The sequence below is a fragment of the Podarcis melisellensis genome, assembly GCF_964234715.1.
Source record: "Podarcis melisellensis genome assembly, chromosome: 15".
In the NCBI taxonomy this organism is placed as follows: Eukaryota; Metazoa; Chordata; class Lepidosauria; order Squamata; family Lacertidae; genus Podarcis; species Podarcis melisellensis.
The window spans coordinates 3,565,481-3,637,033 of NC_138532.1; the positions used below are offsets into that span (position 1 = coordinate 3,565,481).

Below are 71,553 nucleotides of genomic sequence, written 5' to 3' on the forward strand. Positions count from 1 at the left end.
ACAAGGATGTGAGATGCCGAAAACATGCCAACAAGGAGTTGTGTAAGCATCAGGAGTTGCCAGGCATCAGATGAACGAACAAGGTGTATAAATACCAAAGCCCTCCAGCCTCAGTTGTGTGCATTGACAACTGTCGTTTGCCACCCGTGACTCTTACTGGGTCTGATCAATCCAGTGTAGAGTGGTGAGTATGGATGTGTGTATGACTGAGTGCATGTTCCCTGTCTTGCCACGTTTGTTAATCAATAAAGCAGTGTTACAGAGAAAATCCAACATTGGTTGTCTGAGGTTTACTTGCACCTTCCCTGGAGTGTACTGGGTTTTATTTATGCTAAACACCTAAACAGACTAATAGGACCTATTTGGTCATAACAAAAGTGGTACCTGAAAGGGGGCAAGTGGGCTATTTAATATGCAACATGAACAAATCAAAACCTCATTTTTTGGCTACTGTGTATGATCCATACTGCTACTAGACATTTAATAAATATAAATTGCATATATTGTGCTTTAATAAATTAACAAATCTCTTAAAATGCATTCTGGAGTGATTGAGGTGGTGCACAAGTGCCAACGTATTCAGAGCAAACAGCAACATCTCTGCTTCCAAAGCCCTCCAACTTTCCTGCTTTGGTTCAACAGCTACTTCTACGCCTATGAAAGGGAAATTCCCACATATGTGTGATCTGAGGCAGTTCCTTAGCCAACCACAGAGAAACTCAAAGCCATGGAAGAATTGTTGCTCCTACGTTATTAAGGATAAAGCGTGGAACGAAGGTGATCTGCAGCAAGAAGCTCCCATTCTTCTGGACAGCCTATCTGACACTCTGAGACATGTGTAGTGGTGTCAGCATCTCTTCGAAGATGGCTCCTTTCACGTTTGACCCTCTCAGATTGGCTTCTTGCAGGTCACAGCCCGACAGGTCACAATTCTGAAATGGCAGAGACACGTTGGTAACTAAAGTCTCCTCTTTTTATATATTTAAAACACGCACACACAAAGCTAACAGCTTCCATCTTGTTAAGTTAGGTTGAATTTATTCACCTTAGTTGATTTGCAGCATTTTACTTCCTGATGCTCAGAGGATATTTTATACATTCGTTTACTATGCTTGTGAATATTCTTTGTGCTTTGTAGCTGCTTTTATGTGCAATGTTTATTTTGATATTAAAGAGGACGCTCCTTTTAGTTGTTAATTGTGTTTTTATACAATAATAATATTATTAATAATAATATTTGCACCCCACCTATCTGTGCCCCAGCCACTCTGGGTGGCTTCCAACATATATAAAAACATAATAAAAAATTAAACATTTAAAAACTTCCCTATACAGGGTTGCCTTCAGATGTGTTCTAAAAGACAGATAGTTGTTTATTTCCTTGACATCTGAAGGGAGAGCGTTCCACAGGGCGGGCGCCACTGCCAAGAAGGCCCTCTGCCTTCTTCTCACAGTGAAGGAACCACCAGAAGGCCCCCAGCGTTGGACCTCAGTGTCTGGGCTGGACAATTGGGGTGGAGATGCTCCTTCAGGCATGCAGGGCTGAGGCCATTTAAAGGCTTTTCAGGACCGGTGTTATATGGTCCCGTCGACCGTTCCCAGTCACCAGTCTAGCTGCCGCATTCTGGATTAGTTGTCGTTTCTGAGTCACCTTCATGGGCAAACACTTTTGATAATTTATTACAAATGCAGGGCAATACCTTACTGTTGGAGCCAAGAGTGAACCAAAAGGTAGCTAGCCATGGAAAGATACGAAAATGTATTCAGTAGCAATGAGAACCCTTTTTAAATGAAAAGCCACCTGAGATTTGTGAAAAGTGTTAACAGAAACCCTATAAAGGCTCAGCTGTTGATCAAAAGCTGAAAATGTAACTTACCTCCAAGTCAGTTCCTGCAAGAGTTGCTCCTCTCAGGTTGCAGTTCTTTAGCTTTGCATTTTTCAAAGTTGCAACTCTTAGATTTATTCCAGTCATCTGACTGCCTTCCATATCAACTCCTTTCAAGTTAGCACCTGAAGTAGGAAATAACATTTTAAGTCCAGTTTAAAAATGTGAACGAGTTCATTCTCATCGCCTGCTCTTGACCTTCTTATTGCAGCTTGATGCTCTGGTTTCTTAATGAAATGCAGTTAAAGGTCTCAGGCGAGCCTCTTTCCCATTGTCAGCTGCCTGATATGGAGGTGCCATCGTCTATGCCTCCCCACTCCAAACCAACACACTTATGAAGCAATCCATCATCTGAATTATCCAAGAGTAATATGGGGACTGTAAGTTCAGCAGATGAGCTCATTTTGGCTTTAGTACAGGTGTCCCATCCCCCCACACTTACACACGAATGACTTGTGTGTGACTGCTTATACTCATGGAGCTGGGAAATATTTAAATAATACAATTCGCTTGGACTACTGCAATGTGCTCTACGTGGGGCTACCTTTGAAGGTGACCCGGAAACTACAACTAATCCAGAATGCGGCAGCTAGACTGGTGACTGGGAGCGGCCGCCGAGACCATGTAACACCGGTCTTGAAAGACCTACATTGGCTCCCAGTACGTTTCCGAGCACAATTCAAAGTGTTGGTGCTGACCTTTAAAGCCCTAAACGGCCTCGGTCCAGTATATCTGAAGGAGCGTCTCCTCCCCCATCGTTCTGCCCGGACGCTGAGGTCCAGCTCCGAGGGCCTTCTGGCGGTTCCCTCACTGCAAGAGGCAAAGTTACAGGGAACCAGGCAGAGGGCCTTCTTGGTAGTGGCGCCCGCCCTGTGGAACGCCTTCCCATCAGATGTCAAAGCGATAAACATCTACCTGACATTCAGAAGACATCTGAAGGCAGCCCTGTTCAGGGAAGTTTTTAATATGTGACATTTTAGTGTATCTTTCATCTTTGTTGGAAGCCGCCCAGAGTGGCTGGGGAAACCCAGCCAGATGGGCGGGGTACAAATAATAAATTTATTATTATTATTATTATTATTATTATTATTATTATTGTTGTTGTTGTTGTTGTTGTTGTTGTTGTTGTTGTTGTTGTTGTTGTTATTATTATTATTATTATTATTATTATTATTATTATTATTTTCAACCTGGAAATAGCAGGAGAGCTGAGTCCTTGTGGCTCATGAGGAGACATTCCCTGGAGCCCAAAGAGGACGTCAGTCAGGGTGGAGGAAGCCCCAAAGAGCACAGAGGCACAGTGGTGATTTGTTTACACTGCTCAGCCTCCCCACCTAACAGCTGATTTGCAGGGTAGGGCAGCAGCAGCACAGCCACTTTCCCATGCGTCCTCCAGCCTCCTGCCGGCCCCAGAGCTTCAATTCTAGTTGTGGATACTCTTGGATACAGTATTTTTTGTATGAATTGAAGAGAGAGCATCAGAGAAGGCACTTAAAGAATGCTCCCCATATTATGCAATTTCACTTATGCATGCAGGGCATCTGAATGTAAGCCCCACATAAGTGGGGAGATGCCTGTAATCCTCCAAGATATTTCAGAATTTCCCCGTCACTACAGCAGGTGTCATATTAAAACGGAACGGCACCTAGTTTTTGTTTTTACCTTCTAGGTTAGCTTTAAGGCCAGAGGGGTCCTCAAAATTGCACCCCTTCAGGGATGCTCCTTCTGCGTTAGAACAAAGCATCTTTACTCCTTGGAGGTTGGCACACTGATAGAGAGAGAGAGAGGGAGAGCTAAAATGAATCAGAGTCAGAAGATGTGCAACATATTAACTGGTCCAGATGTGAATATTCTATGTTTGAGACATGCCTGACCAGCCTTTGCTTATGGAAATTCCACAGCCCCCATTGGTAGCCTATTTAATTGTCACAATGCTCTTATTTTCCGAAAGTCTTTCCTACATCTACACTCTAGTATTCCAAAAGCACTGGTTTTGGTCCTGTCCCAGTGGATGGGTAAAAATCCCTGCAATTCTCTTCAAGCAATGGTTCAAGGACACTTCTGTTGCAGCTCCGCTGCCTCTCATGTATTTTGTTGCAGGTGAATCCAGGTGGTGGAGGTATTGAAGAATGTATAGGCTGGGCATTCTAGGGAATTAGAAAGCTGCCCTTATATCAAGCCAGACCACCGGTTCATCTAGCTCATTATGGTCTATACTGACTGGCAACGGCTCTCCAGGGTTTCAGGAAAACTAATGCAGCTGTTATCCTTAGGCTAGTTTCTATACATACTCACACATCCTTCTCCATTCTCCAGGCAGGCAGGCAAGAGGCATTATCAGAGCTCAAGGACACATTCCTGCCATGCAAATAGGAGGAAGTACTGGGCAAGGGGTGTGGCTGGGAAGGGAGTGTGGCCTGCAGGAGTCCCAAGGGCTTGCTAGGAAGGACTGGAGGGCTGTATTTGGCCTCCAGGCCTGAGGTCTGCCACTCCTGGACTCAGGGCAAAGTTGTCATGCTATTAAAGAAACCTTATTCAATTAATCAAGCCAGCTGCATAAATGTACCCACTTTGTTCTAAAGACAAATGTATGCTGGTTTTTAGCCCCACTCCAAACAACACTCACATCTAGAACTGATCCAGAGAGATCTGCTCGTTCAAGGTTTGCACAGCACAGGTTGGCATGGGCCAGGTTGCATCGGCTCAAGTTGGCCATCTTGAAGTTGATATATCGGAGATCTAAACGAGAGAGATCTGCCCCGCTGAAATTTAAACCCTGAAAAATTGGGAGAAGGGAGGGGGGAAAGACTTGCTGCCTGTATAGCACTTCAGAGCACTCAACAAACTTTGCCTACATGATCTCAAGAATCCTTTACAACGAAGCCCATTGGGGAGGATGGTGGTACCCCCACACTGTAGATGCAGCACTGGCGCTAAGAAACATGTCTAGAGCCTTAAGCTACAGACTGTGTGGGGGGATGAGATGGGATTTAATTTTGGAACTACCCAGTTAACAATACTGGCTGTTGCATGGCCATGAACAAAAAAGAGCATCACTGAACATGAATTAATCAACTCTGTGTAATTGTTGACTGTATTGGCATTATACTGATCAAGAGAACAGACAAATTATCTGCTTTGTAGGAAGATGGGGGGTTTTCTATAGAGGGATTTTCATTGGTAAAAGATCAAATTATTCCAATTCATTGTGGGATATGGCTGGATCATGATTTATTTATTTTTGTTTCATTAAGTTACTGGAACAGTAGGTAGTAGTCACAGCCTTCATTTACACATTCAGTAGAATGTGGTTGGACAGTAGACCATACCACATTAAACTGTGGATGACGGAACACCATTTGTCATGCTCCCATGTAAAAATACAAAAGAATTCCTTCAATTAAAAAACTAGCATTTCTTACAGAGGGATTCTTGCACAGCCCACTCCTACCTGTGCCAGTCTTTCTACCGGTATGAAATGTCCAAAAGTGAAACGAAAGAATGTAAAATTCATGGAGGCCATCAACGGCTATTGCTCATGACGGCTTTCTTCTAGATCCACTGTCAAAAGCAATATGCCTCTACATGTCAGTTGCTGGGAATCCAAAGTGAGTGAGTGCTATTTCACTCAGGGCTTTCCAGAGCCATCTGGTTCTGCCAGAACAGGAGACAGGACTAGATGCACCGTCCAGCAGGCTCTTATACCATCTCAGATAGAAACATGGAGACACATTTTTAAATTCTGCTCCACATCAAAAGCTTCCTGCGCCACTAGCAGCTTGAAACTTGACCACTGGGTGGGCTCTGCCCATTGGCCTGAAATGTCCCACAAAAGATAGGCCAGTTTTGGCCCTGACCTTCAGGCTGAAACAGATCCCCCACTTTGCCTTAGGAGTTATATGATAACCTACAGAATAACCCTAACTAACAAAGAACAATCTTTGTTCTTGATACCTGACAGCGTAGCTCAGATTTGGTTGAAGTCGCAAGTAGGAACCTAACAAATTCCTTTCGGGAGATTGGCGAATGATCTTCAGCTGGTTGTGAGTTCTGTAGGGAAAGAAGAAGAGCAGCAAGAGATGACATTCAACTACTAGTTGAGTATTGGGATTTTGGAAAAATTCTGAACTGGGAGGAAATTTCTGATGCATATGGATTGTGATTTAGCACATTTATTTTACATCTGTTTTGTAATCCAAGAGCAAAAATAAAAAATAAAAAATGCCCATATTAATCTAACATACTACATAGTTATTTCAACATTGTCCTAATAAGCAAATTATCTGAGTGTAGAAGGGTAGAAACCCCCCTTACAGTGCAATCCTATGTGTCTACCCAGAATTTCTGTTGTTTTCAGTGAGATGTGCTCCAGTTAATTTCCAGCCTTAATAACGCTTGCTTCTGAGTAGACATGAATAGAAATTTCAACCCAATATCACTGACATTTTTATTGGGCAAGAAAACGAGGTGGTTGCAAAAACTGTAATTACCTTAATAGCTGCTTCTAGGTGTTCAATCAGTGAGTCAACCCCAAAAAACCTGGCTTCTTCTAAGACCCCTAGCACAAGAGAGAAGAACATGAATGTATCCTTGCTATAAATTACAATTATCATTATTCTTAATTAATTACCTTCCACATACAGTGGTACCTAAGGTTAATAACTTAATTCGTTCTGGAGGTCCGCTCTTAACCTGAAACTGTTCATAACCTGAAGCACCACTTTCGCTTTCTGTTCTCATCCTGAAGCCAATCGGAAGCTGCGAAAGGCTCGCTGGACATTCGGCTTCCAAAGAACGGTTGCAAACCAGAACACTCACTTCCAAGTTCATGCCGTTAGGGAGCCAAAACGTACAAGTACCAAGGCGTTCAACAACCAAGGTTGTATAATAAAAACACCTTTTAAAAAATGGTGAAAAGCTGCACAGAAATAACATACAGTGGTACATCAGGTTACATACGCTTCAGGTTACATTTGCTTCAGGTTGCAGACTCCGCTAACCCATAGTGTTTCAGGTTAAGAACTTTGCTTCAGGATGAGAACAGAAATCGTGCTCTGGCGGCGCAGCAGCAGCAGGAGGTCCCATTAGCTAAAGTGGTACTTCAAGTTAAGAACAGTTTCAGGTTAAGTACGGACCTCCGGGACAAATTAAGTACTTAACCCAAGGTACCACTGTACCATGTAGTTTCAGATATGCTCAGCATCCTGTTCCCTTAAACGGGGTTGCAGGAACCAGTCACAAGATTGTGCACAAATTCTTCTTCCCCAAAGTGAATGCTCTAACTAGCTTATGTCAGTACAAGCAACTCCCCACTTGATCAGCACATGGGCTTCCGCTAACATGCACGCTGCACAGCATCCAGTAACGGAACCCTCACACCAGTGGGAAGATGTTTCTACCCATTTTAATCATTATGAGCATTAACCATAGTTGCAGATAAGCAGGACTTGAAATATGGGTTTGAAGACAGTTTCAAAACTGGTCAACAACACACCATGGTTAGCGTTAACTTAAAAAACACCCATACCCACCACCATTGGTGTGGGGCAGGTGTTTTTAAATTGTTATTTTAACTATTACTCTTAAAAGAAGTGTCATAAGTAGTAAAATGTAAAGAAACAACCAAAATCCTACAGTATTTCTAATCAGTACTAACTGAAATTATAAGGGGGTTAAACCTGAGCAGCAGAGGGGTGTGAGTGAGTGAGAGACAGCGAGCACACAAAATCCTGCAAAGGTTCATTAACTGTGATTAGGTGAAATCCTGATTAGATCAACATTATTATTATTATTATTCACAATTCTATCCCCTTTCTTCTGTTGAGCTCATATTGGCAGAGAATAGCTTCATAGCTGGGTGAGGATTTGAACTCAGGTCTCTCTGCAACCAAAGCACTGGACTATTACATGTGCACAGGGCCCAGTCCAGTCCTGTAACTGCAGCAACTCAGACTGCGTGTTCCAGCTCCATACCCGTTGAGGTTACCTCTTCTCTTGGCAAGAGAATGAGGTTGCTTAAAAGTTTTAAACTCTCTCCTATGAGCAGCACACACCAATAAAACTGTCGGTCGTACACATCTTATATTGGATGTAATTGGGGACGGAGGAAAGGAGAATTAGATTTCCAGCCCAAAGGGCCCCATGGTTATCCAATTTCGGAAGCGTATGCTTCCAAAACAAGTACTGTTTTTTCCATGGGGGATGCAAAATTTAAGAGCACAGGATGCAATGTCCCCAAATTACGCTCACACACTTCTGATTAATAAAACGGCGATTATTCCAGCCTTTAATAAGCTGACAGCAACAAATATATTTAGGGTGAAGTATTTGTTCCACTTGAGCCAAGGGGAGTTTTGACATGCTATACTGAGAATGTATTCTGTGTTAGTTATAGTTTCTATAGTTCCAATCAATTAAGAGCTAGGATGTTTAGTGTGAGCTCTACGATAATATATTCTGACATGTTTCTTCTTTTTTAAAGCTAAGAATTAACCAAAGTGGCCCTGAATTAGGTCAGGGAAGAAGACTTGACCCCTTTTTTCTATCATTATTTTCCTTCAAAAAAGAAAGAAAGAAGATTGGCTTTCTTCCTTTTCTCCTCCAAAGCTGCCAGGAGACCACTGGGAAAGAGACCTCCACACTCCCACCCAAATGATTTAACAGCTTCAGGAGTGGCATTTGGAGTGTGAAAACAGTGTGAGGGGAAAAGAGGATAAGCAACCCTTCCCTCAGTGGCAGGATGTTTGCATTCTAATATGCTAGTCCTACACAGAGTAGACCCACTAACAATAGGTAGACACAGCTAACTTTGGTCTACTAATTTCAATGGATCTCCTGAGTAGATCTTAGCTGGATATGTCCCAAGCTAGAGTCCACCTCTCTCAGCTGCAATTTATTTTTGTTGCATTATGTTTTAATACTTCAATAATCAATCTTCTGAATCCCATATATGTTTGGCTCTTACGTCTGCAGGATGCACTCCTCCCCACCCCTGCTAAGGAGGTCAAAGGCCTGGAAACGATGCCTTATGAGGAACGGCTAAGGGAGCTAAGGGAGCTGGGCATGTTTAGCCTGGAGAAGAGGAGGTTAAGGGGTGATATATGATAGCCATGTTCAAATATATAAAAGGATGTCACATAGAGGAGGGAGAAAGGTTGTTTTCTGCTGCTCCAGAGAAGCGGACACGGAGCAATGGATCCAAACTACAAGAAAGAAGATTCCACCTAAACATTAGGAAGAACTTCCTGACAGTAAGAGCTGTTTGACAGTGGAATTTGCTGCCAAGGAGTGTGGTGGAGTCTCCTTCTTTGGAGGTCTTTAAGCAGAGGCTTGACAACCATATGTCAGGAGTGCTCTGATGGGGTTTCCTGCTTGGCAGGGGGTTGGACTCGATGGCCCTTGTGGTCTCTTCCAACTCTATGATTCTATGAAAACCAAACTAAGCAACAATTAGTTTTTTGACAGTACCATCCACTAGCCTCTTTAGGCTCATCTAAGAACAAGAGTTTGGCAGCAAGCAACAAAAAAATGATAACATGACTGGTACCCCAATAATACATACCTAACAAATTAATGCCTTCATTTACAATAAGCTGTCCATGACGCAAAAAGTTCAAAATTGGTTCAAAGTACTCAGGACTACGGTCGACTAGGAAGGCTCCTCGGTGATCTCGCTTATTCCCCCAGGCATCTGTTTCCAACAGGAAGTATCACACAAAAATTCAGTGCACAAAAAGAGAAAGCCTTCAAAAATCAGATTTATCATTGTAATAACCCAGTTGTACACTAGCTCAAGGAAGTTATTTAAAAACAGGCAGCTTGGGAGGGGGAGCAATTTTCAAAAGTCCTCTTAAGAGTTTCAACTCAAAATGTTACAAAGGAAAAAGCAAGCCAAAGACCAAATATAGGGGCTGTTCTAACAGTTCCATCCTACTTAAAAGAGAATTGGTGAGATACAGATTACAGTCATGGCCTTTCAGCTAGATCAGAGTTCAAATTCTGGACTAAGGGTTCCAGAGAAGTCTCTGACTATATAATCTAATTGGCAAACGGCACCTTAAACCTGGGCTATGGTTGCCACAATGGAATGTCTAGGTGCCATTCCCCCTTGCCCGGTGTGATATTATTATTATTAATTCAATTTTATACCACTTTATATTTTAAAGAAAAGATCACAACACGGTTTACAACACACTAAAACATCAAATAAAACAATCCAGAATAAAACTAATTCAAGCTTCAAGGAAAATATTTCAGACACTTTTCTAAGTGACATTCTGCTTTCCCCAGTTGCCAACCTGGCATCCAGAGCTCTCCACAGGGTCACAATGGGACCTGCACCAGTTGCTAAATAAATAAATAAATAAATAAATAAATAAATAAATAAATAAATAATACCCCGCCTATCTGGCTGGGTTTCCCCAGCCATTCTGGGTGGCTTACAACATATCTAGCAACATAGTAAAAACATCAGTCCTTAAAAACTTTCCTAAGACAAGACTGCCTTCAGATGTCTTCTAAGTCAGATAGTTGTTTATCTCCTTGACATCTGAAGGGAGGGTGTTCCACAGGGAGGGTGCCACTACCTAGAAGGCCCTCTACCTGGCGCCTGGGCTAACTTCAAATACTGCTCTGAGCTTTCCTATAGCACAGGGATGTGAAACAGAATCCACCTGGTGGGCCAGATCCTGAGCTCCCACAGCCCCTGTGGGCCATTTTTGAAGGGTGGGTGGGACTGCCCACTTGTCAATCAACTGATGTCACAATGACTGAAGGGGAGCAATTAACCTTTGTCTTGTCAACTTGAATTCAAGCCGGTGATTTAAAGCGTAATTAAGATTGTAATCCTGATTATTCCTTTCTATTGTAAGACAACCAACTTGTCATACAATGGGGCAGCTGCCAATGAAGCTATGCAATGCACCTTTCAATAAACTATTTGTCTGCTTTGAGAGAGGCTCCCATAACAAAGCGTAAAAAATGGGGGATTGACTTAGAATAATTTTAGTCCATACTGACCTTTATCTTTAAACATGCGAGCCAGCATGCTATCAGGTTCTTTACTAACTAATGTGGTCCTAGGGGAAAAAAGCAGAAGTATTAACAAATAAGTTCAAGGCTTTGATTTTTAGAATGGTGTTCAGGTTTTGCGTGGGTTTTTGTTTTGTTTTGCAGAGATATTTCCCTCTGTGTTTGGTGCTTTTAACTGTAAACCTTGTGGAAGAGGGCCAGAGCTCAGTGGATGAGCATCTACTTTGCATGTCATGTGCCCCAGATTCAATTCCTTGCATCCCCAGGGAGGGCTGAAGCCCTGGAGAGTCATTGCCAGTCTGCGCAGACAACCGTGAGGCAGATGGACCAATGGCCTTCCTATTTTTCCTATGCCGTTCCTTCCCTTTGCTCCAATAGCAAAATCATCATTTAGAAAACCAACAAGCACAATTTATTTACTTTGAAAGGGCATTTGACTGTAGAGGGTTGGAGCTGAGAAGTACTGCCTAGAATTTGGAGCCTGAGTTTTAGTGGGATGGAATAATTTTCTGCAATGTTGGTAATGATTTTGTCCGCTGACTCACTGAGTTCGTTGCAGCATTTTGCAAATATAAATAACCTTGTGGCAACAAAGTGACAGGCTCTTACCGGGTAGTTGTGAAGTACCGCCCTCCAACGTTGAGAGTTATCCAGTCTGAGTGAGAGCCTGTTAATGCTTCAGGAGGGTTTACATCATTCTGGGGATCTGTAAGCACGGAATGTACATGAACACTTTTAGTGCCGTCGTGAACGTGTCCATTTCACAAGACAAAAAGCAACATAGCAAAATAATCCTGGATTCTTACCAATGAACGGCTCCCCTTCACATACAAAGAGGACATCATCATCCCTGAAATGGGAAGAGAGAAAGAGAGTAAAATGTTTCCATGTGCAAGTAGATGGTATATAACTCGGTTTAGGGCAATAGTGACCAGAAGCATAACTTCAATCTCCAAGGTTTTAAATTTAAACTAAGGGGCATTAAAAGCTAAGGAACTGTTCCAGGATAATTGGCTGGGTGCCAGGGAGGCAGTAAATAATTGAGGGTGGAAAACAATCACCAGCATGTTTTAAATTATGCATGCTTTAAAGTATGGTTGTAAATATTTTAGAGATAATTTTATGTAATAATATTTTTGTAAACTGCTTTGAGGTTTTCTACAATCAAATGGTATATAAATTTTATGAAATAAAGGAATGAATGAATAATTTGGTTAAGCCCTTCTAAGACTGTGTTGCTACAGAATGCAGGCAGAGGACTGCATGTCTGAATGTGTTCCATCAAAAACTCACTGTGCACATGAGCTAACCTACCAGGGATGCAGGGGAGCATTTCGGCATGCTATTTCCTACCTGCATTTGGGCACTGTCCTAAGGGGGTTGCACCATGATGCTTTTCTGAATGTGTATATCCTCTTTAGAAACCTAGCATCCCCTTCTGATCCCACCCTCAAGTATGTTAAGCTCTTCCCTCTCCTTTGCATGTGTGTCTGAAGTAACTACTTCCCACAAACAAGGAAGGCTTTCTGGGCTCACAGGAAAAGTTATTTGGGCACACCCAGCCACGTCATACTCACTGGTGCAATACAAGCCACAATTACTCTATGAGCAGAGTAATATTTTGTTAATGCCAAATATGGAATAGTTGTTTCAATTGTCTTCAAAAACTGATAGCAGAATGTATTTTCTAAAAGTTGACTTTCAGTAAACAGTTAAATGTTCAATTTTGCAATCCAATACTTGTACAACTCATTTTGATCCAGTCACCCAAAAAATGCAACAACACTCACAATTGGGGGCACTGGAGAAAGTTCAAGTTAGATCCAGATTTTTGCAAGAAAATCTGAATGAGAATTTGTTTGAGGTCTATTTCCCAACAAATTAATTCCAGCCTCTGAAGGCATCAGACAAAACCGATATAGAACAACAACTATTTAAGGTAATAATTATATCAGAGCAGTGTTAGAAAGCAAGGAGCCATGTGGCTCCTGGGTTGTGGAAGCCCAAAAATGTCTGTGTGCCTTTTTTTTTTTTGCTGCCACACTACTCTGCAGACCAGGTGATTTGTCTGACAGTAAATATTAATGATTATATATAAAGAGACACAGTTTGCTGCTGGGTGAATCACCCGGTGTCTTTTGCTGCTGCAGTGCCTGGCAGACCAGCTGACAGCAGCCAGGCAAGTGGAGGTGCTAAGCGCCTGCACATCTCCATCCAGTTGCAAAATGCACTTAGTGCCTGGTAATTTCAAACGCTGAATCTCTGAATTATTGAAACACAATAATCTCTGAATCAGGCAAACTATGATTACTACAAACCCTGGCTCACCACCCTACTAGAACTGAAAACTCTTTCAAAATGGATGTTTATTTCTGGTATACAGGCAGATTGTGCTCTTTACGACAAACTCTGATTCCTCCAAACCAGGAAATGGAGGAGGGAAAAGGAGGGAGTCCACGTTTTGAACGGGTCCTCATGAGCAGCTACCCCACTTTTGGAAGGTCAGAAAGCAATGGCACATTCCAGTGCAATGAGGTCACTGTATCCTAACAGACAGTTGACAGTCACCCCCTTCCCTCCAAGCAGCTGTTGGTTCCTTTTAGTTTCTGCAAGAAAGTTCCAATCATGTGAACATCAAATCCACGCCCAACTTACCTTATCAAAGCAATGTCGTCAATGAGCCCACCTCTCCCATTGTACACGCTGGTTGCTTTTATTCCAAGCTTATTACTGGCTACAGACAGCAAATCAGACAGTGTCCCATAAACCGCCACAACCTATAAAAAGAGAAGGCGAGTATTTAGCCCAACAGTGCTTAATGTTTTAGGGCCCCCACTTTTGTTTTATGAACCTAAATTCCCTGTCCAACCTGAACAGCAGACATAGATGGGGAAATGCCAGAAACCTCACCACCATTTGAATTATGGCACATTCAAATGCAGCTGTCATGTGTTTTCATTCAGCTAAAGCACAGATTCATAACTCAAACAAGATCTTGAATAGTCAGCAGCTTCACAAAACACAAGCTACAGGTGCATGTGGTTCCAGTGAATGAAAAGGGGGGGAAGATGCTTTGCCCCAAACACACAGTTTGTTATTTATGGTTCCTGTACTTGTTCCTAATCAGAGCTCGGCTGCCTGTTGTTGATTATGAGCAGGAACAGCAACAGGAAGAGCACCTGCTAAATTTATGCTTAATGCTGCTATTTCTACTCTGTCCCTCTGTGGATGTATGACGGCCAGTACTGTAAATGAAAGCCAGCAAAGTGGCTTTTCTGGAAAATTTTCAATTAGAAAGCTTTTTAGACTTTCCCACCCAAAACCCTAAAATAGACCAGGTTTTCCATGGTTGTCTTCAGTGTAGTCAACAAAACAGTGTGTGCCATTGTAGGTTTTAACATGTCAAAAGTCACCTGAGCCTCTGCTCAATAGCCAAACTTTCTGCACTGCTTAAGACAAAACAACAAAAACAAAGTCCGCTTTGTATTATAGTACTGATATATTTCAAAAAGTAAAAGCCAGGAAACCCTGAGCTTTTTTTAGGAAGACGTTTGTAAATGTTTCCAGATACATTTCCATAGTGTACACTTCCTTATACAGTATTAAAAACATTAAACAAAAAGAATGAAGGCACTGCATACTAATTTTAGCTTACTAAGAGAGCAAGAGTTTTATGCATGTGATTTTCTTGGGTATAGTTGCCTGCAAAAAAAGTTACAAATTCAAAACTGACTGATCTGATTCACATGAGATGGTCAGTCGAACTATGCCTTTGCCAGACCATGCAAGCAGGTGGGCTCAGAGAAAAGCTCACAGCTGCTTTGCTCCCCCTGGTCCTTTCTCCTGCCAAGCCATGCTTAGCTAAGTCAAGGTTTGGCTGAACATGCCATCTTAACTGTGACTTGTGGTTTAGCTCTCCCCTTACAAACCATGAGACACAGTCAAGGTCCATTTTTACTGTATTTACTAGTTTCACAGACAACTACTTCAAATAACAATTTCTGCCCTGTATGACTCATCTGCTCCATCTCTAAACTTGTTCAGTATTTCCAAAGGCAATAAATAAAACCTTTTTTGGAATGCCATGTTTACCTATGTTTCACTAAATTCCAAAGCCACCTAGAGCTTTTAACGGATATGTCTACAGCTAATGGCTATGTCTTCAGAACCAATTTACATGTACAGTTATCAAGGATTATTTTAAAAGAACAGGTCTCAGAGACAAACAAACCTCTGAGTGAAATTTACAAACATGAAAAAGGAAAAATGGAAAATTCAGCTGTTTGCATAAATCCAGTTCAGAAAGGATGGCAGTAATTACTGGAAGGATGTCACGTTATTCGTGTTATTATTTTTAATTATGATGGGCAATAAGCTACTCAACCTTTTGTTTTGGACACAACTTGCAACCCATCACCATACTTGGGGGTAATGTAGAAATCCCTGCCCTCCACCCAGAATCACTACTGAAGGAAGCCCTGTTTGATGTTTTATCGTGTTTTTAATATTCTGTTGGGAGCCGCCCAGAGTGGCTGGGAAAACCCAGCCAGATGGGTGGGGTCTAAATAATAAATTATTATATATTAAGCTGTTGTTAATTTCTGACTCACTCTTAGGTACCAGGTGAAACCTTTTTGCTTTAGGGCAGAAGTTTTCAACCAACTAAGTTCTTTCTGTGGCACCCCTTGCCTGCAGAGCTGGCAGCCTCTCACCCATTTCTGAACACCCTCCTTTGTGGAGTGTTTCCTCAGCCTCCTCTCCTTGAGAGTCCTCGGGTCAGCTGCTGCTGCCATCCCTGGTCTCTGAGCTGCCCCCAAATGGAGATGCTTGTAGCCAGGGCTGCTGCAACAAACAGCTGTGCAAGCCTTTGGAGGCAGAGACATGAGAGGGTACACCTGGCAACATGGGAGGGGGGCTGCAGGCTATCTCCCAAAAGAAGCTCAGCAACTTTGGGTCATCTCTCCATTCCAGGTGCTGGTGGGGGTTGCTACGCATCTGTGTGGCCACTGTGCAAAACAGGATGCTGGACTAGACAGGCCTTTGGTCTGATCCAGCAGGGCTTTTATTAGTCGCAAATCCAACAGCTTCCCTAGGCACTTTCACCTGGTAACGTTATTGCTCTCTTTCCACAACCCAGCAAAATCTAATCCGTTCTGCCAGCTTGTTTTTTCCATAGTAATTATTATCTATTTCCTACCCACCCACTCACTCACTCTTTCCTTTGTCTCCCCCACATATATTTATTGCATATATTTATTTGGATATCCCTTAAATAATAAAATTCTCAAAACAATTTACATAAATTTGTGCATGTGTATATTATATATTTATGTGTATATTATCAATAAAATCAAATGTCAAGAACAAGTTAGCATAATTCTTTTCAAAATAAGGTTCAGAGTTTTAAAAATATACACTATAAAATAAATTACATTCTAATACACATGTGCCTTGCTTAAACGAATACTCATTTTAAATATTTGGGTCAAACAGAGTTGTTGCCAGTTTTCCAAGCTGATCAATCTTGGGTGATCGATTTCATTGAATATAATTACATGATTAATTTCATTTTAATCAGTAAATATATATGGTGAGCCTTCTCGCTTTAAGGCTTTTATAGTTAAATAGGCAGGGCATAAATTCCTTAACTTTTTTTATATAAAAAGGATTTACAGTACTTATTCTGACATTCTAAGAAAGAGGATCACCAAGATGTCTTCTCGGAAGTGCCACTCCACTGCTAGAATCTACCTGCTCAGTAACCTCTATTATTATTTTTTAATAAATAAATGCTACTGTTCAGTATAATTTTAATCTGTGTATATTATCTTGGGACAGGGCGGGGCGGGGGGTAAATTCATCCTAGAAACATTTCTAAAGGATGCCATATAAATCAGATGACTAAAATTGAAAGTCTACATAGAAGTGAGTCCCAATGGGGCTTACTCCCAGGTAAACTGGTATGGGACAGCAGGGAAAGGGGGAGGGGACCCCAAACCCGTAGACTTCTAATCAGACCTTGAGATCTAGCAACTTCACTGCCTGTTTTCGATTGTAAGCTGCTTGGGAGCAGAGACTTGGCTCTGTCGCTTTAGTGCCTCTTGCCCTGCTTTGTATCATGACTGGGGTGGTGGAAATTAAAGCCAATCTCCTCGTCATTCAAGCCCCTTCTCGCCAAAGCGCCCCTCACTCACCTTTCCATTCCTGGGGCTGCCATTGACAAAGAGGGTGACTCTCTTCATCGCCTCCCCCACCCCGCAGGGACTGAGGCGCCTGAAGCCGCGCCCGGGACTTCTTGCCAGCCGAGCGACAAACCCGGAAGCAGCACTTCTCCAACTGGCACGCCCACCCACCAATCCACGCCACTCATTCTGAATTTTCCCCCCGTCTTCCCCTTCTTTCACCCAATGGGAACCAAAGCCGACGCGATGGGCGGATCTTCTCGCCTGGGCAAAGGCAGCCGGCTGCTCTCCTCAGAACGAGCGGGGCGGAGTCTCGAGAAGGAACCTATCAAAGGCGGGAGAGGACGAGAGGGGCGGGGCACCACGCCCTGAGCAGGAGGCCTCAGGGTTTTTAGCTTTTCATATACAGGAGTTGCGAACGTGGCTCCCGATTGGCAAAGCTAGTACCACGTGGTGTGCAAACACGACCGTACCTACTTTTCCACCATTAACTTTACTAAGCGTTTAAAGCTTCCGCCGCGCGGCGGGAGGGGAGGGGGAAGAAAATAGTTCCCGAGATACGGACGGTTTCTGGCCTGCGGGGGCTGAGGAGACCCTCAGACAGCTCCTTACGTCCTCTCGCCTGAGGCTGGAGCGCGGCTGCAACCCGAGACGGGAGAGAAAAGGAGGCGGAGAGTGTGTGGTGACGGCGGAGGGATACGTGGTTCGCCCTGGTCGTCGGTTTGAATGGGGCGCGCGAGGCAAGAGCAGGTCGGTGGTTGGGGAGCCTCTGAGGCGCCGCTGAGGCCGCTCGGCCTGCCTCGAACTGGGCCGCAGTTGAGGGGAAGTGGAGGTAAAGGGACCGGGAAATGCAGGGGCCCCTTATTAGCTCTCCCAATTAATTAATCCGGAGTAAGGCGTCTCTGCTGTGCAAATGGAGCTCCTTGAGTAGTTTTGAATTTTGGCGGGGTGGGGAGCAAGATCGAGATCTACTGGGGTGATCGGGATCTACTGGGTGACTGCAGTCGATGCGTCATTCCCAAATTGTTTCAGTGGCAGCAGCAGCTAAATGATCCTCTCTACTCCCCACTTTCTTCCCCCTGTTATATAGCTCCAAGCAAAGGGGGGAACCAGGAGTTTATTTCTGTGCAGGAGAACTGTCAGACTCCCAACAAACAAAATTCCCTGGCTCCCGATTCGTTAATTCGAAGCTGTGGTTGGTGGATCTCTGGGATCTGGTCAGAAACAAAATAGTCCTGAAGTATTGCTTCTTGGCAGATACATGGTATGTATATGTATATATAGTTATAGTTTTGACAAGTTTTCCCTTTCTTTCTGGGGTACTCAGTGGTATGCAGTACCGGCGCCGTATTTTCTAGAAGAAAAGCACTGGTTATGTCCGAGTCCCCTTCTGATTCCTGGATCCAGGACGGATTCAATTCTAGTTTCCTGGGGAGGTAACGGCTCTCTCAAGTATGGTTTATTAAGGTAACCAAGGAAGTTTCTCTTTGCCAGAGAGCAAATGGGCAGGCCTCCCTACCTCAACTCGCTGGTGGCTAGAAAGAGTAAAGGCCAGAATTGAGGTGTGTGGGAGGTGGAAGCTAGAAGCAAGGCTTTGATCTGGGCAGCTGGGACACAACACCCTGCCTGATTTCTGCGGGAATCCAAGGCTGGGGCTATGAGAGAAGCAAGACCCTCTCAGGGTGTTAACGCTATCAGCCCCTCCATTGGAGGCTCAGGTTGTACAGGCATCAAACATTTTAGGCACATCCAACTGAGGCATGATTGCTGATGGGCGGGTCCATTTGGACCTAGAAGGCGGCAGAACAGGGCAGGGGACACTGTTCGGTGCTCCACTTATATGCACACTGTTGATGCACGTGGGTGCTAGGAACAGAACTCAAATGCAAAATTGTTGCCGCCTGTGTGCGTAAATAAACCATATATCCTAAAGACACCGCAGTCTTCGTTGTCCCTCTTTCTGAGGAAATCAAATCCTGGGTAAGCGCCTGGAATCTTGCACTACTTGGAGATTAGGGTGGCATTCAACAATATACTGTTACAAAAGTTAGGTGCCTCTGCCGCATGATGGCAAGAGCCCATGGGGTTCTAGGCATTCACCCAGAGTCTCTGGTCCTAGTTTGAGGCAGAGACTGTTGTAGCTTTAAGAAATATGGTCTATTCACCTATTTACATCTTTGATCTGCATGAAGGGACTCCATATCTTACAGCACAGTCATTTCAAGAGGGGCTGGTACCCCACAGCAGTGCAGCACCTCTGCAGCCAGCCTGCATAGATATGGATCCCAGACCTTCTTTCTCCTTTCCAGAACCCCTTGCTACCAAGCTCCCTTTTCCTGTCCCCTCTAAACACACAGTTACCCTGGCAACCTTCCGAATCCCTGTCTCTGTTCTTACTTTGGGGGGACGGGACAGTTCTCTTGCATTTTCAGTGGCCCTGTTTTGTTAATGGCCCTAGCTTGGCCAGGTTTTGTCTAGGCTAGCCCAGCAATTCCTCTTCAGTTTGCATTTCTCCCTTCACATCCCAAATCATCAAAATCCTACCATTTATTTCTAGGGTTTAGTGAGTGTCCCCCCCATCTATAACTATATTTTTCTGACTATATTTTTCCACTAGCTTAAGTAGAATTTACTGACAAAGAAACAAAATTCAAGGGTTGCAGTTATGTATTATAAGCCTTGCATAGGTTTATTATGAACTAAAGCATTCAGAAAACTCAGTGGGGCTTACTCCCAGGATTGCAGCTTTTAACAGATGCATTAGAAGCTGGTTTTCTTTCCACACTTCTTGGGGATGAAGGGTTAGAATGTAATTACTCTGAAGTAAGTACCACAGTATTCAAATGGGGTTTGCACCCGGAAAAGTAAGCCTGCAGGTTACATCCTCACTCTGAAGTAAACCTTATGGTTGTCAGTGGGATTTATTTCTGTGTAAGTAATATTCATGTGGAATTGTGATTGTGTGCTTTGAATGTGTGTTTTAGTTCTGAGCTCTATGCATTCAGTGGGGCTTACTCCCAGAGAAGTGTGCATATATTCACAGCTTTAATTTATAAAGGCCACTATTCTTTTCACATTTGGTTGGGGGGGGGAAGCCTTAAATTCTCGACTGACTTTTGAAGAGGCATGCATGTATCTGTATCCTGAACCCCTACCCACCAGACAAAGAACTCCAGTTCTTGTTCTACCAAAGTCTTTAATGCTCAGATCAGATTGCTACATAAGGCAAACTACATTAAAAGATTTAGCAGGTAAAATACTAGGTAAGATACATGGCTAAGCATCCAACACATGACACACTCACAGCTAGGCCTTCCTTTTGAAGAGTGGGGCAGGTGCTTGGCAAGCAGTTAAGAGTCCTGGGATTGGGCAAGCAAACAGGCACTTGTTTGACTGGGTTGGGGCACTGAATGAGGCTTTTCTGTTAGAGACATCTGTTGTTGTATCGGATTCCTCATTAAGGTGTGAATCTCATCCGCCACCCCAGTCTCTGAGCCCTCTCTCACATCAGACACTATTTTGAGTCCTCATTCCAGCATGGAATTGGCTAATATCTTGCTTTTGTCTCAAAAACAGGAGAGCTCCGGCTTTGCAATGGTATCTTGGTGCAGAAGTTGTGGTTTGGAGACAGAATCTGTGTTCCCAGCAAAGGAATGATTTGCATCACCTATAAATCAAAGGCCGTAAAGACTTTTCCAATGGAAACTCAGAGTAATCGGAAGGTGCTTTCTGAATGTTCTAATGTGCAAACCAACCTACATTTGGGGCTTGAAAACTGCATTGACAATACAAAGAAGGCAGACAGTTGTTCATCAGATGCTCTAACAGTAGACATGTCTACCATGTACAGCAATGCAGGAAGCCATCTGGTAGAGGATCACCCCACCACCTTGGGGGATACAGACTATTTGACACCAAACAAGAATGGTTTTGATTCAACTTATGGAATATCAAGCAGCTATGCTTCACCTCCTGTAGACTTTTCTGCTCTTACAGCAGCTGATTTTGGAATCACACCAAAGTCATTTACAAAACAAAATAAAGGTAAGGATTGAGGAGGTCAGAAATATTTTTATGCAATATTCCTTGTACATGTAGCATTCTGAGTCATTTACACTACAAGAAATATGTAAATGGTAGGCATGAATTGTTAGGACATTGGCCGTCTTCTGGTGGGTCAGGACCCAGTTTTTGCTATGGCCTGCTCTAAGGTTGGTTGCAACAGCAGCGCTGCTACCATTCAGTTATAAGGTAAGAACTTTAAAAAATTGATCCATAAATGCATGTCTAGGTTGAAGGATGGGTACTGGGTCTGAAAAGGTTCAGGTGACAGGCATTTGTCACAAAAATTCTTTGGAACTGTGCGTGTATGCATGCATGCACACACGTGCCAGGAGTCTATAAACAAACTTGTTATCTCATGGTGGGCGTCCTTCTCTGCCATGATGAGCATGATTTAGCTGGGTTCCTATGTTCTAACAAATAATTTGAGCCAATGTGCTCAAAGATTCTCTTGCTGCTCTTCCGCACTAAACCTTGGAGCAGGGTCAAGCCCCTTTCCCACTACCAGTTGCAGGTGATACCTACTCCTGTAATTGCACTGAAATTTTCTCCCACAACAGAGTTATGGAAGTACTCCAAACACAAGGTGATACCATAGGAAAGAGCCCTCCGCTTCAGAAAAAGAGCAGTATCCGTGATAATCACAGGGTAATCTGAAGAAGTGTTCATGCACATGAAAGCTTATACCTGAACAAACTTAGTTGGTCTATAAGGTGCTACTGGACAATTTTATTATTATTTATTTCAACAGCGTCAGACCAACATGGCTACCTACCTGAATCTAGAATGACAGGTTTTGTTATGGCTGCCAAGGCCAGTAAAAAAATTTTTCTTTCTGTAATGTGTTATTTTATCTACTGTTTTTTCGGTAGAGATATAAATAAAGAAAATTGGGGGTTTTTTGTTTTGTTTTTTGAAAGAGGATGTAAAGGAGTAAAATGTTTGCTTACTTGTAAAGAAGCGGCTCTGGAAATGAAGGTACAGTACACTGGCATTGTTGCTTGGAAAGACTTGGAGCAGAGGTTCCCAAAGCAGTGGTTTGTGAGCTTTATACTGGTGACCTGTCTTTGAAGAGACAGTGGCTGTGCTGCTCTATTGTTATCTAAGCCTGGGCTATGCACTATATGTTGTTTCTCTTTGATATAGCAAAGAAATCAGCATTTCTGTTGTCCTTCTCTGTATTTTACCCAGATACAGAAGGCAGGTAGCCAGTGTTCTTGTCAGGATTGATGTCAGTTCTGAGGGCCTTTCCTGTGCTTTCTCTGGCTGTTTGTGCATGCACGCCAAGGGTCTGTCCAGGTGTGGAGCCAGTCAGACAAGTGAGGGCTTGACAGACCTTCGTTTCTATCACAAGTGCTGTCATTCCCCTCTTAATACCCGTCACGCTTCCCTTCCTTTCCTTCCCTCCATCCTTAATGTCCCCCACCCTAGAAGTAGAAGCCTCCTTTCCTCCTCAACAGCCTGGAAATTCTCAATGTGAGTGGTCTTGTTGAGAGACACCAGGTAAGTAGGGATAAAACCAATAAAGTTTTCCAGGCTGTGAACCACAGTGCTTGCAAGTAAGTACCGTATAAAATACAGACTACCTTTTGATCTAAGGTGTGTGGGATCTAGCTTCTGAGACTGCAGCCCTATGCATGTCTACCACTGATTTTGGTGAGGCTTACCTCTCCATAGAATCAGGTGTATGGTGCTCCCTTGAATGACCACCCCTTGAAGCAATAGAAGCCATTCCTCTTCAAGAGCCCTGACATGATATTGTTGAGAGACACCAAATAAGATAGGGAATTAAAATTACTGCAACAGGCGGGGGGGGGGGCATGAATTTGTCTGCCAAGAAAGATGTGGGAACCACTGACTTGATACTTGAGCTTCCTTCCCTATTCATTGAATGTTCAATAATAGATTGCATTTTGTTTTAGGGGACTCAGAAAACCTGTTAAAAAAATTTAGACGGCGGTCTACGATTGGAGTGCGGGGTTCTCCAGAAAATAATTCTCTTATCCAATACATTGCTCACCAAAAGAGAACAAAGAAGCAAGATACTCTGGTAGGTGTGTTGTAATCTGTAATGTGGACATGGAAGCAGTTAATTGCAGGTGTTTGCAAAGAATGTACATCCATTTCTAAAGTCTGCTTTACAGCAGTGAAGTAGATGCTGCCTCTGGGACCAAACAAAGAGGGTGCTGGGTTCTATAGAGTTTTGATGGATGCCCATAGCAGGGGCCAAAAGCATAGCTTTGATAATCAGCTCAAACTTTTGCTCAGCACCCATCCTGCCTCTGCCTCAGGGGCTGAGTTTTGTCTGATGACAGATGGGAGTGCCTCCTTCCCAGGTCCAAGTTGAGCTTGGACTCCTCACTGTCACCTTGAGTCCTGGAGACACTAATGCATAGGGAGGGTCAGTGTTCCTGTACAGAAATCATGTTTATTATTTTTTAAGTATGATGATTTTATTTATTTATTTATTTATTTATTTATTTATATATATATATCCCGCCCTACCCAGCCAAAGCCGGGCTCAGGGCAGCTAACAATAATAAAACAGTACAACAGTACAACACAACACTCTAAAATCATTCATTATAAAATGATTCAAATCAAACCACTGGCAACCATTGGGCCAGAGCTCCGCGAAGATTGCCGAAGGAGGGAGTCAGGCTGTGCTCTGGCCAAAGGCCTGGTGGAACAGCTCTGTCTTGCAGGCCCTGCGGAAAGATGTCAAGTCTCGCAGGGCCCTGGTCTCTTGTGACAGAGTGTTCCACCAGATCGGAGGCACAGCCGAAAAAGCCCTGCCTCTAGTTGAGGCCAGCCTAACCTCTCTGTGGCCTGGGACCTTCAAGATGTTTTTATTTGAAGACCGTAAGTTTCTCTGTGGGACATACCAGGAGAATTACTGAATTACTGAATTCTTGTGGCGTATGGGTTTAAACAAAGAGATTTTAAAAATCTGAGAATAAAAAGTGACCATATCCAGGTCAGATATAATGAAGCACAACAAAATTAAATTATGATTTGCCATGCTAAATTAGTCTTTTTTTGTTGTTGATTTTTTATAATAATTTTTATTAAGGATTTTACATTACAAGAAATAAAAAAAACAGAAAAAAGAAAAAAAATCCAACAAAAATTGTTAAAAACAATCAATCTTTTCATTTCCTTATTTTTCATTTACTTGTTTCTCGGACCTCTTCGGACCTCCCTTTTTTGTATTCCAAATCAAATTATTAATTCAACAATTTCTTTCCCTCTTTTTGCTACCCAGATCTTATTCTTAAATTATTACAATCTTAGATTTTTACTTATATAAACCCATTTTTTCATATTCCTTTAACCCATCATAGCTAGAAACCACTTAGTTCCAATCCAACATTATTCTAAAATTCCTTAATTTTACAATATCTGTAAATAGTCTTTAAATTTCTTCCAATCTTCCTCCACTGACTCTTCTCCCTGGTCTCGAATCCTGCCGGTCATTTCCGCCAATTCCATATAGTCCATCACCTTCATCTGCCATTCTTCCAAAGTGGGTAGATCTTGTGTCTTCCTAAATTAGTCTTTTTTTGGAGGTGGGTGACAGAGGAAATTGGGTTAAATTGCATGGGTGGTTACAAATAAGACACACACACCCTTCAGGTGGAAGCCATAATCGAATAACCATTTCTTAAAATACTTACATTCACTTTAAAAATTATAAAACAAGTACAATGAAAACAATGTGCAAAGTACACTTCATGTGCAACATGATAAAAACCTTTGGATTGTCAGAACTGGTAATCAGTGTAGGAAATATAATTTAGGTGCAATTAAACTTGACATTTCCTTTATGATTGATATGGAAGAAAAGCAAGGCTGTTATGTGAGTCAGTCATTTGTTTCTATGGTGCATTTGTTTGGATTTTTTTTCTGGTATCTTTGAACAGGCTAGTCCTCTTCAATGTCGAAACACTTGGCTAAAGGACAAGATAGCTGCCTTCCAGTTTTCCTTTAAACCACTTGAGGAATCCAAGGAAAGTGCAATCCATATAACTGGCAGATGTAAGTAAGGAAAATCGAAGTTCAGCCTATATTATGTGTATTTGCTATTGAACGTAACAAACAAGTCCAAGAAAGCAATTTAAATTCCGTAATTCAAACCGAATACCATATTGGCCTGAATATAAGCCACACCTGCAAATAAGCCACACCTTAAAAATTAAAAGGGGAAAAAGAAAAAATGACAATACCTGAATATGAGCTGCTCCCTTAAAATTGGGTTACAGGCTGAAAATCACTGTGGTTGGTATACAGTGGTACCTCGGTTTATATACGCTTCAGGTTGCAGACTCCGTTAACCCAGAAATAGTGCTTCAGGTTAAGAATTTTGCTTCAGGGTGAGAACAGAAATCATGCTCTGGTGACGCTGCAGCAGCAGGAGGCACCATTAGCTAAAGTGGTGCTTCAGGTTAAGAACAGTTTCAGGTTAAGAACGGACCTCCGGAACGAATTAAGTACAGTGGTGCCTCGCAAGACGAAATTAATTCGTTCCGCAAGTCTCTTCGTCTTGCGAGTTTTTCGTCTTGCGATGCACGGTTTTCCATAGGAATGCATTGAAAATCAATGCGTTCCTATGGAAACCGCCTTCCCCTGACCTCTTCTGGCAGGCGGCATTTTAAAATCGCCCGGGACAGCGGAGGACTTCTCCGCTGTCCGGGGCGATTTAAAAGCCCCTGGGAAGGCAGGCAGGGGGGACAAAGACTTTTGCCCCCCGCCTACCCTTCAGAAGAGGTCCAGGACAGGCTTCGCGGACCTCTCCGCAAGCAGCGGGAGCGCTCCTTGCGGAGAGTTGCCAGCGCGCCCAGGCTTCGCGGCCCGCCGCCGGGCTTCGGGACATCGTTCCGATGCCGGGCGGCGGGGGGAGGCTTTCCCGCCCCGCCGCCGGGCTTCGGGACATCGTTCCGATGCCGGGCGGCGGGGGGAGGCGTTCCCGCCCCGATGCCGGGCGGCGGGGGGAGGCTTCAAAAGCCGTCCGGGGGCTTTTAAATCGCCCCGGACAGTCCCCGGTTAGGCAGGCACGGGGGGCAAAGACTTTTGCCCCCCGCCCGCCTTGGGAAGAGGTCTTGGACCTCTTCCGAAGGCGGGCGGGCCCCTGCCTGCCTTCAAAAGCCGTCCGGGATAGCGGGAAGCGCTTCCCTGCTATCCCGGACCGCTTTTAAAATGCTGGCGGTGGGGAGCAAAGCCTTTCGCCCCCGCCGGCCTTCCTGGACCTCTTCTGAAGTCCGGAGGGGGGAAAAAGGCTTTGCTCCCCACCGCCAGCATTTAAAAAAAGGTCCCCGAGATTTCCCTATGGGCTTTCGTCTTGCGATGCAAGCCCATAGGGAAAATCGTCTAGCGAAGCGTCGCAAAAACCGAAAAACCCTTTCGTCTTGCGGGTTTTTCGTCTTGCGAGGCATTCGTCTTGCGGGGCACCACTGTACTTAACCCGAGGTACCACTGTAATTGTAACTCCAAGCCAATTTAAGCCTTTGATCTTGCAAGCCTACAAAAGTTACTGTACAGTCACTAAAATCGCAAATTGCTCTTCAGTTGCTACAATTTCACAGGCGCTCACACCCGTAAATGGCAAATGAACAGTCTCAAGCTCACAAGTCGGCAATAAAACATTGCTTCCCCCTCCTTTTTTTTTTTTACCATATGTGTTTCAGCAGCAATATCATAAAAGCCAATTTTTGTAAGATCACAAATTTAAGTTGCACTTTAGCTTTTCATGGTTTGAATTGGGGGGCGGGGAATGAGGTTTGTATTCAGGCTAATATGGTACTTTTTAGATAGTTAGTTTTCAGTAGGATGTATCTAGTGTCTTCATCAATATTTTATCTCATCTGCTTGAAATAACTGCCAGAAATCTTGTAAACCACTTTGGGAGGTTACTGTACTTTTTCGTTTATAAGACTAGGTTTTTTTATGTTAATGTTTAAAAATTGGGGTCGCCTTATACACAGATAGTGCTGAGTGTATTTTCTTAATTTTGAGTCCCTAAGAATAGGGGGCATCTTATACATGGGAGCGTGTTATACACGGAAAAATATGGTATATACCTGGAAAACAGTATACAAATGCTTTTAAAGAAATAATATAAATGAATTAAATGCAGCTATGAAAACTGACACAAGTCTGCATGACCAATCTAAAGTTGGCCTATCAGAATGTAAGGATTTTGAGGAAAATCGACACTGGAAATCCGTCGGTAGAGGAAGAACCCCAGCTGATACTCAAGGCGACAGTACTGTACCTTCATTACAGAAACATCTCATCATCAGCACTACTGCTGTTTCTAAGGTATTCTTTCTCTTTCTCTCTCTGTTTGTGTGTGTGTTGAAACTGGTGACATTAAATTCCCTCTCTAGCTATGTCTCTCATTCAAAATAAATAAAATTGAAAGCACCATCAAGAGCCTCAGGCTATTCACAATATTTCCCATAAAATACTAGGAAATAAGTATTTTCTTTGAACTTCTACTGACAAGAGAAGAAAATATTATGGAGTAGTGTCCAGATGTTTTTAGAAACATTTCTCTCTGAAGAGTACATAGAAACATTTATCTCTGAAGTACTTTTTCAACTTGTATACTGATAGCTTCAATTCCAATAATCTGAACTTGGAATTTCTGGTGGGGTGAAAGCCACAATATAAACCAGCCAGAAAAAGATCTTGTTTTCTTCCAAACCATTCTATCACAATTTTTCTCAGAGCAGAGAAGATGATAGCTGCTTTGTAAAAATTGCATTGTCTCTTACCTTCTCAAAGCCAAAGAGTGTTTTCTTTGTTTGCTGTGAAGAAGCTTCTGAGACCCTGGATTTTGGGGAACCTTCTCTGTCTCATGGGTTTTGCCACTGTAGCAGCTGTAATCTGTTTCCCTCATGTGGAATTTTGCCAGAAAGGATGAAAATTCTGCATTTTTCCTTTTGTGGACTCCACAAAAGCAGCAAGATCTGACTCTTCTCCCCTACTGAAGCTAGATAAAAGGCGCATTATTCTTCACAGGAGTGGGGGTAATGATGCCTTCTCCATGACTCCTCTTCCAGCTTTTGATGTGTTTTGCTGAAAACTAGCTCATGCTTGGACAAAACCAGTGGTTTGGTTGATGCCTCAGCAGTCTCCATGGTCTGCGTACCACCTCCATTTCACCCCCATTTTTCTTTTAAGGCACTTTTTTGGTATGCTAGTAATAATAATAAATTATTATTATTATTATTATTATTATTATTATTATTATTATTTTATTTTATACCCCACCCATCTGGCTGAGTTTCCCCAGCCACTCTGGGTGGCTTGTATCCCAAGCTTTTAAATGTTGTAAGTATTTGGTCATCTACAGTGTTTCTCAACCTTTTTCCAACTGTGGCCCCTTTTTTCTTTCCTCTTGATACCCTTGAAGGGGGTCCAGAAAGCAATTCTGCCTCAGGTTACTCCCCAGAACCTCTTCCACAAGTGGGAGGGGCGTTGCCATTGCCACAGACCAGAACAGGAAGCCTGATTTTGGTTTCTTAGAATTCCTAAACAATGCCAAGTATGAGGCATGGTAAACCAAGTTTACACTATGAGGCTTGTGTAAACTAAGTGATGTGTCCTTTAAAAATTGACATTTCAAATATTCCCTGCTGTTCCTAGGTTATTCCAGTCTTGCAGGCAGATACTAGGGAATCTGGATGCATCCCTTTGGAAGCAACGCCAGATACATCAAAGGCTTTGTGTGGTGAGTACTAACATCCATGTTATTAAGGCTTTATTAAAACAAAAACGTGTAAGGGTTTTCTTTTTGAATGTGATGTTGTAAAATAGAACTAAAATTGTAACTTTGATATATATTGTACAAGACAATAGCAATAGTGCAGTGGAAGGTTTAATAGCTTTAAGCTGCCCTGATTAATAATCATAATCATAAAAAACAAAGGGTGGGATGTAATTCTTAAATTGTAATCTAAAACTGTTATTTCTGATCAAATATGCAAGTAAGTATATTAAGCGACGTTCTGAAAGATAGTAGCGTACCTTACCAGGAAATGATGCTTAACAACTATGCTTATCAAATAGATGGTTTTATAAAAATTTTGGGAAGTTCTTGAAATATGGAACAAAAAGCCACTGGAGGGGTGTCTTTACATATGATTCCCATCTGTTTTGTGATGGTTTGATACAGTGCTGGTAGTTGAAAACTAAAATTAAATCCAGCTAAAATCACAAGTCACTAAGTATTGTTTTCACATAAAAATAAATATATGATGGTTCTTGATAAAGTAAAAATCAGTTATCTTTCCTTGCTCCCTTGTGCATGGAAAAACGTCTCATTTAGTTCAGTGACACTTACATGTATAGAATTGCAGGCTTAATCCTTTTTAAAATAGGGAAGTACACAAAATTGTAGGCAATTTTAGCACATAACAAATGCTCACAATATTTTAGCAATACTGTACATAGTGCAGGAAGGTCTTGAAAAATCATTGGCTTAATGCTGCCACACACCCCTTGGAAAGTCTTTCTGGCAAGCATAGAATTGGATCTATATCGTCCCCCTGAACCAAAATCAAACTTGTCAATTTCACTGCTGTGAAGAAAGATCATTTGGTGTGGGTTGGGTAGCCTTTCATGAAAATACTGCTTCAGTGTTGCTGTTGACTCAGATGTGATATTACTAGATTTGTAAGAAACATGCTCTCTTTCCCCCCGCCCAATGTTCTACTAGTATATCCTAGAGAGAATTTTTCACATGGCCACATACACATGTACACAGTAGAATTATTGAATATATTTTAGCAATACAAATAGTTTATAGTTTACTCGTCTCCTCCCCACTTTTTTTTTAAACTGCAGAATTAAGCAGCAATGCTACATCTAATCAAAGCTGTAAGAAAGTTAGATTTGCAGAAAAACGGAGCTTGGAAATATTTGATGGAAACAAGCCACCCATTACCCCCATACGAAAAGAACACTTGCCTTCTAATTCTCTTCATTCTGCTTTGAAGAAAACGCCAGTAACTACATTCACAGAAGACATGAAGGTTGGTTATATGACCATCATTTCTGTAGTATAAGCTTTGTGTGTGTAGCAAAATCATTAAAATTGGGAAAACCTAAACATATTTGAAAGTCAACATTTGTTTAGATTTCATAAACAGAACAGACCACCTACGAAAATCCATTCAGCAGCTGAAGATTGATAACACTACTCTTTTATAGGGACATCTTGATAAAAGGACGGAGGAAGGAAGTGAAGTGCTCCCAGATTGCAAAAACTTTGAAACACTGCAAATAGGTTTGAAATGCTTTCTCTCTTCCGACCTCTCTACCATGAACTCAAACTTATTCCTAAGTCCTTAGACATGAATTGAACTTGGTTGCATGAAACTATTTAGGAACCTGTCAACACAGCTTGAACGTTCATCTTGTACAAGTAATATTACAGAAAGAAGTACCAGGCCTGTAGCTGAAATGAAGGTATGCAGCAATGATCTAGAATCTGATATATTTGACACCTTTCTGTAGATCGTCCGTTACGGAGACGAAGAGAAGCCATGTTCAGTGCATCAGGTTCAAGAGAAAAAAGTTCTGACAAAAGTTCAAGAGAAAAAAGTCCTGACAAGCAGCCCTCGTCCCAGCCAAACTTTGATTATGTTGATGTAAGTTGGCTTCACACTGTTATGAGTTCTTCAGTTTATGTGCTTGGATTTTCCCTAATCATAAATTTACTCAGTTAATGTTCACTGGAAATTCTTGTATCCTCTTTGAGCAGCTCCTGATTTCACATTGGGGTGATTGCAGAAGACAGGGCATTGGACAATATGTCAAGCCATGTTTTATGAAGGTTAACTATGTTTTGTATGATTGGCATATCGGAATCTGAAAGCATGTTTCATCTGTTGTCAGAATTGAGGAAAGAGCTACAGCAATTGCTGCACTTCAAAAGCCCTTGCATTTTAGAGCTGAGTAGACTTGGTTCAAAAGTGAACAAGCAACTCTAGACCATGACTTACCTGATCATTTGAATGCTCAAACCATAATTTGAATTCTACACTACCATTAGTGCAAGCCATCGTTTGACATGAAGTCTGAATGAGACTGTCTTAGAATTTTGTGTTGTGCCATTTTTATATACAGTGGTGCCCCGCAAGACGAATGCCTCGCAAGACGAAAGGGTTTTTTGGTTTTTGCGACGCTTTGCTAGACGATTTTCCCTATGGCTTGCATCGCAAGACGAAAGCCCATAGGGAAATCTCGGGGACCTTTTTTTAAATGCTGGCGGTGGGGAGCAAAGCCTTTTCCCCCCCTCCGGACTTCAGAAGAGGTCCAGGAAGGCCGGCGGGGCGAAAGGCTTTGCTCCCCACCGCCAGCATTTTAAAAGCGGTCCGGGATAGCAGGGAAGCGCTTCCCGCTATCCCGGACGGCTTTTGAAGGCAGGCAGGGGGGCAAAGACCTGGACCTCTTCCCAAGGCGGGCGGGGGGCAAAAGTCTTTGCTCCCCCCTGCCTGCCTAACCGGGGGCTTTTAAATCGCCCCGGGACTGTCCGGGGCGATTTAAAAGCCCCCGGACGGCTTTTGAAGCCTCCCCCCGCCGCCCGGCATCGGGGCAGGAACGCCTCCCCCCACCGCCCGGCTTCGGGGCATCGTCCCGATGCCGGGCGGCGGGGCGGGAAAGCCTCCCCCCGCCGCCCGGCATCGGAACGATGTCCCGAAGCTGGGCGGCGGGGCGGGAAAGCCTTCCCCCGCCGCCCGGCTTCGGGGCATCGTCCCGATGCCGGGCGGCGAGGCAGGGACACCTCCCGCCGCCGCCCGGCTTCGGGGCATCGTCCCAATGCCGGGCGGCGGGGCGGGAAAGCCTCCCCCCGCCGCCCGGCATCGGAACGATGTCCCGAAGCTGGGCGGCGGGGCGGGAAAGCCTTCCCCTGCCGCCCGGCTTCGGGGCATCGTCCCGAAGCTGGGTGGTGGGAAAGCCTCCCCCCGCCGCCCGGCTTCGGGGCATCGTCCCGATGCCGGGCGGCGGGGCGAGAAAGCCTCCCCCCGCCGCCCGGCATCGGAACGATGTCCCGAAGCTGGGCGGCGGGGCGGGAAAGCCTCCCCCCGCTGCCCGGCTTCGGGGCATCGTCCCAATGCTGGGCGGCGGGGCGGGAAAACCTCCCCCGCCGCCCGGCTTCGGGGCATCGTCCCGATGCCGGGCGGCGGGGCGAGAAAGCCTCCCCCCGCCGCCCGGCATCGGAACGATGTCCCAAAGCCCGGCGGCGGGCCGCGAAGCCTGGGCGCGCTGGCAACTCTCCGCAAGGAGCGCTCCCGCTGCTTGCGGAGAGGTCCGCGAAGCCTGTCCTGGACCTCTTCTGAAGGCAGACGGGGGGCAAAAGTCTTTGTCCCCCCTGCCTGCCTTCCCAGGGGCTTTTAAATCGCCCCGGACAGCGGAGAAGTCCTCCGCTGTCCCGGGCGATTTAAAAATGCCGCCCGCCAGAAGAGGTCGGGGGAAGGCGGTTTCCATAGGAACGCATTAATTGATTTTCAATGCATTCCTATGGAAAACCGTGCATCGCAAGACGAAAAACTCGCAAGACGAAGAGACTTGCGGAACGAATTAATTTCGTCTTGCGAGGCACCACTGTATATGAAGCAGGAATGTTCAGATATCTGTCTGGATTAACCCTTCTCTTGCCATATTTAGCACTGTATACATTTGCATTTTATTGTAAAGCATGTTTAAAATTTTACTTTTGTACGACAGGAGCTTCTTCAACAATCACCTGATGTATCCACTTCTGAATATGCTGTAAACTCTGATCTGGAAGGTGAAGTTCTGTTCCTGTATTCTTACAGTTGAATTATTCACCATCATGAGTTAATTCATGTATTACACATTACCACTGGAATTTAAGAGTTGCCACTCTGTGGTTTTGTGTTACAGCAGAATGTTAAATATGAACCTCATGCCATGTTGCTGGCTTGCGCAATACTGTTGCGTGAACAGTAGCAATACTGTTGTGTGAAGGAATTATATAATTTGATAGGTTTGTGAGGTTTCCATTTACAGATATTACTGATGTGGTGTGGGACACAACTAGGGTGAAGCATTTTCCACACCATGACAGTCTTGACAATAAATGGTAAACTAAAAAAACAATGTGAGGCTGCCAGATTATTGGGAATATCCAACTAAGTCATACTCAGAATGGATCCACTGAAATTAATTGATTTCATTTGATCTGCTCTTGAGTCTGATAAACACTGGAGATCACCAGTTAGTTCTGACCCACCAATATTAAATGCAACACTTCCTGAGTGTATATTACCGTGTTGATATAGACTTGGGATATTTTCAGTAGAAAATAAATGCCTAAGAACATATTCCTTGTGTATAATAAATCCATGTGCACTGGAAGGATTCTAACAGAAAAGGTTTGAATTACTTGTTAAAACTTTTTGAAGGAGCCCATTGCTGCATATGCAGCAAGCTATCAGTGTGGTCAAGCCTGCAGATGTAATTTGAATCTTTTTCTCATTTTTAGAAACAAAAAATAGTTCTCTGGCATTCCAGGCAACTTCCACTAGAACCACCAGGTCATCTGCTAAAAGGAAGGTGAGTTTATTCCTTTATCAAAACAGAGTTACTCTTTCTTAAGAACTAACATTGCTGTAAGTGAATATATTGCTTTTTTATTATGTGCTTGATAATTTCATAATTTGTTGTATATCATACATCACTCAGGTATATTTTAATGTTGAACAGTTTAGAAATATATACATAGAGAAATATGTGTAAAACACTTTGTTTAGATTTGATATACTCACACCTGTGAATTTACAGAGAAACGTTTTTCAGTCCTCCATCAGCTACTTTGTACATGCTAGTTACTTTTAGAATTTGTAATAAATTATTATCTCTTGCATAATTAAAAAAAACTGGCAGAGAAAATTATCAGTGAAATGAGAATTTTCTTTTAAGTTTTGTAGCTGCATAATACTACTTTGCATTTTTTTAAATACACATTGCCCTATGTAATTTTTGTAGTATAGCAGCCTCTTGACTTTTTAAAATTGGTGTTTCCTTCCAGTCTATCAACAAAGCAGAAGAAATGGCTTTTAACCCTACAAAAAAAACCCTCCCTAAATCCACCAAATACCAAAAGGCAGAAGCAGCAACGAAATCGGCTGAAAAGAGAACAGTAAGCTACACAGGTTTAAAACTAACCACTCCCATATGCTTTAAAAATAGGCTACAGATTGTTTGTTTTTAAAAGCAGACTTTTAAACCACTTACTGTAATTGTGTCCTATAAGCAGCATTCCTTGCATTGGTGGAATCCTAGCCCAGCTGTTGAAGGCGTGAAGTCAGTGTTTCTCAGTATTCTCCTACACACACAAAGAAAACAAGAAAATGTTTTAGCCACTGTGCACTTAGTCACCACTGTCCCCTCTTCTCTCCTGTGCCCTTTCTGAATGGAAGGGAGGGAAGCTGGTATCCAATCAGGATTAATGTTGGAAAGGGAGTTTGCTCAGCCTACATGTGGCCCAGCAAAAAAAATAGAAGCCTAGTTTCTAGCATGATTTTCAAATGTTATTGTTCACTTTCCAAGGGTAGTTATTTATTTTATTTTCAGTGTCATGGTTATTAATTATTTTCATGGGTGCTGTGTTGTCGACCCTCGTTCAGTGTAGTTCTCACTAGTACACGTAAAAGTGAAGGGACCCTTGACCGTTAAGTCCAGTCGCAGACGATTGGGGTTGCGGCGCTCATCTCGCTTTACAGGCCGAGGGAGTTGGCATTTGTCCTCAGACAGTTTTTCCGGGTCATGTGGCCAGCATGACTAAGCCGCTTCTGGTGCAACGTAATACCGAAATCAGAGCAGCACACGGAAACACCGTTTATCTTCCCACCGCTTTTGGGCGTGCTTTCAAACTGCTAGGTTGGCAGGAGCTGGGACAGAGCAATGGGAGCTCACCCCGTCGCAGGGATTCGAACTGCCGACCTTCCAATCAGCAAGCCCAAGAGGCTCATTGGTTTAGACCACAGCGCCACCCACGTCCCTTAAGGTAAAGTTAAAGGTGAATGATTATCTGTCAGGAGAAGGGGTGTTCCATTGTGTCTTCTAAATATCACCAGGCTGTCAGAAGCAAGGTTTTTGGAAAGAGGAGAAGAAGGAAAAAGAAGGAAAAAGCATTGTATGGGGAGCGACAAACTGTTTCAAAGAAACCTCTCTTGAGCCCAATTCCAGAGATGACAGAAGATTTCTCTTTTATGTCATCTTATCAAAGCACACCAAAGTCAGAAGTTTCTATCTTCGGTATGTAAAACTGTTGTTTGCTTTTCTGTTTTCTGTAATTAGTAGCTGATTTAGAGTTCATTTTAATTAGTTTTGCATGCTGACAGCAGGGTTTTTTGTTTCTATCAGCAGATTCTGAAACGGCTCAGTCTTCTGAAGGTGTCACTTAAAATCTTCTTAACGGCTAGGCCCAAAATTACTAGCAGACCTTGACATTTGAATCTAAGTCTCATTTAGCATTTAATAGCCAGGCCCTTTTCTGTGGCATCAAAGCAGCTAAGTAAGAGGTAGGGTAAGCAGAGAAATTGGTCAAAGAGAATATTTCAGGAGAGAAGTTGGAAGTCTTTTGGAAGACCAAAAATAAATCCTACACAAATTGGACACTATTTTATTTTCGGGTCATTCCATATCAAGTGATCCAACATTTTTATCTCATGTCATCTAATTTTCTTAATATTTTGTACACTTGTTGAAAGATCAGAACTGATTTAAATCTAAAATTTTATTTTTTATCTCATCTTGTTTGTGAGTTAATGAGGGTTTGAAATGTAAAAAAAAATGACAACTTTGGCCTTACCGAACTACACAAAACCTTAAAACTCAGCCCAGAATTGAGATACATCAAAACTAAAAACACCAATCTCTTCAGAACTTCATGGGCTTTAATATGATATGGATTGGATTGGGATGATATGTAACATGATGGACTTATTTTAAATTTTAAATGTAAGTTACAAAATTGAAAATTTTAAAAAATATGTTTAAAAAGTTCAAAAATTGTGTTGATTATTTAATATTTCTAAGAGCTACCTGCAAAATTTCATCTTGGGATTTCAATGGGATCACATTATTTATATTGTACAGACATGTCTGCCTTACTGGGTTCTATTTAGGATAATCCTATTTAGGATTTTCTTGGAGCAAAATATAACAGAATAAACAAGACTTAAAACTATAATATCATTTGCTGCAGGCATTTCTTTGAAAAGTTATTCAGTTAAAAGGCACCTGAAAAGCTAGTCAGGCTTTTCTTTTAAAAATGTGTTCCAAAGCAGAGTGATAGCTTGCTGTTGCATGATAGAAATAACGCATTGAAAAAATTCTTGTTAGTACTTCATTTCATGAACATTAGAACAAAATGCATATCACTGACTTCAAAAGAGTAAGATCTGTGAAAAGCGCTTTACTGTTCAGACATCATGCAGAGCTACTGTTTGTGCTGTCCATAGTTTAGAACTGAACTTTTGTGCAGTCACCTCCAGAGGCAGTTCAAAACCATGCCTGTGATTTCTCATGCCAAACCATCCCTTAACCGTACTTTATGTATTTTTAGCCGCTTGGTATTATATATTGCCTTACACCTGATGATTAAAACAGAAACAACTTTCTTTTCTAATTGAAACTTTATTATCTTAGATGATTCCAGCTCTAGTGTCCTGAATGCAGAAAACCAACCTAACATACAAGATAGTAGTAGTAAGGACAACAGCTGTCTGCATTCCAGCCACAATCTTGTGACGGAAGATGCTTTACCTGATAATGTATCTGGCTCATCCTCGCAGCTTCTTGACATGGCTACAAATGATATGGAAGATACTCTTCCTTGGAACCCACTTGAAAAGAGCTCTCCTGAGAAACCGAAGAGCTGCTATTTCCCAAGTGTTGAGGATTTTGAGTCTAAAACACCTGGAAACAACCCCAGTGTTCCTAGAGATAATGTGAACAAACTGCCTCCTTGGACAGTAAATGACTCTGAACTCCTAGATAATTTACAGTGTTCTATAGAGGAATCTTTCAGGAGTGTAACCAGAAGTAATAAAAAAAGGGTGAGACGTAGCATGAGACTGCTTAAAGATGCGGAAAATGATGGGCTTGCCTGGATTCAGATGCCTGATGATAATGTCCTAGGCCAAGCTATCCTGGGTTCTGCTGGCAAAGCCCAGAAACGAAAGTCCACCTCCCGTTGTCCAGAAGTGGAGCCCCTTCATCCAAAGCAAGGGACTGGGGACCAAATGCTCTTGCCAATGAAGGAAGGGCGGAAGAAAACCCCTGTTGCAATGGGCCCTTCTGAATCCAGGAGGAAGAGCATCAGTGTGCCGAGTCTTGAAGAAAACCAAAATGCCACCTTGCACAACCAGAGAAACAGAAGAAGAAGCCTTGGTTACAAAAGTGATCGCTGCTACCAAAAGGATCTCATAAATCAGAAAATTATTTGAGAGTCAGACTAAAGTGCCTTTAGAAAGGTGAACATTTATGATTTCACTTCAGTGAATATAAGCCAAAACCGTGTTTATATGTGCTGGTTGATTTACATCAGTGGTTCCCAAACTTTCCCCCCATGGACCACTTGAAAACTGCTGATGGTCTTTGTGGACCACTTACCAATTTTTCTGCAAGTTATAGCAATTCTAATGCACTATGCTAGATGCTATATTATATTTAATTGTATTTTCTTGCTATTATTTTTTATAGTGCATTACAATTAGCTTTCCACAGAATTCAAATTATAATGTGATAAATTACTATAAATTAACCTAATACAAATACAATTAAAAAACAATATGATAGAGAACTTTGAAGGAGGTGGGTTGATGTAAAATCAAAAATAGGGAAATTCAAATGATGGAGGTTCTTTTCAGAAGTAATTGGAAATATAAAGATATGGTTTATGACAGCATAAAGCTTGTAAACCCCACCCACTGTTGGCTTTTGGAGTCCCTAAATGTCAGACTGCCCACTGGAGCACAGCCAGAAAGCTGACCTCCTTGGCTAGTGATGGTAGATGATGATGGAAGCGTTGAAACCAACATAGTTTCATTTATGACATTTACAGTGCAATCCTATGCATGTTTACTCCTGCTGTGTTTAATTGAGCTTACTGCCAAGCATTAGTGGACTGAGTTGTAGGCTAAGAAGGCATTGGGAGGGCTAGTGAACTTAAGCTTCATTGTATTTACAATCCAAATCTTCATTATGGTCATCAACCAGCATAAAAGGGTGGGATACAGTCATTTAAAATCTGAAAAGCGTTTTGGAAAGGTAAAAGGTATTAAAACAGAAGGTGAATATAAAAGTCTAGAAGTATTTAGAAGCAGCTAAAAGAAACTAAAAAGGGATAGGAGCATTGGGTGGGTGTGGAAGAGCATAAAAAGGTTGATATATAAAAGATTTTAGTTGCCACTGCCTATTTCCACATGGATTGAAAATCATCGTTCATAGCGGGGCAAGGCCACGGGAAAATAAAGATAGTTTAAGCCAATAATTGAGTATGGTCTCCCACACTCTAGCCTCCACTTTTGTGAAGCCTGTCTCTAGTCTCAGAGTAGCATTAGAGACCCATTTTGGGACTTGAAGGACTGACCTTAGAAAATTTTGATTGCACAAGTTCTAGTGGTGCAGAATTGGAAAAGGGACCCAAACTGGGCACCATAGAGAAGTTGTGCTATTGGCTTGACTTCAAATAATTTAAGTGCTGCTGGTATATAATGACCACCTCTTGTTTTTTTTTTAAAAATTAAGAATTTCTGATGAGCTTCTCTGAGCAATTTCAGCAGCATAGTTCCCAGAATGGAAGACTACCCCCCAGGTATTTGAAGCAGGAGACCTGCTCAATCTTGTGGCCGTCTATGCTCCAGGAGCAGCTCCTAGGCCTTTTGGCAAATGGCTGCAGTAGTTATCAGAAGGAGGCGTACAATATGCCATCCAACTATCTTAGGGGCTCTGCTCCATATTTGTGTAGAGTTTAACTCCTGTCTTTTCCCAAAGATTTTCCCCTCTACAGCACGTGCCGTAACCACTTTAACTGCTGGACCCATTATTGGTCTGATAAAAGGAAATTGGGTGATAACAAATTGATCATGTTTAACCTGTGCTCTAACCACATTCCTATGTTTTGTTAAATACTCAGAGAACACTATATCCCAAGCCTTTTTCATTTATTCCATTTTGGATGGATCCTTCCTAAGGCACACTCGCACAATAGATATAAAAGAGTCCCATGCTTACCAAGTGGGAAAGCTTTCCATTACCACCTAAATAAAACCTTAAGTGTGGCCTCTTGAATTCAAACAGATACTGACTTCACAGGAAGTTTCTTCCAAACCTTGCTCCATTCATAATCCAATCTCTCCAGACATATTCTTGGTTATCCAGACGTAATCACAGTGCTCTCCAAGCAGTATTTGTGCTGTCAGCGAATAGCTCTGCAAATACCTTCACTTTTACCAGGAGTGCTGATGTCCAGTCCTTCATAAGGACCCTCTGCTTGTCAGTTTCATCATTGTCTAGGAGTGTGTTAGTCAGTTTTGTGCCTTTTGCCTTGTTGGTGTTTGTGGCAACATCTGACAGCTCAAGAGAGAATAGGTCCTTGTAACTCCTGCTAGCCAAGGATAACAAGAAAGCTGAAAAGACTCAGAGCATGCTGTATAGTTGAATCCCATTGCCCTTTCTAATGGCTTGACTCCTTGGTTTTTTCAAATTTTCATTCCGTATATTTTATTCTTCTGTAGCATTTTTAAACTTTTAAATGGGCATCATGTTTCTTTCTAGAAACAAAGTAATGTATCACATTTTCTCTTTTCAGAGACCGTATCCTGTGTGTATCAGAAGAGGGCAGTATGGCATAACTTACAAATGAGCATATTTTATAAGATTGCCTTTTGTTTTGTGTACTATATAGCTCGATCTTTAAGACACGTCAGAAACATTTAAAAAAATAAAATGCTACGGGCCTGATCCATTTTAAACTAGTATTCAACTTAGTTATTTTAAAATTAATGGAAATTAGTTGTAACTAATTTGCTACATTGTCTAATCCAACCAGTTTGAAGTCTGTTCAAGCCCCTTTGGTTTCCATGGGAGAAATATAAGTACATGGTTTAATTCACTCTGTCACTATTTCATGTAGTTTCCATGGAATATTGTCACAGTTCTTGTTCTTCCCATGTGGTCTTGTACAGATGCTTCTCATTTTCCATACATGAACCTGACAAAGTTATTTCTGTGTGGAGGATTGTATTTTGCTATAGATTGGAATTTGTTGTAAAATAGAATGAAATGCTTCAAAATATTAAGAATTCTTTATTGTGCTGTTGTGTGTGTTTTTACCTATGCATAGGAGTGTCTCTTCTTGTATTGTACATTATTATTTCATTAAGAATATAAACCTATATAAGCTTAAATTTTTGACTTTAAAAGGCTTAGTAGGCATTGATTCTTGTTCGCAAACATGAAGTAGAAAAATGTCCACCTGAAATGATTTTATTTTGTTTGAAGTGTGCAACAAATTTTTGTAGAAGTAAAGTTTTTATTTTCATAATGTGTCATTAAAATACACTGGAACCTCAATCTTGTTCTTACCCCATGGCTGTTGTTGTGCAAAATGTAGTGGATATCCTGTAAAAGGTAAGGATAGATGCTTCTTGTCTATGAATATAAATGCAAGAATCTGGGAGTAATTTGGTTATCCATGGCAATTCCTTTCCACTCCTTCCCGATTCTCAACCCCCAATCCTCTGTACCATCCAGGTGCACAATTTTTCTCCCACTGATTAATGGAAGGGTATTGCAATTCTGTCACAAGATGCCAAATACATTTCAGCAGAAGGATGAAGTAAAATGTTGTCTGTTCCTGAACCAACTTCAGCCTCATGGGAACTTCTGGTTTCTCTAGATCCATGGAAGAAGAGTGACTTTGGATGCCCATTTGCATGTGATAAGATCAGGAGTATGAGGCATAGCAGATCTGTCTCAAGCTGTGGCCCAAGAAACTGTTTACCTAGGGTTCTAGAGGCTCAAAAATGTCATAGCAGTACAGACATAATTATTTCTTAAAGCCTTCAGAGATTTCTTATATCCCTCCTTTGATTTTTTTTTTCTTATATCCCTCCTTTGATTTTTTTTCTTATATCCCTCCTTTGATTTTTGCCTGTTCAGGATTGTTTTTTTTTAAGTGGTTGCAGTTTCAGTTTACTTCAATTGGTTGTGTGAAGTGGAGGTTAGCTTACAAAAACATCAGGACAAAAAAACCAATCTAGAGCATTTTATTGATACTATAGGGTAAGAATTAAATAAATTTCATCTTTTAAAATGGTTTTGCTTTCCAGTCTTTTTATTATCTGGAGTTCTGCAGTACCTTGTCATTCTGTCTTTGTGTGCTTCAGTTTTATAGACACTTGCTTTTCTCCCCAGTTTCCTATTTGTAAGCAGAAAGAACATTTGGGGCGTGAGGAGTGAGAGGAACAGGCAGATTTTACTCTGTGATGGATTGGGTTACAGATGCTGATAGGAATTGGTTACTTATGCAGAAGAGGGTTAAAGTTGTTCATGGGAATTTTTTAAGAGCGAGCATGTAGTTGCTGCAACTCCAGTAATCCAAAGCTAGGAGCTGAAACCTGAGCCAGGGCTGAATCTAAATTGAGGACTTGGAAGTGTAAATAGTGAGTGAACTGAGACTCGTTCAGCACTTATAGGGGAAAGAGGTATTTGGGACCATTGTACTTGAGAGGAAAGAGGAATTGCCAAGGGGCTCCTCACTTCTGAAGTAAAACACTTCATCCAGTGACCACACGCCTCTGCAAAACACTGTTCTTTTGAGGAGTGAAGAAATGTATACTTTGTAGCTTTGGCACAGTTCTCAGCTAAAGTGGTTATCATGCAACCAGTTGGAGTGCAGAGCTGGGGCTCACCTGCCTCCTGTTTGGAAAATCTGAAACAGTTGCCAGGATGAGCTCTAGTCCAACACTGAAAGGGCTGCTTTGCTCGTCACCTTTTCTGCACAGCTATTTTTCTACATGGAGTGATGTCTTCATAGAAGAAAATGTGTGCATTGTGTGAACCACAGCCTGTTTTCACTATGCCACAAGTACTTTACAATCCATGTATTCACATTACAGTAAACACCCCCTCCCCCGGGTTGTGTGTTAAATTATAAACTGTGAGACAGTCCTTATGGACAGAGAGGTGTTAAGTTCTTCCTTGCTTACAATTAAATTGCTGGGGAACCTCTGGCTCATGGGCATAATCAGCCGTAGATTCAGGTAGGTAGCCGTGTTGGTCTGATGCAGTCGAAATAAATAAATAAATTGTCCAGTAGCACCTTAGAGACCAACTAAGTTTGTTCTGGGTATAAGCTTTCGTGTGCATGCACACTTCTTAATCAGCCCTCTTTGGCTTGCCATGTAGCTTTGCTTCTCTGTCACATGATGTCATATGACACCTGGGTGGGAAAACAACCCTTACACTACAGCAACAGAAATACATGCCAAATTCAGGATTGCAGCTGGAATGTAAGTCAGAAGTGCATTAAAAGTGTATGCTCAATTCCTCCTTTGAAGTTGAATCACCTGGTGTCAGATGATTGGCAGTGAGCATCTCCCACCCAACCAACCTGTCAGAGTGGCTTGGAGAGTGGGTGCAGGAATATTGGATCCACTTCACACAGGCACACGCCCCCCTGAATTAAATCATAAATTCATGTGTTTTGTAGTTGCTACATAGTTGTTTTTTTAAAAAAAGACTTTAATATGAAAGACTTGTGTGCGGTGCCTTTTGTTTTAAGAGAGTGGACAGGCTGAGCTTTTAGTTGTGTTAAACTGCTTTGATAACCATTGTGAAGAACTTGAAACAATTTAACTGCAGCATTTCTCAATGGGAGGACAAGCTCATACTGATTGCAGTTTGCATTTTTTCTAAAGGGTAGGGGGTGTCATAGTTCAGTACAGAAGTTACCAGACTCAGTGCCTGCCATTTCCAGTTAAAGGGCTTGGATAGGAAGCTTCCTAAAACCAAATCAGTCTGTTTTTCTATCTGACACAGTATTGACCACGTCACCTGAGATGCTGGGAAGCTGCTGCTGTTTCCATCATTTGCTACCTGCTATTTTTTAAAATAGAGATACTGAGAATTGAACCTGAGAACTTCTGCATACAAATCACATGCTCTATCACTGAGCTGTGGTTTCTCTCAACAGAGTTCTTTTTCCCTGATGATAAAAAAAAATAGCTCACTGATTTTCTTGCAAATTCCCAGGCAGCTGCAGAATTTTGGCAATGTGCTCAGAGGAAGGGAAAGACTGATCTTGTTGCAATGTTTGACTGTCTTTGTAGGGACTAACCCCTCAGTATTAGCCAGCATTGTGCTGTTTTTATAGCTGTCCTGTAGCTTGCCTCTTGTCTGCCAAAATAATTCTATATGCGTTAAAATTAGATCAGGGTTTGGCTTTTTTAATGGGATGGTTGACATTTTCAGTACCATCAAACAGTTGCAAAAAGTGGTGACAATTCAGCTCACTTTAATACAGCAGATTCCTTGTATGTTTTCAGGGCAAGAAATGCGCTTGTCCCATTTCACTCTGTCTGTTGACTTCAAGTTTGAAAACCTGCATATCCATGTGTGATAAATTGCTGCTAATTCAATGCAGATTTCTTACATTGGACATACAATGGTACCTCGGGTTAAGAACTTAATTCGTTAACCTGAAACTCTTCTTAACCTGAGGTACCACTTTAGCTAATGGGGCCACCGCGCAATTTCTGTTCTCAACCTGAAGCAAAGTTCTTAACCCGAGGTACTATTTCTGAGTTAGCGGAGTCTGTAACCTGAAGCGTCTGTAACCCACGGTACCACTGTATCACTGAATGGGGGGTGATGCCTTGTGTGACGCAACTGTAAAATGCACTCCTTCTTTAACAAATCACCTGTAGCTGGTGTAGAGGGGAAGAGGAGAGGGCAAGGCTGAGGTGCAGGCTGTGGGCGCTTAACTACCAAGACTGAAACACGGGTGAGAACAGTTTACCCACAGGCATCTTGAACCACCAGGTGTTCCAGATTGGACTGTGAGGCCATTTTTTCAAATTAATAAAGCCACACTGACTGACACCACTCCATTAGGCAGATGAGGTCAGCTGATGGAAAGGGGTAAGGTTTAATTGGCTGCTGATTGCACAGGCCAGTTCCCTGGAGGTTACTGGAGTGTGCATCCAATGCAGCTGTATTTAACACGCCCCCCCCCCCGCCCCACACCAGTAAAGGAGGAGGGAGTTAATTCCTGCTCGGTTTGCCAGAATTCGGGGTAAACCCCTAAACAGGATGTTTTTGCTTCTATTTTAGCAGTGCCTTGCTGCCCATGAGATCATTGTGAAGACAGCTCACCTGTCAAATTTGACCCACAAGGCTGATTTTGATAAGGATCTGGCCCATGGAGTCAAAAGGTTTCCCACTGCTGCTGAAACAGAAGTTCAGTTTGCATCTCAGAGCTATTGCGTTGGCCAGGTTGTTCAACCATAATAAACAATCATCTAAATACAGGGCTGCCATCTTCGAAAGAACATTGAGGGGGCCCGACGCAACGTCCAGACGTCGCACATGCAATGTACAGTGTCCTCATGTTGCTTTGTGCCTGAATCTGCGTTCAGCCTCAACAATGGGGTGTGGCCCCCTCAAAAAATAATAATTGAGGGGGCCAAATAGCACTGGCCCCCTGGAGCTGGTGCCTATGTCTAAATAACTCCAAATAGCTCTTGCTGCTTTAGGTTGGATGCCTACAGAAGATGTTCCTCTGTGCCATCTCACAGTGGCCACCCAGATGCCTTTGGGAAGCCTGCAAGAATGAACTGAGTGCAATAGCAGTTTCCCCACTTCTGATTCCTTGCAACTGGTATTCAGAGGCATTCTGCCCCCGACAGTGAAGGTAGAACTGAGCCATTGTGGCTACTAGCCATTGATAGCCTTATCCTCTATTTATGTACTCATTTAAAGCCAGGCAAGTTTATAAAAAAATAGTTGTAAACTTCCCTCCCATGTAAGATATTGAGATGATGTACAAGTGCAATGAAGTTGGACATACAATAAAAGCAATACAAAATGATCATTAAATTGAGTGGCTCTTTTAAACAACTGAATTTGCCTGTCAGCATAAAAAAAATCTTCATGAGGTGCCTGAAAGTTAGCAGCAAGGATATCTGCTGAATCTCTGCTGGAAGAGTATTCCACATCATGATCCTTGTGATCCTAAATATGTGACTTCTAGTTGAAGCTAGTCAGACTTCTGAAACACAGGGAACAACTGACAGGGCTCTTTCAGATGATCTTCAGTGACTGAGCTGGGATATGAAGACTCAGGTGATCCTTAAGATATCCCGGACCTGTTCAGGGCTTTGCAATGCAGGAACCTGGAACCTACCCTGGTAGCGTATGGGCAACCAATGCAGATGTTTTAGCGGAGGTGTCACATGCTGTCAGCCATCTGCTCCTATCAGCTCACTAGCTGCCGCATTTTGCACCAGCTGCTCTACCAACAGTCCTGTGGTTTACTTTCTAGCTTAAAAATATGCATGGGTTGAAGAACATGATTTCTCCCATTTTCTTCTGAAACTCAGCAGAGGTGGTGACTATTTGACCTGGGTAGATGTGGAACCTGCTCCCAACTGGATGATGGCTTTGTGTATGTTCAATACAAATGAACTACATGAGGACAGGGTATTTGTCCTCCATAACTCTGCCCCCTCCATGCCTACTGAGATAAATTAAGCAAATGTGTGTAAATCATTAAAATTCACGTAGGGTAGCTATGGGGTATTATCAGGCACACATGTTCCCATGGCCGCAGAGGTCTTCCCTAACACCTTCAGAATCCGCTGTCCCAGCTTGAAAGAAGTGCTTTGTTTTACCCAAGTCGGTGCCATGCTTGGTTTCAGGTTCTATAGGCATACTATCCACAACAGTACCTCTGGTTTGCAAATGTGCCCATGGGTCCAAGAAGGTTAGCATCCCCTGGTTAGAGTATTTAGGCAGGGCGGGGGGGGGCACACAAACAAACCTGACTGTAGATTTGGAAGGAAGGGCTTGGCATTGTGCCCTTTATCTCCCCTGAACTCTGTGAACCCTGGGAGGCTTATCTAGCAGTAGGCAGCAATGGCTCAGATGGAGTGGCAGTACTCACAGGAGAACTGTGACAGCAGTTCGAAGATGCTATTCATATTTCCCACAACACCTCAGAGCATCTCCAACATAGCACCACTCTGTGACGACCTGGGAAATTTACTTGGTCACTGGAGTACCTGAGAGGATGACCAAGGCAAACACCTGCTGGGATACTGTGGCTTCAGGGAACTACCTGAGGATGCCAGGTGCCAAGACAAGCCCTGTATGCAACTCTCCATCCAGATAGTGAAATTTGCAATTACTACAAAGCACAAAGAAGGATTTGATTGCACTTTGGGCATTAAGGGAGGGCATAACTTTGTATTTGACACTTAGACAAGAAGTCTAATGTATTAGTTTTGTAATTAAGCCTTGTAAATTGTGCATAACCGAGCAATTAACTACTTGAACCAGTCTTTGGAGAGAGGGGTTGGGGAGAGGGACCCAGTGTGTGATGGAAATGAAGGCATGGAACATATTCCCTAACTGAAACCTACAAAAACTTGGTGTTAGTTTTGGGTTATTTCCAATGACCTCTTGACTCTCAACTTCCTGCCCCCTGCACAGATTTGGAACTGGTCAGTCATTTTTTTGTTTTTGGAAGGCAGAGGAGACAGATATAATGAATGGCTTTTATTGTGCCATATTTCAAAACCGTTTGACTGTTCGGATGGAATGGAAACTGTTCTACCCTGCATCGTTGCCAAAACAAACACAGCGTATTCCCAAAACCTGGATGTGCGCTCCACTCAAAACTGGCAGTAGTTACAGCTCAGCACTCAAGCTAGGTTTTGGGTTGACAATTTTTTAGCCCCATGTGCAGTTGGGATGTTAAAACCAAAGTAAATATGGAAGGGTGGGTAGGCTTAATATATTTAGAACATGCAGGTGAATTTTTTTTTTTTAAGATAAGGTAGAGCAACTTTAGTTATGCTACTGCCTACATTCAGAATGCTTTCAAACTGTGTAATAATCTTTGTCCCCCTTCCTAAAATGGGCGCCTCCCATCCAATGGCATCTCTTTGCCAAAATACATTTTTAATGCTGCTCCCTGATGGGTGATAAAATCAAGCGGAGAATCAAAGATTAAAATTTTAGGGACTCTGCTATACTGCTAAAAACTGCAGACCACATTTAAGTTAGTCAAACTTTGCAGTAAGCCCTTTGACAGAAGCTTTCCCTGGACTGTTTTCCAATCCCACAAATGTTTGGTTTTAAATACCCTCCTTGTGATGGTTGTAACTGCTGTTTTCTGCCACTATAAATCAATTTAGTGAACACTTGTACTTTTCAGTCCCAAAAAGAAGCATCACGTAATGCAACATCAGGTTTTATTGCATAACAACTGTATTTATTGATAATAATGTTTAAATTTATTGGCATAAAGCCTCAAAGGCCTTTAGGTAATGTAAGAAAGAGGGGAATCCATTAACTGTCAGAATGGATACTGTGCCAAAAAAATAGGGTGGAAAAAATAGCAATCTGTCTTCTACGAAAGATCCGCTTGAATGAATAAAATATGAAAAATCCTAAATTATTTCACCAATAAAATCCAACAGAAAAAAATGAACTTGGCCTGTCAGGGTGAAAAGACACAAGAGATGGAATTAGGGTTGCCAAATTTCAAAAAAGTAAAATTGCTGACACCCGCAAAATTGTTGAGCTTTTTTTGGCGTTGCCACACATCCAGGTAAAATACATTTGGCAAAATTCCCCCCCTGACACCATTTTTACACTTCAAAATGAGGACGTGTCAGGAATTTTCCTGACATGTGAGAAGCCTAGATGGAATTCATCAGCCCCCTTGTCTGGTCAAATCTTGTTAAAACGGATGAGTATTTGTGCAAATTGCTCCTATTTTCCATTTCCCTTATCACTAGATGAGTTCAGTTTACAAGGTCACTACGGCAACATAAGTGTTCTTATTCAAATATAGCCTCCAGATAAAGAGAACAAAAATGAATTCTTAACAATGTTGAAGAAAACACATGGTTAAGAATATAATGAAAATTCTTATTTCAGAAAGTAATAAAGAGTGACCACTTTTGAGATGAATAATAGCTTCTTGTTCAATTGTAAAAAAAAATTAACAGTGTAGTTTTTCTTCCTATCACACCAATCTACAATCTCCAAAGCTTTCCAGTACAAGACAATGCATGATTCTAGATGCAATCAATGCATTTAATAATATTGTAACAGAACAAGGTTACTTTGGGGACTGCAGGGAGTTGATATCCTATAATCCGTGGAATAACTGTCAGCATGTTCTACAACTGAGAGCCAGTGTGGTGTAGTATTTACAATGTTGGCATACCCTCCAACATTTCTCTGATGAAAATGGAGACATCCTAAGGAAAAGTGGGACATTCTGGGATCAAATCAGAAACCAGGGCAGATTCTGTAAATCAGGACTGTCCCTGGAAAACAGGGACACTTGAGGAGTCTGTATTGGACTAGGACCTGGGAGCACAGGGTCCAAATCGCAATTTAGCCATGAAGTCCACTTAATGGCCTTGAGCTAGTCACTGCCTCACAGCCTAACCCACCTCACAGGGTAGTAGGGATTATGAGGAGAGGAAAACCTTGTACACCAGGGATCAGCAAACTTTTTCAGCAGGGGTCCGGTCCACCGTCCCTCAGAACTTGTGGGGGGCCGGAATATATATTTTTTGGCAGGGGGAATGAAAGAATTCCTATGCCCTACAAATAACCCAGAGATGCGTTTTAAATAAAAGCACACATTCTACTCATATAAAAACACACTGATTCCCAGACCGTCCACGAGCCAAATTTAGAAGGTGATTGGGCTGGATCCGGCCCCTGAGCCTTAGTTTGCCTATCCATGTTGTACACCATCTTGACCTCCTGGAAGTCTTGTATCTGACCACTAGGAGCAGGGCATTCTGTGTGGCAGCATCAATAGTGTGGACTTCTCTGTTGAATAATGTTAAGCAGCACAGGATTGGCCTTCTTGTGAGGTGCATTGAAGCAGCCATCTCAGGGTGGCAGGCACTGGGCACCTGAGAGGGGGAGTGCCGTTACCTGCTCCTCTTTTTTGCTGTCAAAATACCTCCTTTTATACCTGTGGATACCTTGATAATTTGCAATTCACCCACCCCCTTCTCTTCAACTGACATTGTAATGCTTATTTCATGTCAGCAGGTGCTGCTGTGGTTCTGTTTATAGCTGCAGAAACTAATGGCTATAACTAAGAAAAAGAGACCTTAGAATTTGGCAACATGTGGTTCTTTTTTCTGGTGGGATGTCGTTTGTTTTCTCCAGCCAATTCAGGGAATCAGGAGCTGCTTAGCTTATACAAGCAGTCAACTATATGGATGGTTGTAGTGGTAAAGGTAAAGGGACCCCTGACCATTAGGTCCAGTCGTGGACGACTCTGGGGTTGCAGCGCTCATCTCGTTTTATTGGCCGAGGGAGCCAGCGTACAGCTTCCGGGTCATGTGGCCAGCATGACTAAACCGCTTCTGGCAAAACCAGAGCAGCACATGGACATGCCGTTTACCTTCCCGCCGGAGCGGTACCTATTTATCTACTTGCACTTGACATGCTTTCGAACTGCTAGGTTGGCAGGAGCTGGGACCGAACGATGGGAGCTCACCCTGTTGCGGGGATTCGAACTGCCGACCTTCTGATCGGCAAGCCCTAGGCTCTGTGGTTTAACCCACAGTGCCACCCACCAGCCCCAGCCAATTCAAGGAATCAGGAGCTGCTTAGCTTATACAAGCAGTCAACCATATGGGTGGTTGTAGTGGTAGGGAGAGCCTAAACCCCCTAACCATGTGGAGAGTGGTGGGGCGCACTCCTGCTCTACCTCTTAAAGTCATTACTTTTGAAATTTTTGGGTTGAAGGCTATGGTGAGCATGTTCTATGCTATATGATATTATGAACAGTTGTGTGGAGGAAGGAGTTTTAACAAACAACTATTCCCAATCCATCCCTATGCAATAAGCTATACCTGTATTAGAGGTACAGGAGACACATCCTTCTCACCTGGTCACTCTTGTTATTTGGAAGACCTTTGCTTCACAAAAGGCTGTTTAAGAGGACAGAAAAAGACATTCTTAGTCCACAGGGTTTTAAAAACCAAAACAACATAGGAGAAGAAAATGAGATAATACTAGATGAAAAGAATAACTACTAGAAAAATTAAAATTCTCCTAAGGTTGTCTATTTTCCTTTTTATTTATAACTCTTCTCCCTTTGACTGTTTTGGGATCCTGGCAAAAAATGTTGGCTAAGAGCTGGTTGGCCTCCCAGAGTATTGCTTAAAACTTTTAAACGCCTGTCTAGCACAGGAGTTGACAACTGACAGGGTTTGCAAGCTTCAAATCCATCTCACTTACTGGTGTGATGAAAGTAACAGTGACTGTCTCGTTGGCAAAGCTTCGAGTATAGTGGGGCAGGTTGCTGTTGTTTTTTAATGATAGCAACCAGAGCTGCTGGGGTTTTTTGTTTTTGTATGTCGCTTTGGAAATGGTTGTGGCAGAGGTCCTGATTTGGCCAAAATTGAGGGGAGCTCGGGCATAGTGCTTGTTGATTTCATTAATGTCCATTGGCTGAGCTGATGCCCGTATGCTTTATAGATAGGGATGGGCAGATATATTAATTTCACTCAGTTTCTCACTTTTCCAATCTTAAATTCAGTTCTCCATATTTCCATATCACTTTGCAATTAAAAAAGTAGTCATGTGAAAACTCATCAGCATTTTAGTGCATCCCCCCCCCAAATATGGAACTTCTTGTTTCAATTTTTTGCATAGTAATTCCTTCTAATATAGTGGAATAAAGCAGTGTTGACATGGAAACCCTACAACTTTAAAAAACAACAGCAAGGGGATGACCACCTATGTGATGGGTGAACAATCTAAAACTAACAACACGGCTTATGTGGATGAAAGAAGCAAACAGAGAATTTGAAGAGGCATCTGTATATCCAAAGATGGGTGTGACATGCTGTAGAAAGGATTGCACATTTTTATATGTTGTCTTCACTAAAGAGATGCATATATATGCTATTTTCACTAATAAATATCTTTATATGCACACTTTACCCTAGCATTTGTATTTTTGATCACATTCCTAGGCTAGAGAACTGCACTGGAAAATTCAGAGGAGTGCAAATTTTGATGGTTGGCTGTGGTTTGGTTCTCATACTTTTTTTGGGCTTGGGCAGGGTAAGCATGCTGACAATTTCTTATGAGAATTGTGGAGAGTTGAAGATTGGGGGAAACTGAGAGAAACCAGAATCGACATATTCTCCCACCCTTACCCATATCTTTTATTCTATGTTTTAACCATAGATTTGGCTTGCGCTAAGTCCAGAGAAAGAAGATGAAAAGAGACAAATCAGCTCTGTGAAAACTCAGGAGAGACCACTGACTGAAATCTAAGTGAAAACTGCATGCTCTAAAATGCAAAGCAGCCAGCTAGCAAATACCCAGAGCCCTTTAAGCAATATTAAGATGTTTTCTGCAGCCTTCTCCCTAGGAAGACACACTTTCGAGAGGAATGTTTTCCCCTGAGCATTACATCATGAACTGGTTCAGTTCTCAGAGTAAGAAATTGGACCAAATGGTGGAGAAGTCCTCCTGAGGAAACATACTTCTGCTGTTAAGTATTCCCCTCAGAAAACTTAGGAACTGCTTACATATTACTATTCTGTCCACATTTAGCCTTTCACATTACTGCAGCTGAAGATGTATTTCTCTCTCTCTCTCTCTCTCTCTCTCTCTCTCTCTCTCTCTCTCTCTCTCTCTCTCTCTCTCTCTCTCTCTTAAAAGGAAACTTGAACTCCTTTGGTTGTCATCACTGTTTCCCCCTCTTCTCTCATCTTGTGAAAATGAAATAGAATTGTAAGGCTGACACCAGAAGGTGTGTAATGTTGGACAGACTGATGGTTAATAAAATCACAATTACACTGCGTTCATTCCTTGGGAACATGGAATTTACTCATTATTTTGTGTCAGTTCCTCTCTCCTCTCCCTGCAAACCCTTAAACTGGAGCAGGGAGGTGGAAATAGATCTGCAAAGGAGCAATGGACTGGAGTGGATTTATGGAACTGCTAATGTATGAAAAATGTTCTGGAACTTGCTTACGTCACCTCCTCATTTGTGAAACGGTTCCACAGGAAAGAAAACATGGGGTTTCTTTTTGCTAATTTGAAAAATTGCACACTACATCTTCCCCTGATGAAATACTGTATTAACATGAAAATTTAAAGCTGGAACTATGACACAAAGACTTTCACTACATGTGTTGGAGTGGAGTTGGGTAGAACATAGACTGGGATCTACCATTGGATGATTTACAGTGGTAGATTAAGGACGTGTTTCTAGATTCCAATTGTTTAATTAGGCAACTCCCATCAGCCTCGGCCAGCATTACCAATGGTTAGGGATGATGGTAGCTGTACTCCAGTAATATCTTGGAAGCCACCATTTCCCTATCTCTGCCTAAGCCTTTTCCTCCATTAAGATTTTGGCTTAAAGTGCTGAGAGTTGTTAGAAGACCCCTATTCCCCTAACTCCTGGGTTTTCAACCAGTGTGCCGTGGCACCCTGGAGTGACTTGAATGATGGTCAGGGGCACCGTGAGCAGCGCTGGCCCATGTCCCTCCCTCCTCCCTTCCCACCTCTGATGAAAAAAACATGGCTTCCAAGACAAAACTGGAAGCTTCCTACTCAAACAGACGAATGAGATGCACTTCTTTACTTTTTGATGTATGACTGTGCTATGTGATGCTGCTCACTTTCAACAGAATGCTGCCCAAGTTTGCGCCTCTGCAGCCCATCTCTATGATCCCAGCTGCTATGGGGGGACATGAGGGGAGCCTGCGAGGAGGAAGAGGAGAGGAGGGAAGTGGAAGGTTCATGGGGCCTGTGTGGTAAGAGTGAGGTAATGGTTGAACCCAGCAAGACAACGTCTTCCTGCCAGGACTGTGGCCAGTGTAAGCCCTACTTGGCAGGAGACCCATTGGAAGGAAGTGGGGCAGCCTCAACCTGTTGACCCCAGTGGGTTCTACTCTTGTGTAGGACTTTGCTAGGCAAAGCCCATCTTCATCCTCATTATTCTTGGATTGTAAGCAATGGGGAAACCCATTGAAATAGGTGGCTAATAGACGGGCAATAAACTGTAATAGTAAAATCTAAGAGGAGACCTGCTGAAACTGATGGATGTGGCTGACTCAGGGGTCATTAGCCTCCAGTGGCTCTTCCCTGAGTAGGATAAAACCCATTTATATTGGGTTGTATCCAGAGTTAATCTAACTCAGTGTAGGCCCATTGAAATTGATGGTTGTGACTGATGGTGTCATTCATTCAGAGAAGCCAGTCAGGGGTTAGAGCTTAGTAAGACAGAGCTCCTCAGCAACCTTCAAAACCAAGAAAGGAAGGGGAGCGTCCCAGTGATGCACGTGGTGGCCCACAATGGAACTCCTGTGTAAGTGGGGATTCCCCTGTATCCCACAGGGGAGCTGCAGAAAGAATGTGGTTGGTCATGGACTCACAAAGGCTGAAAACCTTACAATTCCCAGAGTGGTTTAACAACCAATCTGTCTTCCCAAGGAAGTCTTGGAATTATAACTCTATGAGGGAATTAGGGAGTCACCCATCAACTTTCCGCACTCTTCACAAATGACACTTAACAGGATTATTTGGGGGGGGGAGCCACGACTGTTTAAAGCGGTGTGATACTGCGCCAAATGTACATATAGTGCAGATGGGGCCTAAGGTTTCATAAGAATAGACCAGAAGCCTCTTTCCCACTACAGCTAATCAGCTGCCTGGGTAAAGCCCAGCTAGAGCCCTCACTGCATGTTCCAGGGTAGCAACAGTACCAGGGTTTCCTTTCCTTTTGGAGTAGAGAACGTGACAGTGCAATATCTGATCTATTTACAAATTTGAAAATTGCAGGGAAGGAGAGTCCTAGTGGTAACGGCTGTTCAGCTGTGGAGCAGACTGCCAGGATGTGCATGTGGATGATAGTGGAGGGCTCTCCTTCACTGGCTATTTGCACACAGAAGCTGGAGGACCATCTGGCATGGATGCTGCACCTGGATGTTGCATTGCCGCTCTTGTAAGAAGCAGGGGGTTGGCCTAGATGACTTCCAAGATCCCTTCCGGCTCTGTAGAAGTAGAGAATAAGCAAAGAGCACCAGTGCTCCCATCAGTTAGCAGGTTCATTTCATCACTTTTGTTCCCTAAAGCCCTCCAGATGTTGTGGACCACAGTTCCCCTCACCATTGACCATGCAACTAAGGTTGATGGGGATTGTAGTCAAAACACATGTGGAGCACACACGCCCCCTGGCTATGCTTGCCCTAAAGAGACAGCCAAGATGCTTTCAGCCTTAGCTCACTGTTCCTGCCCCCAAACTAGTTCAAACAAACATATGCAGACCTTAGATCAGCTCCCACTTTTTAACTGGGGGTGGGAAGGATGAGTCAGCTTCTCAAAGCTGATGGACTTCACTTTCCAGCTAGATCTCTCCTAAACATGAGATCCCACTGAGAAAACACCAGCTGCTCATTCTGAGCCATTAACTCATCATCTGCTTAACGAAAGAGATGTCTGGCCAGCAACAGCAACAAGACTCCAAGTTAAACCAGGCTGAAGAAAAATGTTGCAGGTGTAACTCTAATGGAGCTTGTATACTTCATATGTTCTGGACCTGTCTGAAAATCACATTGGGGCTCCGTGAAAAAAAAAAAGTAAAACAGGATATGAGATCAATGGACCCACGGGTTATCCTACCAGAATGATTTCAAAATGACAGAGAAATTGAAATATCGCTATTAACAGCCGCATGCTTGCTAGTAGCTATTAGCAAAACAGAAGATCAACCCACCAACTGGTGAATCGCTTTCAAGAGCATAGGGTGTGGTTAAAACACTGGGCAGTGCCCGTCATATTCACAGTAGACCCAATAAAATCAATGGGTCAACTCTGAATATGATTAGCACTGAACATTACTTTTTTGTGCGTGTCACAGTCATTCTCAATGTTATAGGAGTGCAAGGGGTTCAGTAGTAGGGTTACCATATTCTGAAGAGCAAAAAAAAGGACACATTTGCTGACCTCTACTTTTAACTACAGATTGCTATGCTGACTCTCATTTTAAATCAACTCAGTGGTGGCTGCCCATAACCCATTTCATACACCAAAAACCCCTCTCTTTTTCCCTCCCTCTCTCTCTCTCAACCTTTATATACAATGAAGAACAAGCTGTGAAGGCTTGAAACGGGCCTTGCTGGACACTGAACTCACACCAAGGGGGAGGCTGGGCTGCTGCTGTGCCTAAAGCCCCTGGAAGAGTCTGCTTGTTGTGTGACCTGCCTTGGTGAGAAGGAAGAGGGCCAGCCAGCAGAGAAGGAGGGCTGTGTGCCAAGGCCCAGCAAGCCAGCCTCTTTGCACTTTCCTGTTCTGGGAAGCGCAGTGCTAAGCCCCCTTGGTGATGGGCAGGCAAGCGCTCATGTGCCAAGGACAGGGCTTAGAGGATGCTGATGGACAGACAAGCGCTTGTGCGCCAAGAGCCCTTGCTGCCAATGGGCAGGTGAGTGCTCATGCACCGCCAAACAAAAGAACCTGCGCATTTAAAAAATCCACCAGGACATAAATTTTAATCCTGAAGAAGAAGTCATTTCTGGGGGAAACCAGACATATGGCAACCCTATTCAGTAGGGTGCACCATTTTGAACCTGGGTCCAGAGGGTGAGGATGAGAAAGGGCTTTGGGGTCTAGCTAAAAACAAAGTAGAACCTGCAAGCGTGAAGCCTGCCAACCTCATGCATGTATTGGAGGATACCTTACATACATGTTGAGCATCAGAGGCTGAATCCAGGGACTTGCTACTGGTTTCAGATTGTCCGTGTATGTACTGAGCTTTCTCTCACTGACCAAGGCTTCCTCATTTGCTCCCCTGGAAGGAGTGATTCCTTGCTTGCATCTCCTTGTGGCTGCAGAACAGTTGTATCCATTGAAAGGAATAGGCAGCTAAATGTACACCTCTCCCACCCTGGTGCCCTCCCAGTGTTTGGGACTTCCCCACCAGCGAAAGCCAGCATAGCAATCCTGTCAATGTTTTCTTGGAGTCCCATTAAGACTTAAACCTAGGTAATGAGGGGGAGAAATTTGATTCAGTACTCATTTAAAGTTGAATACAGTGGTACCTCGGGTTAAGAACAATCCGTTCTGGAGGTCTGTTCTTAACCTGAAACTGTTCTTAACCAGGAGCACCACTTTAGCTAATGGGGCCTCCTGCTGCTGCTGCGCCGCCAGAGCACGATTTCTGTTCTCATCCTGAAGCAAAGTTCTTAACTTGAGGTATTATTTCTGGGTTAGCGGAGTATGTAACCTGAAGCGTATGTAACCTGAAGCGTATGTAACCAGAGGTACCTCTGTATCTCAAACCTACACTTTCTGAAAGAATATGGGAATAGAAACATAACTATCCTTTGTAATTAGCACTTATTGGAATTTTGTGATGCAGCTCTCCAACCAACCAGTTCTTACAAAAATGTACTTTTTTAAAAAGAGAAAAGTGTTACATAAAATGCATTTATTACGGGAAAGTGTGCATGAAGACAAAGATACCATTTTCAGTAATATCTTCATTTTTATGCACCTTTCTCCCTAATAAATGCATTCTTGTAAGCATTGGTTAATGAACTGTAATTTTGAATTTAAGAGAACTGAATTTAAGATTGGGATAATGAGAAACTAAGATACTTGAAATTGGAAATCCTTCCACCTCTATTCCAAGGTTTATAGAACTGCAGTTTGAAGAGCAGATAGCATTACCTTGATGGTGCCAGTTTGGGCAATTGTGGACAAACACCAGCGCCCTCAGCCAGTAAAGAGAGATGAGTGCCGCAACCCCAGAGTCGTTCATGACTGGACTTTACCTTTACCTTTAGTTGGTTTGCTACTTCTGATTTTAATTTTGCATCTAAGCTATGTTAAATAATCATTTTTAAAATTCAAATCATCTTGAAATACTAATAACAAGATGAGTCATCTTGTTTAAAGAGTTCAGAAAATGACAACCATTTTAAATTCAAAGTCTTATGGAATCATGAAGACGAAATGGAAAGACTAGGAAATGACTCCTTGCCACCCACATAATAGTGAGTGAGAGGAGCGTCCCCAGTTCCAGAGCCAACTCTCACTGCCTTGCAGGCCCAGGCCACTCCCCCGCCCCCCCCCCCCGCTCAGATGAGATACCAGCTAAACGAGACCACACAGTTGGATGAGATCAAATCAGGCCACAACTTCATTGACTGCAGATGAAGTGGCTTGGCATAGGCATTGAGTAAGCATTTATTTCTGGCCCATCTGCCGGAAATGATATCAGGGTCAGCCCGGCAGCGGGGATTCCTGTGACTTACATCAAATAGGGGGATCCCTGCAGGGATTGCTGCCTCTGGGAGCGCTGAGGCCCAAGTCCCCCATCTGGGTAAATGGGATACCCTTTAATGGGATACCCTATCTCTGGAGGGGAAAGCGAGGGTACAACACCCCCTCCAACCAAGACTAAGGTTACCCAATGCCTAAACCGCTGAAGTTGTGACAATTGCTACGAGGCAGGCAAAACCTCCAGGTCATAGTGAATTTGCCTGATAGGCAAATTCTACCCAGCCCTGAAAATACAGCGACCGCTGCAGCCTTGGCAATATCAGTTCAATGAGCAAATACAAAATTATAGGAGTGGGTGGGTTGGTTGATCCGACGAGGGAGAGCTGGGTGCCAGGGACTGGTGTGGGGCTGAATTTAAATCCCCCGGGGCCAGACCTGAGGGAAGCCTGAGTGTTCCCTCAAGCCTGCCCCCAGAGAGCCCCGCCATTGGCTAACTCAGCAGACTGCTGCAGAGCAAGATTTCAAGCCAAAGCTCACACCTTGACAGTAACAGGTCCCCGACACACACAGTCCTGCATCATCGGGGGGGGGGGGGAGAGACTGGTCGTCCCACAAAGCCGTCACACCCCTAAAAGGGGGTAAATGGACTTATTGGTAGTGGCTCTCACACTTTGTAAATCTCTCCCTAGAAAACTCCTCCTAGTCCTTTCTTTTTGCTGCCACTACCCTCTTACGGGCCACTTAGGGCAAGGGGTTGGGATTCATATTGCCTTAGTCCACTAGAGTACAGAAACAGCCATCTGAAATCCTAGACTCCTCCAGGGTGACTTCAGCCTGTTTCTCCTCTGCTATTCCAGCTCTTTGACAACCAGAAGTATAGTCTAGGCCACCTGGGAGGTTAACCATCCCTTGAGCATGTGCAGATACCAGTATAACCCAGAAATTCAATCAAGCAGTTATTCAAAAGTAGTATTGTTTGTTGTTGATTCAACCACCATGATCACATCAACCACAGAAAATATATATATGCTAATATAATGTTAAAGAACAGCATCAATCAAAATATATCTTTGCATTAAAATATACAAATAATGATAATAACAACAATTAACAAAAGTTTAAAAATAATAAAATACAAATGGTTAAAGAAACTAATACATTGAAATCATCCCATTAAATATTCAAATTAAATCATCTAATTAAATTTTTGCAATTTGTCATATTAAAAATTTCTCCTCAGCTTTTGGGCAACCACTGCAAATCTCACAACTCTGTCTGTCACAAATTTCCCACAATCAGAATACAGTGGTACCTTGGGTTAAGTACTTAATTCGTTCTGGAGGTCCGTTCTTAACCTGAAACTGTTCTTAACCTGTGTGTGTGTAGGTTGTGTGTGTGGAATAATAGCAAGTATGAAGCTCAAAATGGAAACAATGCATTAGCCTGGGTATTGGTCTCACTAATGCTATGCTTAATCTAAACAAACGTTGCAAACTCAGTGGTTGCCTCGGGAATGGAAGCTTCAGGCATCAGTTGTAGGTAGAGGGACCAAAAGGACTGTTTGGCAATACAGTGGTACCTCGGGTTAAGTACTTAATTCGTTCTAGAGGTCCATACTTAACCTGAAACTGTTCTTAACCTGAAGAACCACTATAGTTAATGGGGCCTGCTGCCGCCGCTGCATGATTTCTGTTCTCATCCTGAAGCAAAGTTCTTAACCCGAGGTACTGTTTCTGGGTTAGGGGAGTCTGTAACCTGAAGCTTATGTAACCTGAGGTACCAGTGTACTTCATCTTTGCAGCAACAGTACCACATAGTAGGCAGGATTATGTGTTCACTTGAAGCAAGACTTGCATCACTTGTGCAAGTCTTTGCCCAGCTTTCTTCATAGCCCAAAGTTCCCCAGAGATAAATTTGACCAAATGTGCTTAGGAGCATCCACCCCCCCCACCAGGAACCTTTTATGAGGATAAGCCATTTTCAGGAGTCTTCCAAGCATGTTCAGATAATGCTTCTCACTAGTGTGTGTGCCTTGCACATCCCTGTACAGCCCACATGGCGGCCCCTAGACTGCAGCTAGTTGGGTTGCAGCTCCCCCAATCCCTGACCATTGGCCATGCCAGCAGGGACTGATGGGAGCTGTAGTTCAACAGCATCTGGAGGGCACCATGTTGGCGACTGCTGTGCTACAGTTTCTGACAGCATCCCCATATCCACAGATCTGCCCACCATTGTTTAGGACAAAGGTGGCTCATTCTAGGATTTGTGAGTCCGTCAGATAGCGCCTATTGTAACTTTGATTGATTTATTTGATCCCAGTGCACTTGGCAGCGGGGTCTGAAATATAACATAAGCAGTTCCTGAGATGTCAGGACTCCAGTCCTGAACAAGGATGTAATTCATATCTGCAGGTGCTTATTCTGGTATCAAACACTTCAATAACATCATGCTTCTGGAATTTGGAGCTCCCCTGTGTCCCATTTGTATTCTGATATGCCCACATCTTTCCTATGTGTGTTTTCCTTTCTTAAGGAGCTCTCATTTCCTTCAATAGGATATGTTTTATTTCATCCTTTTTCCTGCATTTACTCATATTAATGTCACCGCATTCACTGGTAATGGCTGGGCTTGGAAATAGCCCGTAGATCCACAAAAACACTGGGCCTGAAATTTAATGCTAGGGATGGTTTATTAAGGAAAAATGGCTTGTTAAATGGAGGGAAGCAGGCGCTTCTTTGTGGGGCTGTAATCTGTTCTAGCAAACAAGGAATCGTGCTGTGTGCAGCTCTTTCTTTGCAGCATTCTTGCTCCATGCAGGGTAAGCTATTGCTGATGTTCCATAGAATTAAAATAACCAGTAGCAACATTACAAGTGAGACACTGAATTGTTGCAGAGTGGTGAGGGCCTGCCTAGGGTCACACACCCATCTTGAGGATATTCACTTCTGCTTCCCCACCCTCAGTCCCCAACGGACACTCATCGCTGTTATGGCCACTGAGCATGCTCAGTTCTCACGGGGCTTTTATGTCCCCTCATGGACTGGGGGAAAGTTCTCAAGGGATGTTTGTTGTTGTATTTCTGCAAACCTTGAGGTTTCGCAAGCCAGTCGATACTCTCCGTTTGTGTGTGGATGTTTCTAGTCTGGCTAAATTTGGAGAATGTTTTCACTATTTATAGGCGCCAGGCTTATGGGACCTACTTTGTGTATTACTAGAAGTCATTCTGTGCCAAAACCTGTCTCACAGTTTCTCACAAGCTTTATTTATTGTTTTATTTATTAAATTTATATCCTGCCCTTCCTCCCAAAGGAGCCCAGGGCAGCATACACACAAGTGGAAAAAGCCATTTAAACGTCTAAAAACAATTCCAACAGAGATGCAGACTGTGTGAAAAAGGTTTCCATTTCCCCAGCCCCGCCTCATTCTCTGGGCACTTGAGATTTTTCCCGAGCATGTCTTGATAATTTCGTCAGAATTTCCTTCACTGCAGCATCTTGAGCTGAACTTAACTGTTGCAAAGTGGCCAAGGGTGGTGGGTCTGTGTCCTTCTCTCCTGCAACCTCCTTGGCTGCCTGTGATTCCTGATCTGAAAAAGCCCCAAGAGGCAGAATTACCTCATGATGTCATCCCTAAATCTTTAACTGAAATAATGGCACACAGGAAGGCTGCAAAATGCAGAACAAATGAAGAAAGAAACACTCCCTAACTGGGCATGCCATTTTAAGGGGTGAAACTAAATTTTTGCAAATTTCTTCAGAGAGTTGTCTTAACAATGTGTTTTGGGGTGCGAAGAATTCAATTTTTTGTGATAGGACAATATTTAGATTTGCAAATCTATGTTTGAATGAAGAGCACATAAACTGCTCTTGAAAAAACAAAGAATTTTAATTTTATCATCTGAAAATGTCAGGCAATGATATAAAATTCTTAGTTTCTCTGCATAAAACGTATCCTACTAAGCATACAACATTAGAAAGTAATGGCATCAGTTAACAAGTTTCTTCAAGTTTTGCTTTGATCTGTTCTGGGACATCAAACACCTCCTTGCTTCTCGGCCTCTGATGTAGCCGTCACATTTCTCATGGGTATGAAATCTGCCTGTTGCCTCTGTGACGTGTTTCATGCACTTCTCTATAAACTGAGCATGATGGGGTCACTGTGGAATTTGCATAGGTTTGGCAATTAAAGAAACCAAGAATAAAATATGAATTGTTGATAGATGATAGATAGATAGATAGATAGATAGATAGATAGATAGATAGATCATAGCTGTCAAGCGCCCCTTATTTGGAGGGACAGTCCCGTATCCCAGCGCCATGTCCCGCTGCTGTCCCTTATTGATTATGTCCCTTAAATAAGCTACTGAAGGTAATGGGGCCCTTTCTATGTCCAACTATCCTTTGTCAACAACATATTGTTGCTTTTTTGTGTTGAATATATGCTATATGGTGATTTATGGACCTAATAGGTAAATAAAGCCATTTGCATGCAACAAAATATGTATTTTATCAAAGTAATTGTTGATCCCTTATTTTGGCTGCTGATCCCTTATTTTCAAATCTGTAAGTTCACAGCTATGAGAAGATAGATAGATAGATAGATAGATGATAGATAGATAGATAGATAGATGATAGATAGATAGATGATAGATAGTTAGATAGATAGATAGATGATAGATGATAGATAGATAGATAGATAGATAGATAGATAGATAGATAGATAGATAGATAGATGATAGATAGATAGATGATAGATAGATAGATAGATGATAGATGATAGATAGATCTAAAGAGAGAGGCGGATTTTCCCTGCCAGACTTGAAATTATATTATGAGGCACCCTGTCTGCTAGTTAAAAGAATGGAAAATGTTAGAAAATACGGATGTTTTGGATCTAGAAGAACAAGATAATAGATTTGATCGGCTCACATATTTGTAATACGACAAAGTTAAAGCCCATAAAGGCTTTTTGAATCATGTTATAAGGAAAACGGTATATGAAGTATGGGATAAATATGAAAATTTATTAGAACAAAAAATAATATGGTGACTCTCCCCAACAGAGGCAATATTGTGAAAAAAAGAAATATGAGAAACGACTTATAAAGATTTATTAATGGAAGTACATCAAGAGGCTACATTAAGGAGGTTTGAAGATATAAGAGGACTGGTAACCTTAATGAAGTATTTAAGTTGGATAAAAATAAATTTTTTTTGAATAAAACCTTCCAATTTGAAAAAGAGCTTCTAGAAAATAAATAAAAATAAATTAATTTCCAAAATGTACAAACTATTATTGGAATGGCAAAGAAAAGATGAGCAGGTCAAATCAGTGATGATACACTGGGCAAGAGACTTTAACACAGAAACGGCAGCGTGGGAGAGGTTATGGACTGTAGATTTAAAATTTACAGCATTCTATACTTGGAAAGAAAAGGATATGAAAATGATGTATTGGTGGTATTTAACTCCTAGTAAATTAGCTAAAGTGTATAAATCAAAATCAAATGTATTGCTGGAAATGTAAGGAGAAAGAGAGCACCTTTTATCACATGTGGTGGAGGTGTAAAAGCCTTCTGGGAAATGACTTACAATTAGTTTTTAAAATGCTAAAAATATATTTTTTGAAGAAAATATATAGGAATATTAGGTGCGGAGATACTGACAGAGCAGAAATAACTTTTTATGCATGTGACCACTGCTGGCTGGATGCTACTAGCCCAGAGATGGAAAGGAGACACAGTCCCGACTAAGGAAGAGAGGCAGATAAAATTAATGGACTGTGCCAAAATGGCAAAACTCACAGGAAGAATTAGAAACCAGGAAGAGTTAACTTTTAATAAAGAATGGGGAAAGTATATAATGTATTTGAAAAATTATTGTAACCAACTAAATTAATTAGCAGGATTGATAACTTGTAGCTAAAAATTGAAATAAGAAATAACCAAGGATTAGTAAAAACTGGAATTATAAAGGAGATTCAGGAGGAATAACTATAACACACGGATCCACAAAAGGGGGAGAGGGAAGTTTTTCTTTTCTTTTGTTTTCTTTTTTCTTATTTGACGCCTGAAATTTTTGAAAAAAAAGAACAGAAAAAAGGCCCAGACTCTAAGCTGGAGGGGTGAGCTAGATTTGCTACTGTAAAGCAGACAGAGGAAACGTATGACATCATCAACCCTTCTGAAAAATAACCTTTTCCAAGAGAAGAATCTAATTCATTTCCTGCCTCCAGCAGGTGGACTTTAATCTGTTGCAGCAAGCTTTCCTCTTCTTTTCTTTTGCATTCTTCTGTTTGTTTGTTGCTTTTGGAAACTGACAGGAACTTAGTCATTCTCACCCGTGAAATGTGTGTGTCTGTGTGTCCTTCCAATATGCTGACCGCAGCCCTGAAATCATTTAATCATGAGTAGTCCCATTGATGCCAGGGTCAGAGGGGTTGTGTGTAAGGAGGCGGTAGGTTTTTAAACTATAACTCTGTTTTTCAGTTGTAAAAGCAGATGTTGAGTCTCTTCCCCCTCACACAGAGATCTGAGTGGCTTATTTAGCTGAAGCAAATCAGTCTCAACAGAATATAGAACAGGGCCTGGCAAGCAACCTCCTTGCTCTGAACTTGCTGAATAGATGCTGTATCTCCATCTTGACTCTATGAGTCCAACTGTTTTCTTGGAGTTTCATCATCATTACACAGGAAAACCAGGCCACAGAGGGCAGGGGAACAGGAAGATACACAGGAAGGTGCCTAACAGAGTCAGACCACTGGTTCATCTAGACTAGAAAGGTTAAACAAGGGTTTTCCACCTGTGCTCTACATGCACAGTCCAGCAACATTTGGAAGGGCACAAGTTCCCCATCTCTGAAGCAGAGGCTTCAGCAATATGTAATAGAGGTTTTGGCCACAGGAGCATTAGAAGTGTGTCCCGGTTTTTATCAGTGAAATACTGGAGAGTCTGCAAGATCTTCCAAGTGAAATAAATAGGCCACTAAATAGTAACACTGCAAGCTAGGGATGGAAAACCTGTTGCCCTCCAGATGTTGCCAGACTCCTGCCACCCCTGACTATTAGCCAGGCTGGCTGGGGCTGATGGGAGTTAGAGAAAACAACATCTGGAGGGCCAAGGGTCCCCAACTGTGGTATAGGCCAACCTTCTCCAATTTTGAACCTTCCAGATATTTTGGAATACAGTTCCCATCATCCTTGACCATTCACCATGCTGACTGGGGCTGATGGGAGTTGTAATCTAACACTGTCTGGAAGGTGTTAGCTTGGGAAAGGTTGGAGTAGGCTGGAACAGGAATTTTGAGGTGTGGATCACCCCCAAGCAGCAACAGAAGGCACCCAACTAACCAGCCATGTTTCATCTTTAGTGGGGCTTCCCCCCCAGGGGGAACTCACAGGAACTCAGTTCCAGCACCTCTCAGGTGGGTGCCATTGCCATTCTAAGAGAACAAGGGAGGTGTTCATGGTGAGTTCCGGCACCTCTTTTTCTAGAAAAATAGCACTGATCTTTAGAAAGAAAATGATTTTTTTTTTTTGCAAAAGATATGCACCCCCCCCCCACAATAACTAAAGGTGAAAGAGGAACAATGAGTGCAGAATGGTTGGTGTGAATTAAACCAAACACTATCCAGTCCATTGGTTTAAAAGATTCTTCTGTCTTGTGCTAGATTTATTTGGCCTGCATTTGGGAGAAAATATTAATGAAAAAGGGAAAGCAGTTTGTGACTCTTCCAGTTCCTTAATTTCTTCTTAGAGGTCTCTGGAGTAAAAACTAATTATGAAAGTTCTTAATCTAATTTGGGATGGAAAATTGGATGAAGATCCCCAAATTGTCTCCCCCTCCTTTTCTGTTTCCACTGCTACATGGTGCCTCAAATTAACTTCCGCTAGTGGCTGCTCTGACCTTTTATGCAGGGAGATGCCGCTTAAAAATACAGGAAGAGAAAGAAGCTTCTGGACGTGTATGAGGGCTCCTGATGAGGATCTGCTTATTCAGCATTCATCCTGATTTGCAGAATGTTTATGTCATGGGTGACCCTTACTGAAAATTTGTTCTGATTTGTTCTCAAGGCATTTATATGACAATGAGCATATAAAAGGGAAAGGATCTAGGAGTGAAAAGGAACTAGGGATGTGAAAAGTATCTTGGGGTCTTGGTGGACCACAAGCTTAAACATGAGTCAGGAGTGTGATGCAGCAGCAAAAAAAGCTAACACTATTCTAGGCTGCATCAACAGAAATATAGTGTCCAAATCAAAGGAAGTAATAGTATCACTCTATTCTGCCTTGGTCAGAGCACAGCTGGAATCCTGTGTCCAATTCTGGGCACCACAATTTAAGAAGGATGTTGACAAGCTGGAAGGTGTGCAGAAGAGGGCAACCAAGATGATCAAGGGTCTGGAAACTAACCTTACGAGGAATGCTTGAAGGAGCTGGGTATGTTTAGCCTAGAAAAGAGGAGATATCATAACCATCTTCAAATATCTGAAGGGCTGTCACATGGAAGAGGAAGCAAGCTTGTTTTCTCCTGCTCTGGAGGGTAGGACTAGAACCAATGGCTTCAAGTTAGAAGAAAGGAGATTCCGACTAAACTTCCAGAAGAACTTTCTGACAGTAAGAGCTGTTCAGCAGTGGAAGAGACTCCCACAAGAGGTGGTGGACTCTCCTTCCTTGGAGGTTTTTAAACAGTTTGGATGGCCATCTATCATGGACGCTTTAGCTGAGATTCCTGCATTGCAGGGGGTTAGATTAGATGACCACTGGAGTCCCTTCCAACTTTAAGATTCTATGATTCTATATCCTACATTAGTCTTGATTTGCTTGTGGGGTGTTTACACATATTCCTGTCAATCGTTCATTCATCCCACACTTTCCAGCATATTTCGCCATCACTTTCCCAAAGGACCAGCCATTCTGTCTAAAAGATAGACACTCATGTGTGGGGTGCCACATATGCATTGTCAAAAAAACAGAACAAAACATAGCAGAGATTTGCAAACATTCTGCATGTGTTGATGTGTTGTATAGATGCAAATTTAGAAATTATAATTATAATTTAAATAAAAGGCAATGCAGGGTGGAGAAGATGGTGATCAGACTGTGTCTCTGCATAGTCTGCTGTCCCGATGCTAACTGTTGATGGCAAGGCTGGTCCAACACATTTTGCTGCCCAAGGCAAAGAGCACGATGGTGCTGCTTTCCAATTCCATCTGCAGAAGCTGACAGGACTGGCAGCTGAATCCCAAGCAATGGGACTGATGGAGGATGGTGATGAGCATCCTCTACTACACCTGAGGCAGCACAAGTCATGTGGGACTCAGGATAAGTCATGTGGCGTATCCAGCTCTGTTCTTCACCCTGGAGGGTGTTGTTGAATGAACAGCCAGGTTGATACTTCCTAAGATCCACCACCTGAGATTATGACCTCATTTGCCTAATAACTGGCTGATGGACAGGCATCTTCTCACAGGCATCTGGTTGGCCACTGTGAGAACAGGATGATGAACTAGATGGGCCACTTGCCTGATCCAAGAGGGCTGTTATGGCCACTCCAACACCAAGACCTCTGATCTCCTTTCTTAGGATTCTTTATCTTTAAACTGAACTTGGATGTGAAGCCCTTCAAACAGTGGACTCTCCTCCATGAAGTCAAACCATCCTTCCTCATTCTGAATCCCCCACCATCCTGCCTGGCCCACTTTGAGTCTCCTGTGGCAAGCTTCTGCTAGGCATTGGGCAATTCCTGAAACAGCAGGTGTGTTTTGATAAAGACATCAGCTTGTGCCTTAAATAAAAGGAATGAGCAATAACTGGCTCTCTCTCCCCCAACCCCCAAATAAAGAAACCCACACTCTGTCATTCGCTGTAAAAAAAAAAAAAGGATGTCCATTGGGAAATTAATAATTGCCCTCAATGGAGAGCATAGCATATGCTAGCTGCACTCTAGTCTTCCATCTTCACACACGCAGATATGAAAGCTAAATTATAGAAATGTGCCAACATTATTAGGTATAATAGAATCACAGGGCTGGAATTCGCCCAATGGATAATCTAGTTCATGCACTGCCAAAGCCGGAGATCCTTTCTCTGAAGCGTCTATGGCAAGTGCTTACCCAGCTGTCTGGCCAGAACCAACTCAGAACAAGCCATGCCTATACTTTAAAGGAGTGGTAGGGAGCCTGTGGACCTCCAGATCTTGTTAGACTCCAGCTCCCATTAGGCTTAGCCAACGTGGCAAACAGCCAGGGATAATGGGAGCTGGAGTTCAACATCTGGAGGCCCATTGGTTAGCCACAGGTGGTTTAAAGGCAGACGATGCAGTCACCTTGCTGAAACTAAGCAGGTCCAGATGTGGTCTGGAAAGTGACTGTTCCAGAAACCCTTGTACACTACATTGAGTTACATTGTGGAAAAATGTGAAAAATGTAGAATGGCCCTGTAAGGAGGCAGCAACAGGGCAGGACTTTGGAACAGGGGTCCTGGGGAATCAGTAGGAGGGGCCCCAGGTGCCACATATGTTGAAATGTGTGAAGTAATACATGTCATGACCCAAAGGGACTCCCTGTGAGGTGCTTTGAAGAAAATGAATAATGCATCTTCCCCCATCCAGGACCCCAGCCTTTTGGACTACAGCTCCCAGCAGCACCAGCCAGCCCAGCCGTGGAGCTCATTTCATGTGCATAATGCATGATGGGGACTCTGGCTGAACCAAAATTCAGATGATTCAAATGCAGAGCAATCAAGCACTGGGAGCGAGCCTCTCCTTCCTGGCAGCTCTGTCTCCAAAGGGGAGCAGCTCAGCAGGAGGAAGGTCTAGCTCAGTGCTGGAGCAGCAGCTTGTCAGGCAGAAGGTCCCAGGTTCAGCCCCACATACATCTCCTGCTGAGGGTGGGAAAGACACCTGCCTGAAATACTGGAGAGTCAATGCAGATTAGGGCTGGGGAAGCTTTTCTAGCCTAACAGACACATTCCCTTCTGGACAAATTTCTGGGGACCACACATGCCTGTGGTGGGAGGAGCCAGAGGCAAAAGCGGGCAGATTGATGAATGCAGATTTTACCTTTGTACAGTAGGCTAGTTTCTACGCACACTCATGCACATCCCTCTCTGTGCTCCATCCAGGCAAGCAAGGAGCATTAAGAGAGTTCAAGGACACAGTCCAGCCACTCCAGGAAGGTGCATAGCAGGACCATAGCTTAGGAGGGTGTGTGGCCTGGGGGGGGGAGTCCCAAGGGCCATATAGAGAAGTCCAGAGGGCCAAGTTTGGCCCTGAGGCCTGAGGTTCCCCATCTCTGCTCTGGAAATTATTGGACTTGATGGATCTATGGGCATCCTGTGTTCATTTCCCTTAGTGTGAAATTGTGTTATAACGAGGTTCCCTACTTTCATCAGTGAATTATTGGTGGTAATGCACAGGAGCAAATAATCCAACAGTGATTTGAAAGAGCCAGCTGAATATTTGGTGGCAGACTTCAAGTGTCAAACATTTGTCTTTCTAGATCAAAGCTAATCAATGACAGTCGCCTATGGATCCAGATTTTTATTCTGCATTCAACATGACCTGCATCTGATCCAAACCCAGTTTTATTTGGATAACAGTCATGTGAACATTTAGACCTGACATTTAGACATGAGTGCAAGAGGGATGCCATCTTCATCTTAACATTTAGAGGAATGCAGATACCTGTTTTTTGTCCTGGAAACTTCAACCAACAAACACTGGCTAGGCAGCTTATATCTGCTTTCTTATTTCAAACCTTGGAAAGTTTGTGCAGGTCAGAGTTTAATGTAAGGGATTTGATTGGGACCCATCCCTTATTGTTAAGAGTCCTGAAGTTTTAATTGGTTTGACCAGGGCCCAGAGGAACAAATCTGCTTGTAGCTCCACAGAAGATGTCAGAATTATTAAAGGAGACACTCTTGACCTCGGTGAAAAAGACTCTTCTTAATTTTCATCTTTACTGCTAGTCAGAAAGATATATATTCTCCAAATAATAGCCGTTTCCTTATGGCGGAGTTATAGTGGCTTTGTGATACAATAAACAGCACCCTGTCATAAGTCTTGTGTAAAAAATGGCCTGACATTTCTTTAAAAGTAAAGAGAAACATGACTACACAGATGACCTTTGCACAAGGTCACAGATGTTTTGCATGGCTGCGGGAAAGAGGGTTACATATTCCTGGGCTGCGATATATGGCTTACTTTTCACAAAGTGTTTCCCTGAGAAATTACAGTACGTTAAAAGAAAATGGAGGGGGGGGGAGTTACTGGGTGAGCTCTGCTCAATCCTTTATTGTTAGTTTTTAAAATGATGCAATGCAGGGGGAAAAAGAGGTAGCCATGGGGAGGTAAGCAATGGGACAGAAAAGGCTTTCCTTCTGCTTTTTGTTGCATTTTCCATAGGATTCCCCCCATACTTTTGAAATGGGGGTGGGAAATGTCAGCCTTGGGGCCCAAATGTGGCCCTCCAGACATCTGCATCTGGCCCTTGTAAGTCTCCATGGCCACATTCTTCCTTGACCCTGCTTTACACCCCAAGTGTTTTTTCTTGGCTGGAATGTGTCCTCAAACTTTGATGATGCTTCTTCCTTGCCTGGACAGAAGACAGAGAGGAGGGAGAGAGTGTGTGTAGGAAGTCACCTGCTGTACAGAGCTAGAATTTAGATCTGCTGCTCCACCCACCTTTGCCTCTGGCTCCACCCGCTACTGGCATGTGGCCCTTGGAGGGATGTCTGGATAGGAATCTGAAACAGGCTCCCCACCTGACTCATAAAACATAGGTAAGAAACCTGTGGCCCCCTAGACACTGTTTCTATCATCTTGGATCTTTGGCTGTTCTAGCTGGGGCTGATGGGAATTGTAGTTCGACAGCATCAGGAGGGTCACAGTAGTGGTTCTCCAGATGCTCTGTCATGGAGCGATGGTCTTTCCTCATGTAAGTAGACAACTGCCAAGGAGGTCTAGCACTAGAGACATAAAGGTATGCTAAAGGAGGAAAAGGGGATTGCAGAAAAGCTGAATGAATTCTTTTCATTGGTCTTCTCCATGTCCAACAAGGGGCAGATATTTGTGGAACTGACATTTTCAGGAAAGGAATCTGAAGAATTTAACAAAAAAATAGCAAATCACTAGGTCTGGATGTCATCAACCAATGAATTCTAAATGTGAAATTGCTGGTCTGCTAATAAAACATGTACTGTCCCCAGTGTTTTCTTTTTGGAAGGTAGAAAAAGGAGGTGCTGGGGCTCATTTGTGGCCAATGTAACCCCAATTTTTAATAAGGGATCCTGGGAGAATCTGGAGTCAGGCTATTTGTACACTTACACTGGTACTGCTTGGCAGAAGCTCTCTGGGGTCTCAAACAAAAAAGTATTTCTTATCACCTGGTGCCTAAGATCTTTTAAATGGAAGGGCTACAAATCAGACTGGGCGCCTTCTTTATGCAAAGCATGGGCTCTAAGATGCCAAGGCTTGTATCCAACACATCCTCCTTCGCCCTGCTATGGAGAGTTAGGGGGAAACCCCAGAACAAAATTAGGGAGCATGTTGGGGGAGGGAAGGGAAAGAAGGGGAAGGTCTGTTACACCAACAGAAGTCCTTGTGCAAAGGGGATGACCTTGTTGCACACAACGCCAAGTGTTTGTGCATGTACTCTCCACATGGCCTCAGTCTCCTTGTGTTCTCCAACTCAAGTCCTTCCCAAGTCATTTCAAACCACATTGAAATTAAATCAAATGCGTTATGCACACCATTTGCCCAGTTTCAATCTTGAAGCAGTAGTCCGGCCTCCTAACTTTATTTAATGGCAATACTCAAAATTTGGATCAGATTA

General features: G+C 42.8%; 2 protein-coding genes across 9 annotated transcripts; one reads left to right on the forward strand and one right to left on the reverse strand.

Moving 5' to 3' along the window:
* Positions 1-455: 455 nt before the first annotated feature.
* KCTD9 (potassium channel tetramerization domain containing 9) lies at positions 456-17,255 on the reverse strand. Of its 2 annotated transcripts, XM_081891107.1 has the most exons (12): positions 17,111-17,255; positions 13,572-13,693; positions 11,723-11,766; positions 11,526-11,622; positions 10,905-10,963; positions 9,448-9,576; positions 6,377-6,444; positions 5,841-5,936; positions 4,513-4,662; positions 3,549-3,654; positions 1,878-2,011; positions 456-932 (listed from the first exon to the last, which is right to left on the reverse strand). In XM_081891107.1, exons 1-12 carry the CDS (start codon positions 17,156-17,158, stop codon positions 816-818), a joined length of 1,170 nt encoding a protein of 389 aa, XP_081747233.1. In that variant the 5' UTR covers positions 17,159-17,255; the 3' UTR covers positions 456-815. The 2 variants fall into 2 exon arrangements, with proteins under 2 accessions (XP_081747233.1, XP_081747234.1); XM_081891108.1 differs by lacking the exon at positions 9,448-9,576.
* Positions 17,256-17,620: 365 nt separating this feature from the next.
* Positions 17,621-40,169, forward strand: CDCA2 (cell division cycle associated 2). 7 transcript variants are annotated; one of them, XM_081890883.1, is made up of 16 exons: positions 17,812-17,930; positions 18,230-18,362; positions 20,675-21,142; positions 23,083-23,210; positions 25,084-25,198; positions 27,294-27,478; positions 28,811-28,895; positions 30,011-30,198; positions 30,377-30,452; positions 30,683-30,816; positions 32,897-32,960; positions 33,678-33,748; positions 34,224-34,334; positions 35,272-35,452; positions 36,848-37,674; positions 40,014-40,169. In XM_081890883.1, exons 3-15 carry the CDS (start codon positions 20,752-20,754, stop codon positions 37,645-37,647), a joined length of 2,529 nt encoding a protein of 842 aa, XP_081747009.1. In that variant the 5' UTR covers positions 17,812-17,930; positions 18,230-18,362; positions 20,675-20,751; the 3' UTR covers positions 37,648-37,674; positions 40,014-40,169. The 7 variants fall into 7 exon arrangements, with proteins under 7 accessions (XP_081747007.1, XP_081747006.1, XP_081747012.1 ...); XM_081890885.1 differs by having other exon boundaries at positions 18,230-18,315; XM_081890882.1 differs by having other exon boundaries at positions 17,838-17,930; positions 18,189-18,362.
* Positions 40,170-71,553: the final 31,384 nt, after the last annotated feature.

Coding starts and splice junctions, on each gene's coding strand:
- CDCA2 (XM_081890880.1), top strand. CDS start 17,825: ATGGGGCGCGCGAGGCAAGAGCAGGTCGGTGGTTGGGGAGCCTCTGAG. Junction 27,479..28,810: donor GCACTACTGCTGTTTCTAAG/GTATTCTTTCTC, acceptor TGCTGTTCCTAG/GTTATTCCAGTCTTGCAGGC. Junction 35,453..36,847: donor GTCAGAAGTTTCTATCTTCG/GTATGTAAAACT, acceptor TTATTATCTTAG/ATGATTCCAGCTCTAGTGTC.
- KCTD9 (XM_081891107.1), bottom strand. CDS start 17,158: ATGAAGAGAGTCACCCTCTTTGTCAATGGCAGCCCCAGGAATGGAAAG. Junction 4,663..5,840: donor AATCTGAGCTACGCTGTCAG/GTATCAAGAACA, acceptor CCAATTTTTCAG/GGTTTAAATTTCAGCGGGGC. Junction 3,655..4,512: donor TCTCTGGATCAGTTCTAGAT/GTGAGTGTTGTT, acceptor TCTCTCTATCAG/TGTGCCAACCTCCAAGGAGT.